At 45.2% G+C, this 70,405-nt stretch overlaps 3 protein-coding genes across 3 annotated transcripts; 1 reads left to right on the forward strand and 2 right to left on the reverse strand.

Annotated features, from left to right (window-relative positions):
- Window positions 1-12,588: 12,588 nt before the first annotated feature.
- On the reverse strand, window positions 12,589-13,629 carry LOC144487694 (putative G-protein coupled receptor 148). Its single transcript, XM_078205776.1, has one exon. It carries the CDS (start codon window positions 13,627-13,629, stop codon window positions 12,589-12,591), a length of 1,041 nt encoding a protein of 346 aa, XP_078061902.1.
- Window positions 13,630-19,569: 5,940 nt separating this feature from the next.
- LOC144487696 (putative G-protein coupled receptor 148) lies at window positions 19,570-37,126 on the forward strand. The gene is made up of 4 exons (XM_078205777.1): window positions 19,570-19,622; window positions 31,972-32,032; window positions 34,800-34,808; window positions 36,062-37,126. Exons 1-4 carry the CDS (start codon window positions 19,570-19,572, stop codon window positions 37,124-37,126), a joined length of 1,188 nt encoding a protein of 395 aa, XP_078061903.1.
- A 23,678-nt stretch (window positions 37,127-60,804) lies between these two features.
- LOC144487697 (uncharacterized) lies at window positions 60,805-61,866 on the reverse strand. Its single transcript, XM_078205778.1, has 2 exons — window positions 61,245-61,866; window positions 60,805-61,001 (listed from the first exon to the last, which is right to left on the reverse strand). The coding sequence occupies exons 1-2, from the start codon at window positions 61,864-61,866 to the stop codon at window positions 60,805-60,807; spliced, it is 819 nt and encodes a 272-aa protein (XP_078061904.1).
- Between the last annotated feature and the right edge of the window lie 8,539 nt (window positions 61,867-70,405).

Consider the following 70,405-nt stretch of genomic DNA (forward strand, 5'->3'; position numbering starts at 1 on the left):
CGCCCGTACTAAACCTGTATGATTGACTATTCTTTGACTCAATACTTAACATGTAATTGATCTGTGTCTATCTTACCCATTCTAGTCCAATTTGGTATGCAGTATTATGTGATGAACTATATTATCTAAGATATTCTGATTCAGTCGCCATTGCAAATTGTATCGTTCATTCTGACTCAATATCCAATATATTTTACACCTACATAATGAAACCTGTTGAGTCAATAGCAAGCTTATCACCTCCAAGAAAACAACATTGTTGATTGTCAGATGGTAAATTTGTGATAATTGTACCACTGATGTACTCGACAGGAAGACCTCTGCTACCTTCCAGAAATATCACACCTGGAATAAACAACACAGAACCAAAGCTCGCCTTTGATGTTCACAATGCCTGTTACATTAAAAAGCAATCATCCTGAGGAAAGTTTGAGACTTTATGCACATGGTGTCCCTGGCGTTTCTCTCTCAGACATTGTAACGTGATGTAAGCCACTCATTTCTGTTACCATCTTGTGGTCACTCCTATCTGTTAGTTTTTCCGTACGGAATTACAAATGGAGTATTTTAGAAAGGCAAAATTCTAAACTGTTCAAATCAAATTCCCAGAAGGAAAGACAGCCAAAGAAAGACCCCTCCCCTCTTCCTCCACAGTGAGACAGGAGTCAAAATACCGCAGTGATACAGTGAGGATGCGATCATTAAATCTTGCAATGTAGGAGGAAGCCATTTGGCCCATCATGCCTGTGCTAGTTCTTAGAGAGCTATCCAGTTAGCCTCATTCGCTTGCTCTTTCCACATAGATCTGAAATGTTTCCTTCTAGAATGTTTATTCAATTTCCTTTTGAAAGTTATTAATGAATCTGCTTCCCTTTCATGCTCTGCATTCCAGATAGTAACCATTCACTTTGTAAGATATTTCTCCTGATCTTATCCCTGGTTACTTTGTCAATTATCTTAAAAGCTCTGGTGTCCTCTGGTTAATGATGCTGTTAATTTTCAGCTTGCCCTTCTCTGCTCCAGAGTCAACACTTCCAGCATCTCCATTCTTTCCACATCACTCAAGTCTCAAATCCCTTGTACCATTCCAGTAAATCTCCTCTGCAGTCTCTCAGATTTCCTTTCAATTCCCAATAGAAATATAAGCTACGCTTCTGAAACTTTTCCTCATAATATAGTCTGTGGATGGCACGGTTGCACAGTGGTTAGCACTGCTGTCTCACAGCGCCAGGGACCCGGGTTCAATTCCGGCCTTGGATGACTGTCTGTGTGGAGTTTGCACATTCTCACTGTGTCTGCGCGGGTTTCAGGGTGCTCCGGTTTCCTCCCACAGTCCAAAGGTTAGGTTGATTGGCCATGCTAAATTGACCCTAGTGTCAGGGGATTAGCAGGGTAAATATGTGGGGTTGCGGGAATAGGGCCTGGGTGGGATTGTGGTCGGTGCGGACACAATGGGCTGAATGGCCTCCTTCTGCAGTATAGGGATTCTATGCTTCTAAGTGTTGAGTAAATGCATAGTATATAACTGTCAGGTTTTGGGACCTTTTGACCATAGAAAGGATTTGGCAAAAGGGGATTTGAAATGTGTTTAAATTATGTGTAGTAATGCATGTTAAAACTAAACCTGAAATAAAAATTAGTAGGATTCAACTGAGTTAGCTTTAACCCTCTCATCTCCATTGCAATGGGAAGCTTTTCTCCCTTTCTGGCTGATTATAGCATGAGTTAAAGTAAAGGCACTGACCCAATTAGACAGATTTTTGAAAGATGAAACTGAGAAGTATTCAGCCCCACAAAAAGGCTGCATCAAGGATACATCACAAGGATAATTAGAAATTAGTTTTTAAGTTGAGCAATATGATCCACTGACATGAAGCACAGAGTATTCATTGTTTTTCTATTGTTACACAAAGACAAATTGTACCTGCCGAACCAAGTGAATTGGATCACAGTTGTGCTGTGCATTAATTCTCTGTTTAATGAATTCATGCCAAGCCTCACCTCATCAAGTTTGATCAGTCTGCCTTCAGGGAGACTGTAGAACACGTGATGGACATGAATTTCTAGCATGGATCGAATGGGATATTTGTTATATCTCCAGGATATGATGCTGTACAAGTAGAAATAAGGCTTTAACTCTCAGAAAAGCAAGATTCTGACACCACTGAAATCCAGAAATAATTTATGTAAGACCCAAATTTGTAATAATATCCAGGCTCTTTATGTATTAGGTTTGAAGTTGAACATATTAAATAATACAGACTCTGTATAATTCAGGCACTGAGCCTGGATACCTATGTGGCGATCCATCAGTTATTATACCAAAATCCTTGCATTTCCGATCCTTAAACTTCACTTCTGGTTGTTGCGATTGTTGGTCACACTTTTACCTACAAGTGGAGATATAACAAGAGTATCCCATTCAATCCATGCTAGAAATTCATGTCCATCACGTGTTCTACAATCTCCCTGAAGGCAGACTGATCAAACACTTGATGAGGTGAGGCTTGGCATGAATTCAATAAACAGAGAATTAATGCACAGCACAACTGTGATCCAATTCACTTGGTTCGGCTGGTACAATTTGAACCTTTAACCTACAAAGTCACTGTGTAATCAATCAGAGTGGGAGCTTCCTATACAAACCACTCTCAATGGCACATTAGATACTGAATGTGGTCAGTAGATGTTAGTGCAGCTCCACTGCATCCTCAGATGTGCTGTAAGAAATGCCACTGCTCATTAATTGCAGTATATTGATAATCTCACACGTACAATTAGAGTACCCTACTTGTGGCGACACTGTGACTTCTCTGTTTTGCTTCTCCACAATATTCAGCCTGCACGGAAAAGTAAGTATTCAAAAGCTAGCTCTACTTCTCTATGTAGCAAACTATTATATAATTCTGTATGTAATTACAAGCAATATAAGAATAACTTACAATATATAAGGTAAGACATATTTGTAATTTTAAGAGAGAAACTGAAGTATGTCCATGTACCCTGATGTAATTATCGTCAACCCTTTAACTCTCTTCAGATAAATACTAGGGTCTAGATTTTCAGCATCTCACTCAGTGCCATTGGTGGGAAAATAAAATGGCAGCTGGGGCGCAGATCCGGAGCGACTGTCTCCATTTCTGGTGACAGCATTTTACCATTGCAGAAAGGGGCACAGATCGGGAACTCCACGCCCTGTGATGTGGAAATTTCTGGCACCATTGTGCAAATGGACATTTCAGAATTGCCTCAAATCTCAGCGAGGTGGCCACCTTTTGAAAAGCTTCCTAAATCACACCTGCAGAGTGGAGGCATGAACCATGGATGGGGATAGGACGCGTATAAAAGGTGAGCAAAAATGGTGTGGCCTCCTTTACATTTCATCAAGAAATGCTGCAACCCGTGCTTACTGAAGTGACTGATGACAGCCCTGCGACTGGAAAAGGTGGTTGCCAGGATGTTATTTCTGACAAGTGGCAAGATACCAAGTTACAAAACAACATTCCAAAAGTTGAAAAGTCTTCAGACACTTTAGAAAGATTATCTATTGCAGGATTTTCCAAACTGGGTTCAGTGAAACCCTGCGGTGCTGTTGGGTGTATCTGGGGGGTCTGCGGTAGGCCAGGCTAATGTATAAAATTTTTAAAATGCTATGAAACTGCTTGACCAATCAGAGACTGGTTTCTCCCTTTACTAGCTGCTGATAGGCTCACTAAAAAGTCAATGTAAGAAGTCTCACAACATCACCTGATGAAGGAGCAGTGCTCCGAAAGCTCGTGATTCCAAATAAACCTGTTGGTCTTTAACCAGGTTTTGTGAGGTTTCTTACTGTTCCCACCTGAGTCCAACACCGGCATCTCCACATCATAAAAAGTCAATGTAAGAAGTCTCACAACATCACCTGATGAAGGAGCAGTGCTCCGAAAGCTCGTGATTCCAAATAAACCTGTTGGTCTTTAACCAGGTTTTGTGAGGTTTCTTACTGTTCCCACCTGAGTCCAACACCGGCATCTCCACATCATAAAAAGTCAATGAGCAGCTAATGTAGTGAGAAGCCAGCCTCTGATTGGACAAGATGGAAACAATGGGAAAGTAGGTCCTTAAAGGGCCAGGTTGGGGTGAGAGTGAGGAATAGAGCGGACAGTAGAGTAAGGTAAGCAGTGACCAAAGAGCTGTTGGGGAGCAGCCATGGGGCAGGAGGGGATGTGGCAAATGGGTCAGGAGGGGAAACAGTGTCTGTGTGTGTGTGTGAGAGAGAGAGTGCAGGTCGGGAGAGGAAATAATGTGTGTGTCAGAGAGAGGGACTTGATGAACTTATGAAGAGTGTAATTTTTTCAAGTGCCTTTTCAAGTGATGTTTGCTTATTTTAACAGATTTATGACCTTCTGAAGAGGATACTGGTTTTCAAATGCCTATTCAAATGATGTTTATTTTGACAGATTTAGAGCTTTTCAATGACTTCCAAATTTTATTATGAGACTTGTGAGCTATGTTTTTAAAGTGGATACAGTTTGGGGTATAAAGGCAGGGTAGTGGGTAAGGGGATGAGTAGATATGGGGCAATGAAGATGTAATAGGTAAAGTGGGTTAACAGGGTAAGATGGCATAAGGGATGAAGGGATGATAGGGATTGCAGTTAAGGGGGTAAGGAAATTAAGAGGGTGAGACTTTGCACTGATCTGAACAATTGAGTTGATGTTTCTGGGACAAAATGCAGTTCATTAATCAGTCTGCTTCAGCATTGGCCCACTCCATCTCAGACTCCAGGCAGTCCCAACCTCCAAGAGGTGAAAATCCCATCTGTCGATACTGCCAGGACAGAGGCGGAATCCAAAAAGCATTTGATTATGTGCCACATCAAAGGTTACTAATCAGATGAAGAACTCATGGTGTAGATGGCATCATTTTACCATGAGCAGAGGATTGGTTTGCTTATGGGAAGTAGAGAATAGGCGTAACTGGATTGTGTTTGGGTTGGCAAGCTTTAAGTGCCAGGGAATCAGTGCTGTGGCCTCAATTATTTACAGTTTACATGAAGGACTGAGACGAAGGGACTGAATATGGTCGCTACATTCGCTGATGGCACAAAGATAGTTGGGAAGTAAGTTGTGAGGAGGACATAAAAGGTGGGATTTTCCAGCCGTGCTTGCCCCAGGCTGGAAATTCACGGTTAAGGTCATAGGACCTTTGCATGGTCCGCCCCTGCCCACTACGATTCCCGTGGCGGGTGGGACAGGAAAATTCTGCCAAAAGAGTCTACAAAGGGATTTAGATGAATGGGCAGATGGAGCATAACGTGGAAAATGTTAACTTGTCTACTTTGGCAGGAAGAATAGAAAAGCAGTATATTATTTAAATAGATAAAGGTTACAAAACTCTGTGGTACAGAGGGATTTGGGAGTTTTGGTAAATGAATCACAGAAAGTTAGCATTTGCAAATACAGCAAGTGATTAGGAAGGCAAATTGAATGTCACTATTTATCGCAAGGGAATGGAATATAAAAGGAGGGAAATTTTGGTACAATTGCATAGGGTGTTGGTGAGACTACATGTGAAGTGTTGCCTACCATTTTGATCTCCTTGCTTGAGAAAAGGTAGCATTAGAAGCAGTTCAGAAAAGATTCACTCAAATTGATTCCTGACATGAAAGGATTATCTTACAAGGAAAAATTGGATGGAGTGGGCCTGTATCCACTGGAGTTTAGAAGAATTGAAGATGATCTTACTGAAACATATGTGATACTGAGAGAGATTGACAGGGTGGATGCTGAGAGGCTATTTTCTTTGCAGGAGAAACTAGAACTTGGGGACACAGTTTTGAAATAAGGGAAGTCCCATTTAAGACGGAGATGAGGAGAATATTTTTCTCTTCGAGGGTTGTTAGTCTGAAATTCTCTTCCTCAGAGAGTGGTGGAGGCCGGGTCATTGGATATTTTTAAGGCTGAGTTAGATAGATTCTCGATTGATAAGGAAGTTAAAGTTGGCGGGTAGACAGGAAGTCTTCATATGCATTGAATCTGACTCGATTGTTTCCCGTCTTTGTTGTACATAAATGTAGTGAAGACTAAGTATGCTATGATGTCTTGCCGGGTCGACTAGTAATTCAACAAAAACCTTAACATTGTAAACATTTTCTGTCAGTGTTTTCGATCATGAATTTGTTTGTGTTGCTTTATAATGGAAAGCTGATCAAATAAACACTATAATTATACTTCCCTAACTGAGGTGGCACTCTATCTCATTACCTTGTCATCTCTCAACTTCTTGGTCTATCCAACAGTATGTAGTATGTTCCAACAACTCTAATTTTCTGTTTCTCAGATCACTGGCAGTTTTGCTATTTAACTCTAAGGAACATCATAAAATTGAAATATATTGTAAAAAGAATAAGGACAGAATATGTGAGTTTGAAATGGAGACTGAATTATATCGTCATGCCTTGATCCAATTACCCAAAGTCCTCTAACCCCAATTCACTTGAATATTAAACGTAATTAGACTCCTTGGGTGAGATTTTATGGCCTTGCTCGACCTGAGACTGGATAATGCACTGCCCGCCCCCCCCTCCCCCCCCGCCGAGGTCAATGAAGTTTCCCATTGTCCGCCCCTCACCTGCTCCAATTTTCATAGCGGGCTGGGCGGTAGAATTCCTTTTGATTTGATTTGATTTATTATTGTCACATGGGAGGGTGGCACAGTAGCACAGTGGTTAGCACTGCTGCTTCACAGCTCCAGGGACCTGGGTTCGATTCCCGGCTTGGGTCATTGTCTGTGTGGAGTTTGCACATTCTCCTCGTGTCTGCGTGGGTTTCCTCCGGGTGCCCTGGTTTCCTCCCACAGTCCAAAGATGTGCGGGTTAGGTTGATTGGCCATGCTAAGGTTGCCCCTTAGTGTCCTGAGATGCGTAGGTTGGAGGGATTAGTGGGTAAAATATGTAGGGATGTGGGGGTAGGGCCTGGTGGGATTGTGGTCGGTGCAGACTTGATGGGCCGAATGACCTCTTTCTGTATTGTAGGGTTTCTATGATTCTATGCATTAGCATACAGTGAAAAGTATTGTTTCTTGCGCACTATACAGACAAAGCTAACCGTTCAAAGAAAAGGAAGAGAATGTGGAATGTAGTGTTATAGTCATAGCTAGGATGTAGAGAAAGCATTGTTAGAGAGTTTAAAAGAGTTAGAATGAAGTTTTAGAAGCATAGAATGAGAGTAAAAGATAGAATTAGAAGGTATGCTTGCAGGAAGTCATCTCGCCCTGGCGCTATCTTGGATCCAGGCGTCTGTGTGTAACATCATGGGAGACAGGCTTGCTGTGGAATCACAGAAAGGTTACAGCACAGAAGGAGGCCTTTCAGCCAGTGCCGTCTCTGCTGGCTCCCTGCAGGAGCATTTCAGCTAGTCCCACTACTTTGCTGTTTCCCCGTAGATCTACAAGTTTGTTGGCTGCACTCATTGTAAACACCAATGTAAACTTTTCAAATGGGAATCACAAAGTTCAAATATGAACATTTGCATGTTACACTTAAATGTAATGATATCTTTTCATGCACGAGGTGCCATTGTGTTGGAATTCAATATTACAAAAAACAAAGAAACGTACGGCACAGGAATAGGCCCTTCAACCCTCCAAGCCGATCATGGTGCCCTAACTAAACTTAAAACAAAACCTTCTGCCCTTACCCGGTCTGTGTTCCTCTTTTCCCTCCTTATTCATGTACCCATTCAGATGCCTCTTAAATGTTGCTAATGTACCTGCTTTCAATGCCTCCTCTGGTAGCGCATTCCAGGCGCCCGCCACTCTCCACGTGAAAAACTTTCCCAGCATGTCTCCCTTAAACTTTCCCCCTCTCACCTTGAACTGTGCCTCCTTGTAATTGACACTTCCAGCCTGGGAAAAAGCCTCTGACTATCCACCCTGTCTATGCCTCTCATAATTTTGTGGACCTCTATCAGGTCTCCCCTCAGTCTCTGTTTTTCCAGTGAAAACAATCCTAGTTTATTCAACCTCTCCTCATAGTCAACACCCTCGAGGCCAGGCAACGTCTTGGTGAACCTTCTTTGCACTCTCTCCAAAGCTTCCACATCCTTCTGGTAGTTAATTTCCTCACTGTGCTGTAACAAATTCCTGTCAGGCTATCAATGCTCAACCTCTTCCAGTTTCCTCTGCCTGGCTTAATTTGTTTCATCCTCCATAGGAGTCAGTAAATAAGTACGAATATTAAAATTCTGTCCCACAGAGCAAAAATATCAATAAGTTAAACAAAAATCTAAAGTAGGAGAGAGTTCTCAGCCCCTGGTGGGGAACTGTAATGAAAAAAAAATGTGAAAGGAAACTTAATGAATTAAACCAAAATATCACTCCCTGCAGTCCCCATCGGTCATGGAAGGAACCCTGCATTATATGTGGACTGGATTGAAAATGCCTCTCTGGACTCTCAATTCTCAACCATGGGCTCCGCTGCAAGACCTGCTCTCTGCCACCCCAACTCATTCTCATTAATTGTTTTTTCTCTTCAGTGGATTCAACTTTGCTTTTCAAATCTCTTCCCCACCAGCTCTTCAGAATCATTGTTCTCCTGGTTGTCGTATTTTCTACCAGGTCATTCATTAAACTTTATCCCACGCCTTCTGCCCTTCAGAAACACTTGTTCAAAATGGAGCAAGTCAGCTACCCTCAGGTCAGCACTTCTTTTCCAGTGGTTTCAGATCATTTTCCATATTGCGCTGGCGCTTTGAAAAATTAATTCTTGGAGTATGAGCATTGCAGGCAAAGCAAGTGTTTTGTTAGCCATCCTTTGTTGTCATTGAGTGGTGATGATGAATCTTCCCATTGAATTGCTGCAGTCCATGCGGCGAAGGATCTCCCACAATGCTATTAAGTTGAAATTTGGATTCAATGGCGTTCAAGGAACAGCGATATCCTTCCAAATCACGAGAGGGTATGATTTAGAGGGGAATTTCATGGTGCTGATATTCCCTTGCCCTCCTGGATTAGGGCTTGGTAACCTGTGTTCTCAGAGCTACACACGGCTTTTTAACATCAGTTACGACCCCCAACCTCTTTCAGTTGGATCACATTAACGTAAAGAAAATGAAGTCAAGAAAATTACAGATCAAAGAATCAGACACTAACATTCCTCATTGACTTATTCATATGTTTAATTAAACAATTGGTTTCTACACTGTCAGTTTTCAAGAGTGGTACAATACTTGTAGAGACATAATAATCCATATCACAGTCCTTGGATCTTGAAACTGGATGTTTGTCAGATCTGTACAAAATTTAGAAATTACATGAAATTCAGTCATTACTGTGGTCATTCTTAAGAAGTCTCAGAGAGCAGTTAAAGCAAATGCCTTCTTACAGCATCAAATAAGTGCACAATATTCTTTAGATTCCTCGATAAGCATTGTTTATTCTCTTAAGGTATATATATGCCTTCACTCTATTCTTCAACTTCTTTTCGCTTCGCAGCTCCCAATTGTTCACATTTGAGGCAAGTTTTTAAAGAAAGGCAAAAAAAGGTTGCCAATCCCTGTCCTCGTTGGTGGAGTTTGTGTGTTTGGGAGTTACTGTGGTACATCCTGCAGATAGAACACACTCTGTCAGTGGTGGAGAAAATGGTTTAAGCTGATGGATTGGGCGTTGGTCAAATCCACTGCTTTCTCCTGGATGGGGCTGAGCTTTTTGAGTGTTGTTAGAGCTGCCCTGACCCAGGCAGGAAGGGAGTATTCCATTACACTCCTGACTTGTGTCTTGTGGGCAGATGAGAGGCTTTAGAGGATGTGGAGGGTAGACAGTCACCACAGAATGCCCATAACCTTTCTAATGGCCAGAGCATATTTGTAATTATTCTGATCGGTGTCAATGGTTATGCCATTTCTGAGCTTATTTGATCCATTTTCATGCTGTACTCAATTAACTTACTGACCCATGAATGCCAAATATCTACCACCCCAGATCACCTTCCCTTCCTATGACCAGCTGCTGGGAAGCCAAGCATTAGCAGAATGCCTGCTTGATGCCTGCAGTTCACTGACAGCCTGATGATGAGGTTTGGGCCTTGTGCAGCTCTGAACAGAGTTAAAAAGTGCTCCCGAGATGTCAGAGAGGGTACCACCGGATGGAGCTGTACAGGATGTCCGATCTCCAAACCTAGAAGCAATCTGTGACCACCTCAGCATCTCTGCCAAAGTTCAAACAAGTTCTAAATTTGTTGTTTTCCTCGCAATCTCCCACTCCAAAGCTGAGCCCATACACTCTGCCTTGTTTTGCACTGCCTCTGCCAGATTTCCTGAACTTTCCTGTCATTTACAACAACAACTTAATGAGATAGATTAAGATTGTAACTGCCCAATTCTGACTCAAATGCTTTAAATTCGTACGTGTATTTTAAAAAACATGCTCATCCTGCATCCTGGCCCAGGCAGGAATTAACTCTTTGTGTACTAAGGGAAATTGGGGCAGGGTCAGAGAAACATTTCCTGTTGAAACTGCAAAGACTCAAGGGAAGTTGAGTTCTCTAATGCCTGCTCTGTTGTACTATGTCAGTTGTATTAATTGGATTGAAAGGTGGAGGCAGGTCAAACATGAAAAAATAAGGGACACTTTGTCAGACTGGGGGAGGGAGGGGGAGGGGGATGGGGAAGGGAATGGGTGCTGCTGGCATGAGTGACCAGGGGAGCCTGGCCTTTGGGGTACTCCTGTGCTTCCATGGTCACCAAACCCATGGGTCCATCGAATCCCCCACACCAACAGGCCCACCAATCCCACTGCACCCATGGCCCTGCCAGATCCCACAAACCCATGGGCCCATCAGATTCCACGCACCCACTCTACATCTCCATGCCTAATATATGACCTCCCCCCGTGCCCCCCCCCCCCCCCCCCTACACCCCATCCTGCATTGATTCAGCCCTCTTGCTCTCATCCATTCAGACTTGTGGGACTCCCGAACTTCTTGCCTGCCATGTTATCCTGTGTAAGACATTCTGGGATAATACAGGACAGTTGTTCATCCTGGGTGGAGGCTTGGGAAATGATCTTTGCTAGCTGATAATACAGAATTACACATCGACCATACATAAGAATGAGGTTCACTAGAACGATAGCAGACATAATATAGTGTATCCATATAGCACCTAGACTTCAGCCAGTCCAGTGAATGAAGGTAAAGCTGACACCAGGCAGGTAAAGGGAGTCGGAGGATGTAGAAGAGGAGGATTGCAGGGACTGAAAACATAGGGTTAGGGAACTTGGAACTCATGGAAGGAATTGAGTATGAGGGATTTATTGGCTGCTCCCCATTGGGGACATTTGGAAAATATATCTTAAGTCCTGCTGCCCTGAATAAAATGTTAAATTAGGCCTCAGGCCCCTCTCTCAGTCCACTGCTGTTGTCTGCTCTTGATCTGCCTCACAACCCCAGCCATTTATCTAAATTAATAATTTTACATTACTCCCCATCTTAAAGAAAAGTAAGTAAAGTGTCACCTTACCATCAATAAATACCTCCTCATCAACTTTGTAAAAACTGCCTTCTACAAACTTAGCCCTTTCCCCATCTTAATTGCAATTCATCCCATTCTGACACTGAAGGCTGGCGCTTCAGTGCAGTACTGAAGGGATGCTGCACTGCCAGAGGTGGGACGAGACGTCAAACCTTTGTGCCTTCAGGTCTTTATAGACTAGGGTGACGTACACATGCCGAAAGCGATCAAAGGCGACAGTCTGTTGCTGTCTTCTTCATCTTCAAGAGAGGGTGGCAACTTGACACAATTGGTATGAAAGATGTTGATTATACCTTTCTCACTGATGAACCGTTGTGCAGAAATTTATCTACACTTATACAGGAATTTATGCAGGAATTTACTACATTTATACAGCCCCACTTCAAGTGGAACTGTATTTGGAATCGGAAGCCATCTTCAGTTAGGTCCTCACCAGGTTCAAAGGTCATTTCTCTAACCAGTGGAAGACACGTATCTTGATTCTAAGCAAATATCAGGTCAAATTTGGTTAAAACCCCCAATACATATCTGTGGACCGTGTCAGGGCTATTCTCTCTGAGTGGTTTGTAAATCATGTTGTTATCACTCTGTCCTTCCATGGCAAAATTCAAAGAACTTCTCTTGGTGTCCTGGTCAACATTTAGACCTCAACCAATACTTAAAGCAGATGATCAGGTCATTTATTTCATTGCTGTTTGTGAGCGTTTGCTGTGTGAAAATTGGCTATCATGTTTCCCAACTTTACAACAATAGTTTCACATTCCAAAGTATTTAGTTGGCTGTAAAGCACTTTACAACACCCTGACGTCACTGGGCACTATATAAACTTGAGTGCGTTCCTCTTTTACACAAACTTACCATGAGCAAAGCCAAGAGACATTCACTGGTATATTAAAAGTCAGTTTATATCTAAAATAATGCATGACTGGTATATTTTATAATCAATTATCAATTATAATCAGTGCATTTCAAACAGAGAGAGCAGGACACATATACAACTGTACGACACTTGTACTTATTGAGTACGAGTATATTCTGACAGGTTGAGGGAGTATAAAAGTTTTGTGCGCACACAGGTTTACTGTATGGGTTCCACCTGATTGACATATTTTAAAAGAAAGAAAGATTTGATAACCTTTGCTAATTCCCTGTTTCTCATTCCGTAAAGATAGGGGGCTAGTGCCTTCGGTGCCATCATTATTATATTAGACATGGTCCGAGTTATGAAAATGGTCATTTTGAACTTCACCATGCCACAATTATATAAAATCCTTTCCACTACCATCAGGAACATTGAACAGCAGTAAAAGGCAAAGACAACAGAGTGCATTAGAAAGGTGAGTCTTGCCCTAGAGGAAAAGCCGCTCCAGATGCCAGAGTTCCTCGTCTTCCAGTACAACATGAAATAACAGCTCAGCAGCAAACACACGCATGACAGCAGCAGGGCAATGAGGAAGCCGTAAAAGAGTTGGGTGAGGACTGCACCGTATGGGACTATCAAGAAAATGTAGTCCATCTCACAGAATGTTAGCTTGCAAAATGGAGACTGCTGGGTGATCAGCATTATTACGGTAATGATGAACTGCGGAAAAGCGACCACAATCCATATCAAGATGACCAGCCTGACAGCCCTGGAGGGAGGGAATAGTGTGATATAATGCAGAGGCCAGTTAATAGCTAAGTAGGTATCTATTACCATGGTTGTGATTGTAATTAACCCACAACAGCTTGTAGTCGTTAGGGTAAAAAGCAGCAATTCGCATACCAACTTGGGGGATCTCAGCTGGCAAATGTTACAAAGCTGGAGGCAGAAATTTATCACCAAGTAAATTAAGTCGCTGATCAATGTGTTGCTGAGCAGCAGGTATCTGGATTCTTGGCAGAGGCTGCTGCTGGTAAAAATGGCTAGTAGAATCAGTGGACTGGCTATCAAAGATGCAAGGAAGCAGATGGCTTCAGGGATGATGGTAATAAGCCTGGTTCGACTCTGTAGCAAAGAATGAATCAATTGCAAGTATATTTCAGCAATCGTGCTGGAGGCATTTGTGGAGTTTGGGAACTCTGTTGATGAACCATTGGTGTGGAAATAAAAAGTACACTCAGCATCGAGTAGAGTCATCCTTCTTCAAGATTCAACTATCTTCTTTATCCTCGAGAGAAAGGGAAAGTGACCCTAAATAATTACAATCTCTTCGTTTCCAAATTTCATCAAGTTCCAATATTTGTCGTGGATGGACCTCTACACCGTATTGCACGTATTTCCACGGGAAACATACATTTATAGTCCAAAATGCCTTACTGTGAGATGAAAGAAACGGCACAGTGTACCTTTCCGTATAACTGCACTCAAAATCCAGATTGCCAATGTCCTGTTCAAACTTCCACTCTGAATGTAGCAGCATGGGAGCCCCATAACTTGTCCAAGCTCAATCAGCTCCAGAACATTCCTGTCTACCTCTCCCTGAAATCTCAGAGCAAATGTACCTCTGCAAATCATTGCAGTTGATATATTTTAACATGCTGTGTGCATGAGAGGGAACAGATGGACTAGTCATACAAAGGCAAACATCGAGACTGTTGTTAAAGCACACATTCCACTTTCCCTAATGTTTTCCTAACAACAACCAGCTAACCGTTTGTTTGACAAAAACATTTATATATTACCTGCTAATTTAGCTGATTATTTATTTTTCTGAGAATTTCTAAAAATATCTCTAAGTTCTCTAGTAATTATGTCTTGTTTTTCCCACACTTAAAGCAATCAACCAAAGGAAGACTTGTGTTCCTGGAGTCAATTTGCATACTCAAACCTCACTACACAGAAAGGCAAATCAAAGCCTAGCAGTTACAATGAGCAATGTCAATGGGTAAGTCCTTCATGCCTTCCAATGACATTCTCCTTTTTACAACTCTTGCTGAAGTGCTTACCAATCTTTACTATGAGAGTTAACCTTTGGCAAAATAATGGACTGTGGAATGTCAGCCAGACATGCCGAGTTTTCCCTTTATCCTTAAGTTTTCCAGTGTGCTGCTTCAGAATTGCTGGTGAAATACTGAATTTCCTCACGCTGCTGCCATTCCATCACTGTAATTTTCCCAGAACGCCATTGATTTCTGGCAAAATTACAGCAATGGACCTGGAACAGCCCTGAGGAATTGTTCGGGATGATGACCTAACAGTCCCTGCCATGCATTGTACAGATGTGGTGAACTGTGCCTGATATAACGCTATCCTTATACTTACAAGACCAGCAGTGCATTCCTATCTTTATCACGATTCTCTCATTGAGCAGAAGGAAAGCTCTGATTTTATTGTTTCAAAAGATTGCTATGACCAGAACTAACCTGAGGGCTGGATTTTCAATTCTGGGTCAAGAATCTGACAATTCCTGGGCCCCAATTCCACCCCACATCAGCGTCAGTGCTGCAACAGTATTTAGAAATGTAAAACACATCATTGGCCCATGGGTAGCCTAGCAGCACCAAGAGTGGACTTAAGGGGGTCATGTGAGGCTTTGTAAACATCAGCAGCAGCCATGACTGGACTTGTCATTCACAGAGAACGTATTGCAATGGGTATCGATTTGGCTGGTGTGTCAGGGAAAGGCACCCATGGACAATGCCAAGATTCCCCAATGCCTCTCATGAGGCATTAACAGATGTCATTGTGGGCCAGAACACAAATGTCTGAGATTAACCACTTGAATAGGTGCAGCCTCCAATGGTGCTGGTATTCTGACATTTGCAGGTAGCTGACCCTTGGGCGGTATAATCTTCTGGGTTAATTTGGTGTCTGTCTCAGAGATGAGATCTTAAGGCTCGTATGTTTAAACATGAATCATTTATTCATCATCTTTAACTATGTACAGATGCCAGTTACTGCCATGCTTGGTTCTGCTCCTCCCATGCAGAGTTCTTCTAGATTGTTCTCTCAGTGTATTACCATGTGACACTATACATCATTGTTTAAGTCTATTTATTAGTATATTTATCATAACATGGGTGGTGCTATTCTCCAGTCCCATGTTAATTCTTGCTCTGCCAAGCACCTTTACAGTGGCATGCAGGTACACACAACATCCCCTTTCTCAGAAGGAAACCTTCTCCCTTCCAAGGAGTATGACAATATAGTCTTTACATGCTATCTATTCTCCCCCACCTCAAGCCTCTGACTTCCTAAATTCAGACAGTCTTAAGGTTTGACAGTTCTTCCAGATCTTGTTCTGTCATGTTGGAGGAATAGTGATAGTGCTCTGTGTTTCTGGTACTTGGCTCTCTCCATTTCATTCACATTTTCAACTGCTTTGAGTTGTTTTTCTCTTTATCAACAACTTGTCTTTTTTTTTGGACACTGGGTTTGGCCTGTTCCTTCTGAAGGGAATGTGCACCTCGTTCATTCCTGGAGTAGACTCGAATTATCTTTTTCTGTGGTGTCCACCATGTTCTTGCTGGACGTGTACATTTCACAAATGGGACCTTCATTTCCACTTGTTTCCAAATTTTAGCCAAGCATTTTATTCTCAAATCATTTTGCAAGTTTAGGAATCTTTTCATTCGGTTCAATGGTTCTCAGTATGTTAAAGACATCCAGTGATCTTTCTTCCTCTGGTTCCATGTGCTTCAATGTCAGATTTACAGTTTCCCATCTTATTTATATCTTTTCTTTTTCTGTCTGCAACAGAAATTTGATCTTATCTTTCATTTTGGTTTCACTGTTGGCTAGGTTTGCCATCAGCAAACTCTGAACCTGTTTCAGTTCTGTAATTGTCTTACTCATGTCTTCATTATCCATTTGCAGCTTGGAAAGATCTATGGCTTTTCCTTTCAATTATTCCTCTTTTCCATTCAGCTGCTTCTTCAGCTCTTCAGTCACTGGCTTCTTCCTGGAATATTGAACATTGCTGAGTTTTCTCTACCAGCTGGTTCTTCAGTTTGTTCAGAGTGAAGATAAATTCATTTTGCTTCTCTTTGTAATTTTCCAGAGGTTTAAACTTTGACCTGGGAGATTCTTGTAACATGTGAAGGTCCTTCAGCAAGTTTCCCGTTTCTTGGTGAAAGCTTGCTTTCTTCATCCTCGGCAAAGTTTCCTTGAGTTTCTTCTGCTGTGCTTCCATTTTGCTGATTAAGGTAGTCTTCATGTTGGTGAAGGGTTACGCATTCTTTTTCCATTTAATCTTTGTACTAAAATCGAAGGCAACTCATTGTGGATTCAAACAATAATTGATTTATTAACAATAATATATTTATATATATATACGAGGTGAGAGTCTGACAGGACTGCAATCCATGGCTACTCTCTTCTCCTTCCTGGCTCCAACTGAGGTCCCTGCCCAATCCCAGGTTGCGCACCCTTGCTCTCGATTGGCTCGACTTCCTGCACGGCCTCTCCATAGGATTCGGCCCGATCATGTGGCCTCAAAGAATTGCCCCCTTAAAGGGGTCACATTATCACCTTCTTGAAGGACAATCAGCTGTTCTTTCCACTGTTTATTTTCTTGTTAACCTCTTGTCAACTCAGTCTGGATTTCAGTGCATTGTTTTGTTATAACTGATAGTTCCAACACAGCCTTTTCTAAAGTAGTTTTCAACATCCTTTTCAGCTCCTCATGTGTTTCCATGGCTACATATTGATTCTTCAAGGAGCCTTTCAGGGTCACACATTGTTTGTGTGTCTTTTCTGCTGCTGTTCTGCCTGGATGTACACCCAGCTATGAAACTGGGGATTGTTCTTTCCTCCTGGTACCTTTATGTCATCTCTGAAGCAGCTTAGTTCATTGAAGACTTCAGACTATTTTGTTTTTAAAGGTATGTACTCAGCTTGAATCTTGCACTTTAATTCTTCCAGTTCAACTCTAGTGTAAACATTTTCCTGTGGAACACCTTCAATATCTTTTTGCATGTTTTTGCATCTTTTGATTACCTCAGGTAGCTTTCATTCATTCACAGCCATCTGCTCACTCCGCACTGCCATCTGGTGTTGCAGTTTGGGACTGTGTCAACATTTTCAAAGAGCGCGGTTTTGTAGCGTTTCAGTTGATTCTCAGCCATTTCTTTCGACTGCACTAAAGATTTTGGCTCATGCATTTCATTGCACTGACATGGTCAGTAACCGTCTTGAGGTTTACTTGAATATTGTCTCCCTTGCTCTGGTGTATTTTGTTGCCCTAGGTGTTTATTGGGGGTGTGTTAGACCTTATCTAGGATCTGCACTCTTCACAGCTTGGAGTCTAAAATATCTGTTAAAGCTTTTTAACATCTCACCATATGTTGTCAAGTATTGATTTATATGTTGGCTGTGAAGTAGTTCACCCACGAATGAACCAAACGTGGATAAAAACTTGTCAACTTATACTTCTGATTCCTTATTTAATCCTGTAATTCTCCCGTAAACTAAAAAATCTCTTTTCCAAGACTCTCGCTCTTACATCTGACTTAACCATTTTCTGTCCATGGCTGCTTTCTTTCGCAGTAGCTGCGGCTTTAAGGTCATTGCCCCTTTAAGGCTGTCTGTGCAGTGACCATTTTTCTTCACTCAGGCCTGGCAGTTTCTTTGATCATAATTTTGCGCTCCCTGCCTGTTGGATTCTGAGCTGGGGAGGTGGGGGGAGGAAGGGGAGTGTAAAATAGATTGGATGGGATTCCCTCTGGGACCCTGCCCACTCTGACTCTGGTCCGATTTTATGATGGGGCAGGCAGGGCTTTGGATGGGAAGTCCACCTTGGCCAATATTAAGGCATATTAAGTGGTCGTTTAATGGTCTGTCCCCGCCTAGCCTCAATTTTTAGGCTGGTGGCTGCCTGATGACTGAATGTGGGAAACTGAAGAAGTTCTCGATATTGGGGGGGGAAGCTGGGGGGCACCTCAATTGGCAGGCCCTTTTAGATTGGGAGCACCTTCCCCTCACAGACTGGAGTATTCTAGCCCACCCTCCCCCAGGGCATCCCCTAACCTTCTCTCAGGTACTTACCTGAGGTACAATCCCAGGATTTTGTCTCAGGCACAACACTGCAGTACCTCTTCAGGCCACTGGAGCGCTGTGCCTGGATGTGCTGGAGAAATGTCAGCCAATCCAAGTGTCCGACAGCTCTCAAAGGCGGGACTTCCATCCAAGTGCTGACAGAAGTTGTGGGTGCTGCAAATCAGAGCTCAATTGAGTGTGAAATGGCAGTGGGCCTATACTGTCAACTGTCAGAAAGATGGGTGCTGAGCGCTCACCATCCTGAAAATTCAGGCCTTTGTTTCTGATTTTCCCACACCTTCTTTGGGTTTTGACAGGATCTCCATGATCATGGCTGTTTTGCTTTAACTTTTAGAAGGCTGTGGTGGTTTCTTCCTTTAAACTCTGCAGATTTTCTTCTTTTCTCTGCTCTGTCTGTATTTTATTTCTGCAGCTTTTTTTTGAACTTGCAGCTGTCTTCCTCTTTTTGTGTTAATGCTGAAAGTTTTAAATTTTTGTTAACTTTAATTTGGCCAACTTGTGTCACATGGTGTCGGTTGGTGTTTCAGCTTTCCTCCAGCTGCCCTCTGGATATGCTGAGCCTCTGGGACTGCCACCTCTTCTATAATGCAAGTTTTGCTCACCTGTCTTGTGATCTAACCAGGTTCTTTGACTCTGCATCACTCAGGGTCTTGCAATGGACCTCAACTCACTGGTGGATTCCTCAACTTGTAAGTCTCTGGTAAGGCTTCTTCAACTGTTTCTTCAATTTTTCTTCTTCGATGCAAATCTGTCCAGTCAGCCTTCTTTCATATTTTGGGGCAATGTTCTGGGTTCATCTTCTAAATGCCACATTCCATCCTATTGCTGCCACCATGTTGTGTCATGGGTTTGTGTGGTATTTCATTAATGAGATCTTGTATGTTTAAATACAAATTATCTATTGGTACTATTTAACTCTGCTCAGATCTGAGTTACTGCCATGCATGGTGCTGCTTCTCCCATCCAAGTTCTCTCTAGGTTGTTCTCTCAGTCTATTACCATGTGACTCTGTACATCATAACGTTGGTGGTGCTACTTTCAAGTCCCTCATTAACTCTTGCTCTGCCAAGCACCTTTACAATGGCTGCAGGCACATACAATATCATACAACAGGCAGTACTTCAGATCTCTTGGTAATGCCTTCTTCTCCTTGCAGCCTCTCTCCCTGTGGTTCTTTGGCCCTCTCCTAAGCTGGAGGTTGTGTCTGCTGAAAATCCTCTTCACTGCTCTAATCGGTCTCAGAGTAGCCTGTTCTCATCTCCACTCCCTCAGCTGGCATTCATTTCTTGATGTGGAGATGCCGGCGTTGGACTGGGGTAAACACAGTAAGAAGTTTAACAACACCAGGTTAAAGTCCAACAGGTTTATTTGGTAGCAAAAGCCACACAAGCTTTCGGAGCTGCAAGCCCCTTCTTCAGGTGAGTGGGAATTCTGTTCACAAACAGGGCATATAAAGACACAGACTCAATTTACATGAATAATGGTTGGAATGCGAATACTTACAACTAATCAAGTCTTTAAGAAACAAAACAATGTGAGTGGAGAGAGCATCAAGACAGGCTAAAAAGATGTGTATTGTCTCCAGACAAGACAGCCAGTGAAACTCTGTGGGGGTTACAGATAGTGTGACATGAACCCAATATCCCGGTTGAGGCCGTCCTCGTGTGTGCGGAACTTGGCTATCAGTTTCTGCTCAGCGACTCTGCGCTGTCGTGTGTCACGAAGGCCGCCTTGGAGAACGCCTACCCGAATATCAGAGGCCGAATGCCCGTCACGGGTGATTGTTTGATTGGCAGAGACTGAGTGTGGGGTTGGGGGACTCCTATTACATTCACAGACTTTTAACCCGCTCCCCACTGGAGAGGTAACATGTTTGAGAGAGCTTGCAGCAGATTCCTGGAGGGTGGGGTAAACCACATGTTCGCCGGGATTTTACCACCCTGCCTGCCACGGAACCGGAGCTTGCGAGGGGCGGACAACAGAAATGTCCATTGACCTTGGGTAGGATCTTCTTTCTGATCTCGCTCAAGCTCGGCCGTAAATCTTTTTCAGAGATACACTTGTATTCCCTGCTGCTTTCAAATGAGCCACCTGGTAAAATGGTAGGATCAGTATAATTGCTGATGGTTGTAAATCCTTACTTCAGCTGACTTACACAACTTTGGTGAAGATGGTGTTTAATAAGACAATCTAGATGCCATTAACAACTTCACAAGTAAGAGCTTAGAAACTTCTGCTGCTGATATTGACAAGGCAAACACCTTCTTCTCAGTACACTCTCCTAACATTTCTTAGTCCACTTTGTAAGCCAGTAAACTGTAACAAATAGGGAGAAGAGACTTAATTCTCAGCCCATTACAGCATTGTCGACCAGAATATATATTGCTGACATGGGGAGGATTGTGGGATTCTGTCCACCCTGCAGGAAGGAGTGGCACTCACCACTGGAAGGAAGAGATTGTGGGGTCAGCCCATCTTTGAAGTACAATCTTCAAAGAGACTGGGTTTATATCAAAAGCAATTTGATCTGGAATCCTGAACTTGGAGTCCATCCAGATTGGCGCAGTGAATAAATAAATTAACTGGTGTGGTATTGTATAGACTAGGAAACTAAAGAAGTTCAATCCTTGGTGTGTGCTGATCTCAGCTGGAGTTAACAGTGGCATGCCATGGTTTGCCTCGGTGTCTCAGGATTAGAGAAGGGAAATAAAGTAGTAATTTACATTTTGTCAGCTCTCAACAGGAAATTACAAAATAACATGGCTAGAGAGCCAGGAATAGAGTTTAACAAAGATTGGTACAGTGGTTAGCACTGCTGACTCACAGCGCCAGGGACCCGGGTTCGATTCCTGGCTTGCGTCACTGACTGTGTGGAGTCTACACGTCCTCCTCATGTCTGCGTGGGTTTCCTCCGGGCGCTCTGGTTTCCTCCCACAGTCTGAAAGACGTGCTGGTTAGGTACATTGGCCATGCTAAATTCTCCCTCAGTGTACCCGAACAAGCACTGGAGTGTGGCGATTAGGGAATTTTCACAATAACTTCATTGCAGTATTAATGTAAGCCCACTTGTGACACTAATAAATAAACTTTTGAACAAGGATTTTGTCTCTGATAATAATAATAAACTCGCAGGAAAATCTTAGTGTGAGCAAATTTCATGTTGTGCAATAGCAGATTGGTAACTTGGTTCACACTCCACTAAATTTCCTTTTCCATTGACTTCAGTGTTCCTCAAGGTGGATTTCACTCCCATAAAATGTAGGTAGTGTTCTGGGTGAGAGCATTTGAGGTTCTTGATATGTATTATGATGGTAAAATTAGTCAAAGGAGCATGGGACTGTTCAGCTGATCGAGGCTGCTCCACCATTCAATTATAATCATGGCTGATCTGGGAGAACATGCAAACTGCACACAGACAGTTACCCAAGGCCAGGTTGCTGGAGCTGTGAGGCAGCAGTGCTAACCACTGCACCACCATGCCATCCGGCCTCAATCCTGAAAGCTCCAGTTCTTCCAGCACACTGCTGTTTTAGGTGAGAGAATGAGATTGTATTAAAGAGTTTGAGTTGCCAAGGCAATCCTTGCTCACCATGTGTTCAGAATGGGAAATTACTGATGGGTTATCCACTGTTTCCCAGTATTTGATACCAGCAGTAAAGGTTTGGGACATGACTCTGTAATTATTTCAGCTGAACTATCACAGGCAACGCTTCGTTAAGAAAGCATTTTTCTCTCCCTGTTCTCTCAATGTTTTTAACTCCTCACCTGCTAACTGATACCCAGGCCTCTGATGTCCCAGCTCAAGGTGCCATCCTTCCACTGTAAACCCAGACTGTGAGGGTCAGCAGCTCCTGTTCTCAACTTGCTGCTCACCCACACTTATTTGCCAACAGAATTACAAAATTGTGGTGCAGTGGGGACTGGTTTCTGGCTGATTTTCCCCGCTCTCATCTGGGGAGACTGAAGCTAATTCAGCCCCAGTTGAGGTGAGTGAATGCAGTGCAGCTGAGTCTGGAACCCTCTGGACCTGTATCACTGAGTTGTAATCCAAGCGCTATTGTCAGGGTTTTACAGTATCAATGTTTTCTGCTGTCATAAGCTGCACGAATAGGTATGATCGTGTTTAAGAGGCCAACATCACATAAAATTTAAATTCTTGTCGCATTATTCTTTGGATCTTGGATTGTGTTAGCACTGGGGGTGCTGCTGGGTGGGGTGCTGCTGGGTGGGGTGCTGCTGGGTGGGGTGCTGCTGGGTGAGGTGCTGCTGGGTGGGGTGCTGCTGGGTGGGGTGCTGCTGGGTGGGGTGCTGCTGGGTGGGGTGCTGCTGGGTGGGGTGCTGCTGGGTGAGGTGCTGCTGGGTGGGGTGCTGCTGGGTGGGGTGCTGCTGGGTGGGGTGCTGCTGGGTGGGGTGCTGCTGGGTGAGGTGCTGCTGGGTGAGGTGCTGCTGGGTGGGGTGCTGCTGGGTGGGGTGCTGCTGGGTGGGGTGCTGCTGGGTGGGGTGCTGCTGGGTGGGGTGCTGCTGGGTGGGGTGCTGCTGGGTGGGGTGCTGCTGGGTGGGGTGGGGTGCTTTATAAATGGCATATATATTTAACCAATAAATGAACTATTTAATGGCTGAGTCCATTTGCCGGCTCCCATCCCACTCATCGCTGTGAGTGGGATGGGAAAATTTCGACAGTGGTGGATGACGGCCCACCAAACTTTCCAGGCCCGCCCACGATGATGCCCACTGCATCATTCATGATCAGCTTGTAGATCTAGAAGTAGGAGTAATTTCAGTGAACTGGTCCTGCAGCACTAAAGCACATTAATTTGCCTGCAATTAAAATAACCCTCACTTAGTGATGTTTACTCAGCTACTCTGGTACATGAGCTATGTCTGCATTAGTTAATTTTGGTCCATTCAGCTTAGATAAGCCATCCACTACACCATCTGTGCACCTAATTCCTCGCTCAATGAGCACCAGCAGTCCTCAAATATTACCTCGAAAGATTTGGAATCGTTTTATGTAACTTGTCCTCAAAATTTAACCCTTTAACCTGCACTTTGATAGAGGTGGTCTTGTAACATAGTGGATAGCATCCCGGCCTCTGAGCCAGAAGCTCTGGGTTTGAGTCCCACGCCTGGACTTGATGCCAAGAAAGGTGCTTTCATAATGTGGCCAAATAGGTTGAGTGCCAACCGGCAAAATCCTTCCAAACATGCCAATTGCAGGCGGTAAGAACAGTAGAGACTCCTGGTCAACTCTGCTGGATGTGAAGTGGCAGCCTTGAAGCTATACATCTCTGATGACCGAATAGTGACCTGTTCCAGGAAGACTAGCTATGGAAACAGACAAAAGTCTGCCTTAGTGCACCACTAGGTGCAGGATGGGAATTGGAATGGAATAATTCTATATAATTGTGCAGTGGCCAACAGCAAACACACAGATGGGGTCTGACCAAAGCTGGAGCATAAACTCTTCTGATTTTGTACTTGTATAAAAGGCCAATATTCCATCAAGTCTTTGATTTATTTTTGTACCTGCCCACTATGTTTGAGTGATTTATGCGCATCATCACGAAAATCTCTTTATTTCTTCGCAGTTCCTAGTTTCTAACCATTTAAACAATATTCTGATTTATCTTTCTTGGGTCCAAATTGGATGACCTCACACTTCTCCACTGTAAACTCCATTTGCCACAGTTTGGCCCATTCACTTATTCTGTCCATGGCCCTTTGTAACTTCAGTTCCATTTGCAATACTTATTATACTTCCTGATTTAGTGTCATCTGCAAACTTGGATATACAACTCTCCATTCCTTCATTCAAGCCATTGATAAATATGGGTAAAAGCTAAAGTCCCCTTATAAATTCTTGGGGAATAGTATTTGTCATATCTTGTCAATGAGAGAATATACCCTTTGTCACTACTCTGTTTGCTACCTTCCAACCAATTTCCAACCCATGTCACAATTTTTGCTAACAATGTCTTGTGCAGAGTGCCCTTCTAAGTCCATTAAGACAATATCCATTAGAAAGACCTGCATTCACCATGTTAATGAACAATAATTCAATTAGGTTAGCCAAATAAGATTGACCTACTACAAATTCATGCTGACTCTTTCTGATCAGCTCAAGATTGTCCAGTTGGTCAATCATTCTGTCACTAATAACAGATTCTAATAGGGGAGGGATGGGTGGCGTAGTGGCACAGTGGTTAGCACTGCTGCCTCATAGCACCAGGGTCCCAGGTTCGTGTGGAGTTTGCACATTCTCCCTGTGTCTGCGTGGGTTTCCTCTGGGTGCTCTGGTTTCCTCCTACAGTCTGAAAGATGTGCTGGTTAGGTACATTGACCCGAATAGGCGCCGGAGTGTGGCGACTAGGGGAATTTCACAGTAACTTACTTGCAGTGTTAATGTAAGCCTTGTGACTAATAAATAAACTTAATAACTTAGTCCACAATTGACATTCAATGGACATGTCTGCAGTTACCCAACAGCACAATTCCTTAAACAGGAGAGTCTTGGAAGATTATGACTAACACATCTACAATTGCTTCTACTTATTATCCTCAATATCCTGAAGTTAAAGGTATTGGAGATTGTGCTGCCTTGGGTCTCATTAGTTTCCCAATTACTATTTTTTGTAACTTACTTTGAATCCTTTAAGTTCATCCTCTTTTATTTATTTTCAGTTTGGTTTGTATGGTGGCATTTTATCCCTTTTCTGTGCTGGGGAAATAATGCAAAGCCATCATTTAACAAGTGTGTAATTTCCTCATTGGTGATTACAATATCAACCGCATCTGTTTTGAATGCGCCTACATTTCCCTTAGCCACTTTACCTTTCTTACTGCAGTTATAAAAATGCTTATGTTACTCTTATTAGTCTTTTTGTATTCTATATTATAGCTGTTATAACTTTATTTGCATCCCTTTGCTACTTTATAACTGCTGGATTTTCACTTGTTTTTCCATTTGTATTAGCCTCTTTGTACGATATCCTACCCAGTTTGTTAACCACAGACACCAAGTAACATTAGGGAAGATTTTGCCATTTGAGGGTACTTGTATTGTACCAAATTCTCCTTTTGAACACATCTCACTGTATCTCTGTCAGATCAGTCATTAACAGTTCAGCTCAGTTGATTGTGGTCAGGTTATGTCTGAGCTGACATGTTATGCTACAATATTCCTGGCCTCCTTTGCATATCTGAGTAATGAGTTTGCACCTGACATGGCTGGTTGTCATATCCCACTCATTCTGGACAATCGCCTTCTCTCAGTTCATTCTGGTCCCTTGTTTTAGAAATTCATATGTTAGCTGGGGCAGTGATTGTTTCATCAGAGTAATGCATCAGTTAGTGAGCAGCCTCAATAAATGTCCAAACCAATTAAGAGATAAGTACAAATCCATTGACATTATTACAAATACAACTTCAAGATCCTCCATGCAGGGGAGGAAACCACTGACATTTGTTCATGGGATGTGTCCATCACAGGCTAGGTTATCTTTTATTACCCATCCTGAATTGCCCTTGAGAGTTTGGTGGAGAGCTGCTACCTTCAAATGCTGACATCCATAGGCCAGTCGAACTAAAAATACATGCAGAAAGCCCTGTGATAATTTATCATCAATCAGGTCCTTTAGGGAAGGAAATCTGCCATCCTTACCTGGTCTGACTCCAGACCCAGAGCAATGTGGTGGACTCTTAAATGCTCGCAGGGATAGGCAATAAATGCTGGTCAGCCAGTGACGCCCATATCCCAGGAAAGAATAAAGAAGAAAAAAGGTAAACAATAGACGGGATTCTCCGATCACGCGTATCCAAGATTGGAAATTCCTGCCTGTGCTCCACGGACTTTTAAATGGACTGCTGAATTTTCTGCTTTGCCTTTTATGATTCCTGCAGCGGGTGGGTTGGGAGATTTTTGGCCAATGTCTTTCAGTGCCACTGGTTGTGAAATGCCATGAAGGCCTTGGACACCCATTTTCAGCGCAACAGCATCTTTCAGCCTGGGTTTATCCAATACCTTGTGATGCACGACAATCGAGCACAAGACACAAGGTTTCGGTAATTGAAGGCTTTTATTGTCTAACAATGGAACTATTTGAACACGAGTACACCATTCCAGACTGGAGGGGTCCCGCCCGAGCAGAGGGTCTTATACCTCTCCCAGGAGGCGGGGCCCGACTGGGATGTGCCACAACAGCAACCACCACAGGTGTATTAATCCCACAGTGTAAACACCCTAGCCCAACAACAACATTAGAACAACCCCACAGTGGTAACCAACGATGGTTCACCACATTCACCCCTCCTTTGAGAACAAAGGCCGGCGGGGTGCGAAAACAGACTATATATATGAAAAAAATCAACAATCTACAAGTCCAGACGGTCTGGAGGACCGCACCGTCGTTGTGACCTCCTCAATACCGGCTGTGACACCGGAGCAGGTGCTTGCGGTGGTGTTCTCTCCAAAACAGCGTCCGGCTGTCCCCTCGAGGACTCACGGGCCGGTTGACCCTGATGAAGCGGTAGTGCAGGGGATCCCGGTACATTCTGCGATGGCGCCGATCTCCGAGTCTCAGGCAAGCTGTACAGTGGAGTATAACTGTTATGCACTGGTCCCGGTGCTGACCGCGCCACGTCCGGGGGAGAAATAAGAGATAGGGGATTCGTCACTGGGGGTATGGGAGCGACAGGAGTTGCTACGTCCCCTGCGGGCGCCAGGTCTCGGATCGAGACTGTGTCCTCTCGCCCGTCAGGATATGCCACATAGGCATACTGAGGGTTGGCGTGGAGGAGGTGGACCTGTTCGACCAAGGGGTCGGACTTGCGGGCCCTTACATGTCGCCGCAGAAGGACGGGTCCTGGGTACGTCAACCAGGCTGGTAAAGATATCCCCGAGGACGACTTCCGAGGGAATGAGAACATCCTCTCGTGGGGAGTAGCATTGGTTGCCGTACACAGGAGGGAGCGAATGGAGTGAAGCGCATTTGGGAGGACCTCCTGCCAATGGGAGGCTGGAAGGCCTTTGGACTTCAGCGCCAATAGGACAGCCTTCCAGACTGTAGCATTCTCTCTCTCCACCTGTCCATTGCCCCTAGGGTTGTAACTCGTGGTTCTACTAGAGGCAATCCCGTATGAGAGCAGGAATTGCCTCAAGTCGTTACTCATGAACGACGAGCCCCTGTCGCTATGTATATAGCTGGGGTACCCGAACAGGGTAAAAAGATCACGGAATGCCTTGATCACCGTGGCAGTCGACGTGTCCGCACAGGGGACAACAAATGGGAACCGGGAGTACTCGTCTATGATGTTAAGAAAGTACACGTTCCGGTCTGTTGAGGGAAGGGGGCCCTTAAAATCCACACTCAGCCTCTCGAAGGGGCGAGTGGCCTTGACCAAATGTGCCCGGTCAGGTCGGTAAAAGTGCGGTTTGCATTCCGTGCAAATCCGACAGCTCCTTGTCACTGACCTGACATCCTCCACCGAGTAGGGCAGATTGCGGGCTTTGATGAAGAGGTAGAGCCGAGTGACCCCAGGATGGCACAGGTCATTATGGAGGGCATTCAAGCGGTCCTCCTGCATAGTAGCGCATGTTCCGCGCGAGAGGGCATCCGAGGGCTCATTGAGTTTCCCTGGACGATACATAATATCGTAATTATAGGTGGAGAGCTCAATTCTCCACCGCAAGATCTTGTCATTCTTGATCTTGCCCCTCTGCGTATTATTGAACATAAACGCCACGGACCGCTGGTCCGTGATCAGGGTGAACCGCTTCCCCGCCAGGTAATGGCGCCAGTGTCTGACGGCCTCCACAATAGCCTGAGCCTCCTTTTCCACCGCTGAATGCCGAATTTCGGGACCTTGAAGGGTGCGGGAAAAAAACGCGACGGGCCTGCCTGCCTGGTTTAGTGTGGCGGCTAGGGCGAAATCAGATGCATCACTTTCCACCTGAAAAGGAATGGATTCATCCACCGCGTGCATCGTGGCTTTCGCAATGTCGCTTTTCAATGCCTTGAAGGCCAATTGGGCCTCTGGCGTGAGTGGAAAAGTCGTGGACTTAATAAGCGGACGGGCTTTGTCCGCGTAGTTGGGGACCCACTGCGCATAATAGGAGAAGAAGCCTAGGCATCTCCTCAGTGCTTTTGCGCTAGCGGGCAAAGGAAGTTCAGCAAGGGGGCGCATACGGTCGGGATCAGGGCCAATGACCCCGTTTTCCACTACGTATCCCAGGATGGCTAACCGGCGCGTACGGAATACACACTTCTCCCTGTTGTAGAACAAAGAACAAAGAACAAAGAACAATACAGCACAGGAACCGGCCCTTCGGCCCCCCAAGCCCGCGCCGCTCCCCGGTCCAGGATTGAATCCTGAATCCAGGATCCCCGCCCAATTTTCCAGCCTATCTACATACCAATATCCTATCCACCGAGCTGTCCCTCACAGCTACGATGCTTTGTTCATTACAACCTATTAACTTACCCCCACCCCCCCATTCCAGACCATGTGATCTCCAGGGAGAGGCGAAAACCCAGAGTGAAAAACCCCAGGGCCAATATGGGGAAAAAAAATCTGGGAAATTCCTCTCCGACCCCCTGCGGCGATCGAAACGAGTCCAGGAGATCACAATGGCCCCGATCGGAAAATGCTTCCCAACCCTAGTCATTTCCACTTCCACGAACACCATATGAATTCCCTGCCCCCGAGACAGGTTCCCAACTATCCGCAGTCTCACTCTGTACTGGCACCAGCAAGATGATCATAGAATGAAGCCTTGAAACGAGAAACAAGGAACAATTAGCCCGCGCCGCTCCCTGGTCCAAACTAGACCACTCTTTTGTATCCCTCCATTCCCACTCCGTTCATATAGCTGTCTAGATAAGTCTTAAACGTTCCCAGTGTGTCCGCCTCCACCACCTTGCCCGGCAACACATTCCAGGCCCCCACGACCCTCTGTGTGAAATATGTCCTTCTGATATCTGTGTTAAACCTCCCCCCCTTCACCTTGAACCTATGACCCCTCGTGAACGTCACCACCGACCCGGGGAAAAGCATCCCACCGTTCACCCTATCTATGCCTTTCATAATTTTATACACCTCTATTAAGTCTCCCCTCATCCTCCGTCTTTCCAAGGAGAACAACCCCAGTTTCCCCAATCTCTCCTCATAACCAAGCCCCTCCATACCAGGCAACATCCTGGTAAACCTCCTCTGTACTCTCTCCAAAGCCTCCACGTCCTTCTGGTAGTGTGGCGACCAGAACTGGACGCAGTATTCCAAATGCGGCCGAACCAACGTTCTATACATCTGCAACATCAGACCCCAACTTTTATACTCTATGCCCCGTCCTATCAAGGCAAGCATGCCATATGCCTTCTTCACCACCTTCTCCACCTGTGACGTCACCTTCAAAGATCTGTGGACTTGCACACCCAGGTCCCTCTGCGTCTCTACACCCTTTATGGTTCTTCCATTTATCGTGTAGCTCCTCCCTACATTATTCCCACCAAAATGCATCACTTCGCATTTATCAGGATTGAACTCCATCTGCCATTTCCTTGCCCAAATTTCCAGCCTATCTATATCCTTCTGTAGCCTCTGACAATGTTCCTCACTATCTGCAAGTCCTGCCAGTTTTGTGTCGTCCGCAAACTTACTGATCACCCCAGTTACTCCTTCTTCCAGATCATTTATATAAATCACAAACAGCAGAGGTCCCAATACAGAGCCCTGCGGTACACCACTAGTCACAGGCCTCCAGCCGGAAAAAGACCCTTCCACTACCACCCTCTGTCTTCTATGACCAAGCCAGTTCTCCACCCATCTAGCCACCTCCCCCTTTATCCCATGGGATCCAACCTTTTTCACTAGCCTACCATGAGGGACTTTGTCAAATGCTTTACTAAAGTCCATATAGACAACATCCACGGCCCTTCCTTCGTCAACCATTTTGGTCACTTCTTCAAAAAACACCACCAGGTTCGTGAGGCATGACCTCCCTCTCACAAAACCATGTTGACTATCGTTAATGAGTTTATTCCTTTCTAAATGCGCATACATCCTATCTTTAAGAATCTTCTCCAACAACTTCCCCACCACGGACGTCAAGCTCACCGGCCTATAATTACCCGGGTTATCCTTCCTACCCTTCTTAAATAACGGGACCACATTGGCTATCCTCCAATCCTCTGGGACCTCACCTGTGTCCAATGACGAGACAAAGATTTGCGTCAGAGGCCCAACGATTTCACCTCTCGTCTCCCTGAGCAGCCTTGGATAGATTCCATCAGGCCCTGGGGATTTGTCAGTCTTTATATTCTCTAACAAACCTAACACTTCCTCCTTTGTAATGGAGATTTTCTCCAACGGTTCAACACTCCCCTCCGAGACACTCCCAGTCAACACATCCCTCTCCTTTGTGAATACCGACGCAAAGTATTCATTTAGGATCTCCCCTACCTCTTTGGGCTCCAAGCATAAGTCCCCACTTTTGTCCCTGAGAGGTCCGATTTTTTCCCTAACAACCCTTTTGTTCCTAACGTATGAATAAAATGCCTTGGGATTCTCCTTAATCCTGTCTGCCAAGAACATTTCGTGACCCCTTTTTGCTCTTCTAATTCCCCGTTTGAGTATTTTCCTACTTTCATTATACTCCTCCAGAGCTCCCTCCGTTTTTAGCTGCTTGGACCTAACATACGCCTCTCTTTTCCTTTTGACCAGTCCCTCAATTTCCCTGGTTATCCACGGTTCTCTAATCCTACCCTTCCTATCCTTCTTTTTTACAGGCACATGCTTGTCCTGTAGCCCTAACAACCGTTCCTTAAAAGACTGCCACATACCAGATGTGGATTTACCCTCAAACAGCCTCTCCCAATCAAGAGCTGCCAATTTCTGCCTGATCCCAATAAAGTTAGCCTTCCCCCAATCCAACACCTTACCCTTGGGACACCACTTATCCTTTTCCATCACTATCCTAAAGCTAACAGAATTGTGGTCACTATTTGCCACATGTTCCCCAACCAAAACTTTGAAGACCTGACCGGGCTCATTCCCCAGTACCAGGTCCAGTATAGCCCCCTCTCTAGTTGGGCTGTCCACATATTGTTCCAACGAACCCTCCTGTACACATTTTACAAATGCCTCACCATCCAGAGTCCCTGCCCTCAGCGATTTCCAGTCTATACCAGGGAAATTGAAGTCTCCCACTACAACAACCCTATATTTCCTGCACCTATCCAGTATCTCCTGACATGTCCATTCTTCCACTTCTCTTGGGCTGTTGGGGGGCCTGTAGTACACCCCCAACATAGTGACTGCGCCTTTCCTGTTTCGAAGCTCCACCCAGAGTGACTCGCTACACGACTCCTCCGAATTGTCCTCCCTCTGCACCGCTGTAATATGCTCTCCAACCAATACCGCTACTCCCCCACCTCTTTTGGCCCCTCCTCTGTCTCGCCTAAAACACTTGTACCCTGGAATATTCAGCTGCCAGTCCTGTCCCTCTTTCAACCAAGTCTCTGTCACCGCAACCACATCCAAATTCCTCGTGCGCATTAAGGCCCCAAGTTCGTCTGTTTTACCTGCTACGCTCCTTGCATTGAAGTATAAGCACTCCAGACCCCCAGGCTCAGTGAGGTCGTCCTCCCCCAGAGTGCTCTTCTTCTTTGCCAGCCTTGTCCCAGCCCCAAGCTCGTCCCCAGCCACCACACTTATAGGCCTAATAGTTTGATCCCCACCCCCCTGCCATACTAGTTTAAACCCCCCCGAACTGCATTAGCAAAGCTCCCAGCCAGGATATTTGTGCCCTTCCAACTTAGTTGTGACCCCTCCCTCTTGTACAGGTGCCATCCTCTCCTGAAAACCTCCCATTGGTCTATGAAAATAAAGCCCTCCCTCCTGGACCAGTCCTTTAGCCAGGCATTCATTTGAACCAACTCCCTATTCTTATCCTCACTGGCACGAGGCATTGGGAGCAGCCCAGAGATGGCCACCCTAGTGACCCTACTTTTTAACCTATTTCCCAACTCCCTGAATTGCTCTCTTAGGACCCCCCTACTCTTCCTATCTACGTCATTTCCACCAATGTGTATAATGACATCCGTTTCTTTATCTTCCCCTTTTAAAATGCCTCCTATCCGCTCGGAGACATCCGTGACCCCAGCACCAGGTAGGCAGACTACCATCCTGGAGTCCCGTTCGCCCCCACAGAATCGCCTGTCTGTCCCTCTAACTGACGCATCCCCCACCACTATCGCTCTCCTAACCCCTCTCTTCCCTTTCCGGGCCACAGAGCCTGACTGTGTGCCAGTGACCTGATCACTGTGTCTTACCCCTGGAGAGGCACACTCCTCCACACTATCTAAAACAATGACCTGTTGTAGGTCAGATTCAGGCGAGATGCAGTGCGCAAAAAGTTCTGGAGATTTGTGTCATGGTCCTGCTGATCATGGCCGCAGATGGTGACATTATCCAGGTACGGGAAGGTAGCCCGCAGCCCGTTCTGGTCCACCATTCGGTCCATAGCACGCTGGAAGACCGAGACCCCATTGGTGACACCAAATGGAACCCTAAGAAACTGATACAGACGACCATCCGCCTCAAAAGCCGTGTAATGTCGGTCCTCTGGGCAGATGGGGAGTTGGTGGTAGGCGGACTTAAGGTCTATGGTGGAGAACACCCGGTACTGCGCAATCTGATTGACCATATCAGATATGCGTGGGAGAGGATACGCTTCCAGCTGCGTGTATCGATTAATGGTCTGACTGTAGTCAATGACCATCCGGGGTTTGTTCCCGCTCTTAACCACCACGACCTGTGCTCTCCACGGACTAACGCTGGGCTGTATGATCCCTTCTTTGAGGAGCCGCTGAACCTCAGATCTGATGAAGATCCGATCTTCAGCGCTGTAACGCCTACTTTTAGTAGCGATGGGCTTGCAGCCTGGTACCAGATTCTTAAATAAAGAGGGTGTGGTGATCTTTAGTGTGGAAAGATTGCATGCGGGGCGCTTTGGACAATTTGGAGGCTGCGGCTGGTCCCCTACTGTCAGCGAAGGGAGTGGCCCACCGTACTGTAGGATCACACTCTTCATGTGGACCATAAAGTTTAGTCCAAGGAGAATTGGCGCGCAAAGATGCGGCAACACAAGGAGCCTGTATCGCTCGTAAATTGTGCCCTGCACTTTCAGAGTTACCACACAACGTCCTTGGATCGGTACAGACCGGGACCGTGATGCCATAGAAATTGTCTGTTTGGCAGGTAGAACCCGGAGTCCACACCTCTTTACAGTGTCAGGGTGAATAAAGCTCTCAGTGCTCCCGCTGTCAAACAGACAATAAACAGTACGACCATTTACCTTAATGTTCATCATTGAACAGTCAAGCCTGTGGTGCTTAGCCTGGTCCAGGGTGATCGACGCCACCGTTGGCCCTTGGACGTCACTGCAGGCAGCTGAGGTCGATGCTGAGGACCCCTGCTGGTCGCTCCTGGTCGTCGTCGACCAAAATGGCCGCCCCCATGAATCGCACATGGTTGAGGGCGCCAAGCGTAGCGACTCCTGGTGGTCATCCTCCTCCGACTCCGCCAACCACAATGGCGTCATCCTGGGCTCGCACGTGACGGACCTCGTGGGTACTGCGACGTCGATGGAGATGATCTCCGTTCTGGAGGGTCACAGGCTGCACTGCCGTTCTTGGGCTTCGATCTGCAGACTTTCGCGTAGTGCCCCTTTTTACCGCATTGATTACAGACCACCGCTTTAGCAGGACACTTTTGCCGTGGATGCTTGGCTCCTCCGCAGAAATAGCACCGCGGGCCGCCTGGGGCTGCCGCCGTCGTCGGGTCGATATGGGAGCGCGAGCCCGTGGGGCGAGGAGGGATTTGTGACTGCTCCTGCCACGTTGTCTCCACGTGGTCCTCCAGATACAGGGCCAAGCTCTTCGACGCCGCCTCCAGCATTTCAGCCATCTCCATAGCTTGGGTCAGGTTGAGATTCCCCTTCTCCAACAGCTTGAGCTGGATGTACGAAGACCTTACCCCTGCCACAAACGCATCTCGGGCGAGGTCGTACATGTACTGCTCAGCCGACACAGCTTTGCAGTCACAGCCCCTGGCAAGCTGCAAGAGCTCATTGGCGTAATCCTCCATGGTTTCGCCTGACTGCTGACGTCGTGTAGCGAGGAGGTAACGAGCGTGGATCTCGTTGGGAGGTCTCATGTAGCGCTTTTTCAAAAGCTCGAGGCCCTCGGGTAAGTGGTGGCCGCATGAATCGCGAGGTAGACAGTGTCGCTTACCCTCGCATGGAGGACCTGGAGTCTGTCGTTATCCGTGGTGACTGCTGCAGAGGCTGCCAGGTAGTCCTCGAAACACTTCAGCCAGTAGTCGAAGGTGTTAGAGGCGCCGACCGCACGTGGATCCAGCGTCAGACGCTCTGGCTTTAGCATTTGTTCCATACTCTCCTTTCCGTCGAGAGTTTCGTGTTAGACAATAAAATTGATGCACGACAATCGAGCACAAGACACAAGGCTTCGGTAATTGAAGGCTTTTATTGTCTAACAATGGAACTATTTGAACACGAGTACACCATTCCAGACTGGAGGGGTCCCGCCCGAGCAGAGGGTCTTATACCTCTCCCAGGAGGCGGGGCCCGACCGGGATGTGCCATAACAGCATCCACCACAGGTGTATTAATCCCACAGTGTAAACACCCTAGCCCAACAACAACATTAGAACAACCCCACAGTGTGAACACCCTAGCCCAACAACAACATTAGAATAACCCCACAGTGGTAACCAACGATGGTTCACCACACCTTGGTGCATGCCATTATCTCTTGAGATGGTCTTACAAAAGTTGTTTCTGAAATTGCAAAATTGCAATCTCCTGCAATTCTGCCAGTTTATATTCATGGCAAATTCCCTTTATCCATGGATCCAAATAATGTCCATTAAGAGTCTGGCCTGGGTAAACAGAACTTGTAATTGTTCATTGGGATTGGCCATGCATGGTCTATGCTCACTGAAGTGTCAAATCAAACAGCTAGTCAGAGATAATACCACAAGAGAAAACAGCAAAGAGGTAGAGGGAATCTCTGCTTGAATCTCAATTTGAGGGAGAATGACAGATATGGTGTGGTCCGTTGCATGAGCATATGCCTCTTTTCTCTAAATGGATCAGGGTCTACATAATTCATTAATAAGAGGACAGTGATGCTTGGCGTGTAAGTAGAACTGCTGTGGATGGTACTGGAACAAGTCTGAATCTCTGCTGTCTTCACCTTCTGCAAAACTGACTCTTATACGTGTGATTTGAAATCAGAACTGAACAATACTTTAAAGCCAGGTTTGTGCGACATACAGGAGCTGAGTGGTTTCTGCCAATTTGTGCAGAAAAAATTGTTTACTTCGTGTTTGGAGAGTTTACAGCTATTACTTATATTTGGCGTGAGAACTAATCTGCTGTAACCCTTCAGTTTAGCCCAAATCACAGCATTAAATAGGTTGAAGAATTTGGAAACCATTGCTACACCAGATACAAGCAGACACCAAACTCTGGAATTTTGAATATTTCTTTAAGCAGCACAGAATGAATTTATCTAACTGTGAAAATTATTATTCATATAATGAGACGTCTCATCTTGGAGAAGAAATGATTTCTGTGAAATGCATCACAACTTCTCCCAACCTGACAGAGCTTCATGTCTTACATACCCTGCTGCAGGAATGGTTTCTCAATATGCCACACTGGGGAATGGATATTTTCATCATTCCTCCAGTGGTCTGTCTCTTTGCCTCGCTGTTGGCCACTCCTCTGGTGCTGATGGCCATCTTTTCAAACAACAAACTTCTTCAGGAGACCAGGTATCTGCTACTTGCCAACACTTTGGTTAATGATTTGTTTTATTCAATACTGAACACCTTCATTGACATTGTGAATGCAGCAGGTGTGGGAATGCCTAAAGTCGTTTGTGAAATTCTCTTGTTCTTGCTAACAGTGGCTTATTGTAATGGGATTCTGACAATCACTACGACAGTGGTGGACACTTACGTGGCCATTTGTTGTCCCCTTCGCTATCCCTCACTTTTACCCCGTTCCAGGACCATTAAGATTATCGCTTGCATATGGATTCTCTCCGTCAGTAGCTCTTCTGCCCTGTTCGTTATAACACTGTGGACACAAGAGGAGCCATTCTCCTTCTTATTGACATGTGTGGTGCCTTTGGTGCTTTTGTCCAATCCAATTGGAATATATTTGTTAAAAAGTTCTTATGGTATTGGATTACTGTATTTTCTAATATGTTTAATATTGATCTCAAGCTTCTATATCATGTTATACTGCAAGACTAAGGCATCAGGGATATGGGTTAGCAAGTCAAGGGCAAGACAGACCTATCTCATTCATTCAGTGTTGCTACTTGTCTACTTCTCCCCTCTGGTCATGTTGGTAATAGGAGGAGTGCTTCTGGGGAAGCACTTGATTGGATTCCAGTCCGCTCTCTGGATCATAGTGTCTACAGATAATATACTGATGCTGCCAAAGGCAGTGCTCCCTTACGTCTATGGGCTGAGATATCGAGAAATTGCAAATACAATCCGGTCATTCTTCAGTTTGAAGGCCATAGCTCAAATCAGGCCACTGTAAGTTAGTACATTGAGAGAAAGTATGTGACTGTGATGCTGTATATTTCTCATTATTATTTCCAGATTGTACTGAGGGCAGGATTTTATTCAGTTCATATATATTCTGCACAGCACAGCAGTCGGGTGCATCCTGGCTCAGTGCAAATTAATATTTTACAGGTCCTGCGTGGGAAATTTCTGAATTCTTCAGACTCACAACCTGCAGCACAGAAGCAGGTGATGTAACCCTATTGATTTCTATCAGTTTCAGTGCCCTTCATGTGAGTTCAACATGCTCAAAAAATGCTTAAAACGTTTTTAAACATTTTAAAATAAAATTACATTTTCAGACCACTAAAGAACCATAGAATCCCTGCAAGCCCATCGAGCCTGCATCAACAACAATCTTACCCATATCCCCGTAGCCCCACATGTTCACCCTACTAATACCCCTGACACTAAGGAGCAATTTAGCATGGCCAATCCACCTGGACTTTGGATTGTTAAAGCTCAAGTTTGGTCTGGCTTACGTGCTGATTTACCACATTTTCTCTCCTTCTCCTGGGTTTCTCAACATGAAACAAATTTTTATGGAGGATGCATGACCAGAGACAGAGCATGGTGATATATAATCAGAAAGTGTCACTGTCCTCATTGCGGACCACTTAGTGCAACAGAACCTCTTTACCTTTTGTCACCCACTCCTATTCAGTTTGTCTTATTCTATTAAGGCATAAGGTTCAACCTTCACTGCATCTGACAACCGGGTTTCCAATCAGCAATCCTGATGGACAAATCTCTACAAATGGATAATAAAGATTAGATTTGATTTTTGTTTGGAGTGGATTGGTAATTGTAGAGGAGGTCTCGATGTCTTGAGTGGCTGTGTTAATTTTTTGGGATAATTTTGATGTTTTGGAGGTCGAGTGATTTTGGTGGTGGGGAGGGCATGTATTATCACGGATTATTATTTAATCATAGAATCCTACAGTGCAGAAGGAGGCCATTCAGCCCATCAAGTCTGCACTGACCACAATCCCACCCAGGCCTCATCCCCATAACCCCAGGCATTTACCCTAGCTAGTCCCCCTGACACATCGGGGCAATTTTGCATGGCCAATCCACCTAACCGGCACATCTTTGGATTGTGAGAGGAAATCGGAGCACCCGGAGGAAACCCACGCAGACACGGGGAGAATATGCAAACTCCACACAGAAGGTGACCCAAGCCGGGAATCGAATCTGAATCCCTGGCACTGTGACGCAGTAGTGCTAACTGCTGTACCACCATGCTTCCCTTCCCTTCCCTTTCCTTTGTCCGAAATCAATGCTTATTAGTATTTTTCTTCAGGACTGAGGATTATATCTCCCTATGCCCGTTAGAACTAAGTTGGTAGCAGAGTTAAAAGTCAAGGTGGTTGACTTCATTCTCGCCCCACAGTCATTTTTGCAGGGCCTAACATTGGGTGGCTGAGAAGCCTGTGGAGACCATTATTTCTATCACTATTACAAGGACTAGGCTGCACAGGTTTTGGGCAAGAGATACAGGGAGGAATGTGAGGGAGAATTATTTTATGCAACAAGTGATAATGAGTTGCAACTAAATGCTTACACGGATGAGAGAAGTGGGGAGGATCAATGATTTCCAAAGAAAATTGGATGGGCATTTGAAGAAAATGAACTTGAAGAGGAATGTAAAGAGAGAATGGGATCGACTGGATTGCTCTACAGAAAACTGGCTTGCACTCGATGGGCTGAATGGCCTCCAGTTGTGCCATTGTGCCATTATGACTCTGAATATAAATAATGGTTCCCATGTTGGGTGGAACATGAGCTGTGAGAGCCAGTAAAACCTGGTTGTACAGGAGCAGATACCCACAGGCGCTTCCCAAAGAACCAAGGATCAGTTGCCACCCTAGGCTCCCCCACCTCCTTTTACAGTAAGGTAAAGCCTGCAATCTCCGAGGAACTCCTGTTCACAGATGAACATTAATAAAACCCAGATTCTGAAATGGACCAGCGTTCCAGGGATTGGGCAGCCATCTGGATCAATTAACTATCCCACTTTTCCCTTCGTTATAACTGAACTTGACTTACAGCATTATCATAGAATCCTGACAGTACAAAATGAGGCCATTCTGCCCATCAAGTCTGCACCGACCACAATCCCACCCAGGCCCTATTTCCGTAACCCCATATATTTGCCCTGCTAATCCCCTTGACACTAGGGTCAATTTAGCATGGTCAATCAACCTAACCCACACATCTTTGAACTTATCTTGAGTGCCTCCCCTGTTTGCCTTCACCTGTTGGCCTTGCTGCCTGCCTTTCAAATAACAGGTTCCAGCTTTTTGTTTGAAAATCATACAGCCACCACTTCTACAGGTTAGAGTGAGTGAATGGTCAGGTACAATGCCCACCCAATATAACATTTCAGTGTACAAAGTGAGAAGATGCCAGAACCTGACTGAGGGAGATACCAGTGGAATTACCAGGATGGCACGGTGGCACAGTGGTTAGCACTACTGCCTCACAGCGTCAGGGACCTGGGTTTGAATCCTGGCTTGGGTCACTGTCTGTGCAGAGTCTGCTCCTGTGCTCTCCTGGACTCTGCCTGAGTGGGTGACAGTCACTGTGTCCATTGAGTGTAGACTGCCCACTCTCAGACACCTTTTAAAACAATCTGAATGGCTAACAGTCACTGCACTGACAATTATGGAGGTCACTCTTGGACTCTACTGGATGTTCCTGAATGCTAACAGTCCCTGTGATGATCACCATTGAACGGATTCTCCAAGTCCCCTGTCACCAGGGCAATACTTACATTTTTCTGCTTTGTCTCTCCCTCTCGCTCTCTTTCTCTCTTAACTTCTAATTTTTTGCTCCCAGGCCCTCATTGGTAAAGCTGAGTGAAAGTAAAAAATATAAGCTCGTGTTATCAAACCAGAACATGCTGTGAACACTGAGCAGGTCAGGCAACGTCTGTGACAAGAAAACAGAGTTAATGTTGCAGCTATCCAACCTTTCATCGAAATCTGAGGAAAGATTGAGAAAGGAAAAATCAGGTTTTCTTATTTCCCTGTTTTACTGGTGTTCCATTTTAAAGTATACAAGACCAGTTCAGAACATTATCCTTATTTCCTCATCTTACTGTTTTCCCATCAGATTTTAAGCAAACGTAAAGGCAAGGAAATGGGAGAGGAAAGAAAAACAGGGAAAGTCTGCTGTCTTGTTTCTCTCTCCGCTGAGGCTTCTTGACCTGCTGAATATTTTCAGTGCTTTCTGTTTAGAGTTCAGAGTGCCAATACCTGCAGTATTTTGCTTTGGTAAAGTCAGCACTGAACAAGTTCCATCAGGCTGTGCCAAAATGTCATGTAGCAGTGAAGAGGAATACAATGTTTAGGATGTCCTGTGGTCAAATTTGAGTCCTGCCTGTGCTACTAAAATAAATGACTTTAAGACTTTCTGAATTGTGGAGTTTTATTGATTAAACCATGAAAATGGAACGATACTCAAACATATTTAAAGCTACATGGCTAGAAATACTTTTAATAATTATTAATTAATGGAGTAAGGTGAAGATATGAGTGATTTACACAAGAGTCAGGTGAGTGAATGGTCAGGTACAACGCCCGCCCAATATAACATTTCAGTGTACAAAGTGAGAAGATGCCAGAATCTGACTGAGGGAGATACCAGTGGAATTACCAGGATGGCACAGTGATTAGCACTACTGCCTCACAACGTCAGGGACCTGGGTTTGATTCCTGGCTTGGGTCACTGTCTGTGCGGAGTCTGCACATTCTCCCTGTGTCTGCGTGTGTTTCCTCTGGGTACTCCGGTTTCCTCCACAGTTTGAAAGACGTGCTGGTTAGGTGTATTGGCCATGCTAAATTCTTCCTCAGTGTCCCTGAACAGGCGCCGGCATGTGACGAGTAGGGGATTTTCACAATAACTTCATTGCAGTGTTGACGTGAGCCTATTTGTGAAACTATTAAATAAACTTTAAATCTTCCAGACTTAGGAAGACTGAAGCATCATAGAAACATAGAAACATAGAAAAACTACAGCACAAACAGGCCCTTCGGCCCCACAAGTTGTGCCGAACATATCCCAACTTCTAGGCCTACCTATAACCCTCCATCCTATTAAGTCCCATGTACTCAACCAGGAGTCTCTTAAAAGTCCCTATTGAGTTTGCCTCCACCACCACTGACGGCAGCTGATTCCACTCGCCCACCACCCTCTGTGTGAAGAACTTCCCCCTAACATTTCCCCTGTACCTACCCCCCAGCACCTTAAACCTGTGTCCTCTCGTAGCAGCCATTTCCACCCTGGGAAAAAGCCTCTGAGAGTCCACCCGATCTATGCCTCTCAACATCTTATATACCTCTATTAGGTCTCCTCTCATCCTACGTCTCTCCAAGGAGAAAAGACCGAGCTCCCTCAGCCTATCCTCATAAGGCATACCACTCAATCCAGGCAACATCCTTGTAAATCTCCTCTGCATCCTTTCAATCATTTCCACATCCTTCCTGTAATGAGGCGACCAGAACTGAGCACAGTACTCCAAGTGGGGTCTGACGAGTGTCTTATATAGCTGCATCATTATCCTGGACTCCTAAACTCAATTCCTCGATTGATAAAGGCCAGCACACCATACGCCTTCTTAACCACCTCCTCCACCTGCAGGGCCAATTTTAGAGTCCAATGGACCCGGACCCTAAGGTCCTTCTGATCCTCTACAGTACTAAGAGTCTTTCCCTTAATATTGTATTCCTTCATCCCATTTGACCTGCCAAAATGGACCACTACGCATTTATCTGGGTTGAAGTCCATCTGCCACTTCTCCGCCCAGTCTTGCATCCTATCTATGTCCCTCTGTAACTTCTGACATCCCTCCAGACTATCCACAACCCCACCAACCTTCGTGTCATCAGCAAACTTACCAACCAATCCCTCCACTTCCTCATCCAGGTCATTTATGAAAATGACAAACAGCAAAGGTCCCAGAACAGATCCCTGGGGCACACCACTGGTGACCGACCTCCATTTAGAAAAAGACCCATCTATACACACTCTCTGCCTCCTTTGGGCAAGCCGGTTCTGGATCCACAGGGCAGCAGCCCCTTGGATCCCATGCCCTCTCACTTTTTCTAGAAGCCTTGCATGGGGGACCTTATCGAACGCCTTGCTAAAATCCATATAAACCACATCTACCGCTTTCCCTTCGTCAATGTGTTTAGTCACATTTTCGAAGAATTCCACCAGGCTCATAAGGCACGATCTGCCTTTGACAAGCCGTGCTGAGTATTCTTGAGCATAATAAACCTCTCTAAATGCTCATAAATCCTGTCCCTCAGGATCTTCTCCATCAGTTTACCAACCACTGAGGTTAGACTCACCGGTCGGTAATTTCCTGGGCTATCCCTATTCCCCTTCTTGAAAATAGGAACCACATCCGCAATCCTCCAATCCTCCGGCACCTCTCCCGTCTCCATCAACGACGCAAAGATCATCGCCAGAGGCTCTGCAATCTGCAATCATATGACATACTTCATACACACACCCACACCTATATGTGTTTAATCTTCAGCATGGTGGCGGGGAAGGGTGGGGAGAGGGCAGAGGACAATTTTTTAAAACCACAGGGTCAATAAGATAAAATATAACTAGAAAATTCCCCTCTCAGGTAACCAGTCCAGGAGATCACACTGACCATATTTACATTAACCTTTAGTATGATGTGATCTCGACTCCAATGAAGAAACTGTCCAGCTACATCTCAAAGGTGAGTCAGCACACCCTGACAATACACTCCTGAGGCTCATTTCTGCTAAGAAACTGATGCATTGTTTAAATATATGTCTCCTGGAGTTGGCTGATGGTATAAATGGATAACAGCAAATTACTGCGGATGCTGGAATCTGAAACAAAACGAGAAAATGTTGGAAAATCTCAGCAGGTCTGACAACATCTGTGGAGAGAGAACAGAGCTAACCTTTCAAGTCTGAGTCATCCAGTCTTGAAACATTGGCCGCGATCCTCTCATTGAGACTCCCAACTTTTCTGTTGGGTCGCGGTGGGAGACGCGCATCTCCGGCCTTGAACAGGGATTTGCGCATATGCCGGGAATGCATGCACATTTCCCAGAGCTGGAGAACAGTCACCAGCCAGACCACGCTGGAAACCGACGGGAAGGCAAGTAAGTAATTTAAATCTTTTCTGCATGTATTTTAAATGTGTACATGAGTTAATTATCAGGACCTTTCAGGTCTCGATTGAATCTCCCACCCCGCCAGGAGTACTTCATTCCGACAGGGTTTAGAGTAGCTCCCCACATTCGGGGAACTAGCGGGAGACCCCGCCGGAATGAAGGGTGGGCAATCGGGGCCCCCCAGGGGGCCAGCCGGTGCCCCTGGCACTGCCAAGGGGCAAAGTGCCCATGCCCAGGAGGCACCTTGGTACTGCCCACTGGGCATCGGGCAGTGCAAAGTGGGCAGGGCCTACTGTGGGCAGGATCTAGGGGTGATCGGTGGGAGGGGTCCTGCTGCCACTCTGCACACAGGATTGGTCTGGGGTGGAGGGAGGACAGTGATTGGGGCGGGCTAGTGGCGGGGTGGTCTGCTGGGGGGGCAGGGAGGGCCTGTCTCCGGGGGGGGGGGGTCTGACCCCGGGGGGGATCAGTGGGGAGGGTCTGGCGGGGTGGGGGGATCGCCACTGCTGGGGGGTGGGGCCTGGATGCTGTCTGACCTGCTGATATAAATGGAAAGAGTCAATCATTACACTCCAGTCCTTTCATTAATTTACATTGCTCTATCAGATCACCTTTAAACCTACATTTCTCTAAAATAGCAAAAAAAGCTCTTTAAGCCTGAGTAATTGAAGTTACAACAACAAGCTGCATTTACCTAGTGCTTGCAACACAGGAAAATGGACCAAAGTGTTTCACAGGGTGTTTCACAGAATGAGCCAAATAAGGAGTTCTTTGTTGGGGATGCCAAAGGTTTGGTAAAAGAGGTGGATTTTAAGCACAATCTTAAAAGAGGGATGAGAGGGGAGCAAAAGGAGCTTCAAAAAAGTCAGAGAGATGAAGAGTTGGTTTGTGGGGTGGGTTTGTGATAGAAAATGACTGAAAGAGGATAAAGAGTTGGGGCAGGGTTATGCAATGAGGGGATTAGAAAATGAGAATGAGTGACGGTCGAGCTGGATGTGTAGAATCGGGTACAGGTAGTATCATAGAATCCCTACAGTGCAGAAGGAGGTCATTCGGCTCAGCAAGCCTGCACCAACAACAATCCCACTTCATTTTGTACAACTATTCCCAGGATTGCCCCCTTCCTCTCCTTTTTTCTGGCCCAAAGATAGATGAGATCTTTTTTTTCATTGTTTGATCGGGAGAATTGAATTATATGGGACTCTGGAGGACAGGCTCAGATGTGGGAAGGTTGAAAAAGTGGCTGGCATTCCATTTTGCCAGCGGCGGGTGCGGTAGCAAATGGATCAACACTGGAGCTCAATTGAGCCATTCAAGGTGGCAAATTGAGAACTTATTCCCATTCCCATTGGCATGTTACCGATGATGGAGTGGGGATGGGAAGTGGGAAGGATGGAAGGTCCCTTGGGCAGACCATCAGATACACCCTGGTGGCCTTCCAGCGGGCTCCAGGTGGGGGGGGGAGGGGAGGGGAGCTGGTTGTGGGGGGGGGGGGGGTGGGTGGTGCTCTCCTCTTTGGGCACTTGTTGGACCACAATGATCCCCCGCAACATCAGTTCCAGCTGTCCCCGTCAGTGACCCTCTTTTCCCCAATTCCCCACCCCCTCAGCCTGCCAGACAGGCCCTGGCAACCTCAGATCCAACTTAGCTGATTGTGAGAGCACTTGTCCAACAGATACAGGCCCAGTAATGACATTGCTGAGGTTGATAAGCTGCCAGCCCCTTTATTGGGCCAGCACTTCTTGTGGGCAAGTGCTTTTCCTCAAACCCTTTCCCCCCCCAACCCGGCCCTCTCCCCCCAATCCCCCCCTCCCCTCAATCCCCCCCTCCCCCCAATCCCCCCCCCAATCCCCCCCTCCCCTCCCCCCAATCCCCCCCCTCCCCCCCCCAATCCCCCCCCTCAATCCCCCCCTCCCCAATCCCCCCCTCCCCCCCCTCCACTCCCCGAATCAGCTCTGGTGGTCTGTCACATCTATATTGAAATTCAAGGTTCATCAACTTTATAGAATATAAAATCACCATAGTATAGAAAGAGGTCATTCGGACCATCGAGTCTGCACCAACTTTCCAAAAGAGCATTCCACCCAGACCCTATCCTCCACTCTATCCCTGTAACTCTGTGCATTTATCCATCAGTAATCCACACAACCTGCACATCTTTGGACCCGGAGGAAACTCACACAGACACGGGGCGAACGTGTAAACTCCACACAATCACCCAAGGCCTGAATCAAAACCAGGTCCATAGAGCCATAGCAAAGTTACAGAGAATATAAAGACTGACAAATCCCCAGGGCCTGATGGAATCTATCCAAGGCTGCTCAGGGAGACGAGAGGTGAAATCGTTGGGCCTCTGACGCAAATCTTTGTCTCATCACTGGACACAGGTGAGGTCCCAGAGGATTGGAGGATAGCCAATGTGGTCCCGTTATTTAAGAAGGGTAGGAAGGATAACCCGGGTAATTATAGGCCAGTGAGCTTGACGTCCGTGGTGGGGAAGTTGTTGGAGAAGATTCTTAAAGATAGGATGTATGCGCATTTAGAAAGGAATAAACTCATTAACGATAGTCAACATGGTTTTGTGAGAGGGAGGTCATGCCTCACTAACCTGGTGGTGTTTTTTGAAGAAGTGACCAAAATGGTTGACGAAGGAAGGGCCGTGGATGTTGTCTATATGGACTTTAGTAAAGCGTTTGACAAAGTCCCTCATGGTAGGCTAGTGAAAAAGGTTGGATCCCATGGGATAAAGGGGGAGGTGGCTAGATGGGTGGAGAACTGGCTTGGTCATAGAAGTCATGATGTGGAGATGCCGGCGTTGGACTGGGGTAAACACAGTAAGAAGTTTAACAACACCAGGTTAAAGTCCAACAGGTTTATTTGGTAGCAAAAGCCACACAAGCTTTCGAGGCTCTGAGCCCCTTCTTCAGGTGAGTGGGAATTCTGTTCACAAACAGAACTTATAAGACACAGACTCAATTTACATGAATAATGGTTGGAATGCGAATACTTACAACTAATCCAGTCTTTAAGAAACAAAACAATGGGAGTGGGGAGAGCATCAAGACAGGCTAAAAAGATGTGTATTGTCTCCAGACAAGACAGCCGGTGAAACTCTGCAGGTCCACGCAACTGTGGGAGTTACAAATAGTGTGACATAAATTCTGATTCTCGGATCGCATGATAAAGACTCAGGAGGAAAAAAGCAGAAATATTTATGTGAAATAGTGTGACATAAACCCAATATCCCGGTTGAGGCCGTCCTTGTGTGTGCGGAACCTGGCTATCAGTTTCTGCTCCGCGACTCTGCGCTGTCGTGTGTCGCGAAGGCCGCCTTGGAGAACGCTTACCCGAATATCAGAGGCCGAATGCCCGTGACCGCTGAAGTGCTCCCCAACAGGAAGAGAACAGTCTTGCCTGGTTTTTTCTGCTTTTTTCCTCCTGAGTCTTTATCATGCGATCCGAGAATCAGAATTTATGTCACACTATTTGTAACTCCCACAGTTGCGTGGACCTGCAGAGTTTCACCGGCTGTCTTGTCTGGAGACAATACACATCTTTTTAGCCTGTCTTGATGCTCTCCCCACTCCCATTGTTTTGTTTCTTAAAGACTGGATTAGTTGTAAGTATTCGCATTCCAACCATTATTCATGTAAATTGAGTCTGTGTCTTATAAGTTCTGTTTGTGAACAGAATTCCCACTCACCTGAAGAAGGGGCTCAGAGCCTCGAAAGCTTGTGTGGCTTTTGCTACCAAATAAACCTGTTGGACTTTAACCTGGTGTTGTTAAACTTCTTACTTGGTCATAGAAGACAGAGGGTGGTAGTGGAAGGGTCTTTTTCCGGCTGGAGGCCTGTGACTAGTGGTGTACCGCAGGGCTCTGTATTGGGACCTCTGCTGTTTGTGATTTATATAAATGATCTGGAAGAAGGAGTAACTGGGGTGATCAGTAAGTTTGCGGACGACACAAAACTGGCAGGACTTGCAGACAGTGAGGAACATAGTCAGAGGCTACAGAAGGATATAGATAGGCTGGAAATTTGGGCAAGGAAATGGCAGATGGAGTTCAATCCTGATAAATGCGAAGTGATGCATTTTGGTGGGAATAATGTAGGGAGGAGCTACACGATAAATGGAAGAACCATAAAGGGTGTAGAGACGCAGAGGGACCTGGGTGTGCAAGTCCACAGATCTTTGAAGGTGACGTCACAGGTGGAGAAGGTGGTGAAGAAGGCATATGGCATGCTTGCCTTTATAGGACGGGGCATAGAGTATAAAAGTTGGGGTCTGATGTTACAGATGTATAGAACGTTGGTTCGGCCGCATTTGGAATACTGCGTCCAGTTCTGGTCGCCACACTACCAGAAGGACGTGGAGGCTTTGGAGAGAGTACAGAGGAGGTTTACCAGGATGTTGCCTGGTATGGAGGGGCTTGGTTATGAGGAGAGATTGGGGAAACTGGGGTTGTTCTCCTTGGAAAGACGGAGGATGAGGGGAGACTTAATAGAGGTGTATAAAATTATGAAAGGCATAGATAGGGTGAACGGTGGGAAGCTTTTCCCCGGGTCGGTGGTGACGTTCACGAGGGGTCATAGGTTCAAGGTGAAGGGGGGGAGGTTTAACACAGATATCAGAAGGACATATTTCACACAGAGGGTCGTGGGGGCCTGGAATGTGTTGCCGGGCAAGGTGGTGGAGGCGGACACACTGGGAACGTTTAAGACTTATCTAGACAGCTATATGAACGGAGTGGGAATGGAGGGATACAAAAGAGTGGTCTAGTTTGGACCAGGGAGCGGCGCGGGCTAATTGTTCCTTGTTTCTCGTTTCAAGGCTTCATTCTATGATCATCTTGCTGGTGCCAGTACAGAGCGAGACTGCGGATAGTTGGGAACCTGTCTTGGGGGCAGGGAATTCATATGGTGTTCGTGGAAGTGGAAATGACTAGGGTTGGGAAGCATTTTCCGATCAGGGCCATTGTGATCTCCTGGACTCATTTCGATCGCCTCAGGGGGTCGGAGAGGAATTTCCCAGATTTTTTTTTCCCCATATTGGCCCTGGGGTTTTTCACTCTGGGTTTTCGCCTCTCCCTGGAGATCACATGGTCTGGAATGGGGGGGTGGGGGTGAGTTAATAGGTTGTAATGAACAAAGCATCGTAGCTGTGAGGGACAGCTCGGTGGATAGGATATAGGTATGTAGATAGGCTGGAAAATTGGGCGGGGATCCTGGATTCAGGATTCATTCCTGGACCGGGGAGCGGCGCGGGCTTGGAGGGCCGAAGGGCCTGTTCCTGTGCTGTATTGTTCTTTGTTCTTTGTTCTTTGTTCACTGAAAGAGTCCATGCCAGCCCAAGGACATCTCGGTGCCCTTTTTAATCCCACCTTCCTGCATACGGCCTATTGCCCTGTAGCTTACACAGGACTTAATGTGCAGATCCAGGTACTTTTTAAAAGGTTTTAGGGTCTCTGTCTCCACCACCAACTCGGGCAGCAAATTTGAGACACCCACTACCCTCTGCATAAAAAAGTCTTCTTTATGTCCCTTCTGTATCTTCTGCCACTTACTTTTAATCTATGTTCCCGATTCTACAATTCTCCGCCAATGGAAACAATTTTATCCTGTCCACTCTATCATAATTTTGTACATCTCAATCAAGTCACCTCTCAGCCTTCTTTGTTCCAAGGAAAATATCCCCAACCTCTCCAATCTCTCCTCATAGCTACACTTTTCCAGCCCTGGCAACATTCTTGTAAACCTCCTCTGCCCTCTCTTCAGAGCAACTACATCCTTCCGGTAATGTAATGTCCAGAACTGCACACAATACTCCAGTTGTGGCCTCACTAATGTTTTATATAATTCCAGCATTATATCCTTTTATATTCTATACCTCTGCCAATGAAGGAGAGCATTCCTTATGCCTTCTTTGCAACCTTGTCTACTTGGAACTGCTGCCTTTAAGGTCCTGTCTATTTATATGCCATGATCTCTCACTTCACCTACCCCTCTTAGTATATTCTCATTTATTGTGTATTCCCTACAACTGTTTGGCCTCCCTAAATGCATTACTTCATACTTCTCTATGTTAAAATCCGTCTGCCACTTTATCGCCCACTTCACCAACCGATCTATATCATTTTGTAGATTATAGCTATCCTCTCCACGATCCGTGGTCAATCTTTGTGTCCTCTGCAAATTTCCCAATTATGCCCCCGATGTTCATGTCCAAATTGTTAATATATAAAACAAACAGCGAGGGTCCCAACCCCATGCTCGTGGAACACCACTTGAAACAACTTTCTATTCATAAGGGCATTCATCATCCATCATCCATTACCCTTCCAATATCTCACAGTGTTCCTCCTGGACTATTAAATCTCCTTTGTAAACATGGAGACAAAATATTAATTTAAAACCATTCCCACGGCCTCTGCATCTACAAACGAGTTCTCTTCTTCATCTCTGATAGGTCCCGCTTTTTCCTTAACTAATCTTTTGCCACTAATATATTGATAAAATGTATAAAATGGGTTTTCTTTAACTTTACTTGCTAAGGAGGGGGGGTGGGGGGCGGCTGTCTAGATTTGGCAGTACCACTCTTATTTTTGGATGTACTTTGTACATTTAGGATCTCGCTTTTTAGTGCTTCCCATTGGTTTTCCACTGATTTATCCCCTAGCAGTGCTGTCTAGTCCACCTGAGCCAAGTCCCTTCTTGTTCTTGGAAAATTTGCCTTCCCCCAGTTCAAAACTTTTACTCCTGCTTTATCTCTGTCCTTTTCCATGGTCATGCTAAATGTAACTGAATTGTGGTCACTATCCTTGAAGTGGTCACCAACTGTCACTTCACCCATTTGTCCTTCTTCATTCCCAAAACTAGGTCTAGAATTGCATCTCCTCTCATTAGGTCTGTCACTAATTGGTTGAAATTTTTTCTGAACACATGGCATGGATCTTTCTCCCTCAGTGTCCCTTACATTGTTTGAATTCCAATCGACACTGGGATAGTTAAAGTCTCCTGCTATTTTTGCCCTCTTGTTCTTACAGGCAGAAATTTGTCTACATATTTGTTCTTTACCTCCCTTTCATTATTTGGGGCTCTATAGTACACTCCCAGTCGTGTGACTGCCTCTTTTCCATTTCTAAGCTCAACCCATAAAGCCTTGTTTGTTGACCCATTGAGTATATTATCCCTTCTCCGAACTGGAATTTGATTTTTTAAGCATTAGTGCTGCCCCCCTCCTTTTTTATCTCTCACTCTGTCATGTCTGAAGACTCTATAACCAGGGATATTGAGCTGCCAATTTTGCACCTCATTTAGCCAGATTTCCATTATAGCAATGATATCCTGGTGCCATGTGCCTACCTGTGCCCTTAACTCATCTACCTTGTTTTTAATACTCATTGCATTGAAGTATAAACAGTTTAACCCTGTCAATTTCCCCTGCTGGACACTTTTTAAACTTTGCTTCTCCTATAATTGCAAAGTCTATCACTACCATATTAAGTCAATTCACAAACAATACAATTGAAAAGAAAGGAAATTAAATTAAACTTGTCTAGAACCTTGATTTGACCATATAGAGTTTTTTCCATTAATTTGTGGGCATGGCTGGCCAGCATTTATTGCTCATCTCTAGTTGCCTGAGAACAGTTGAGAATCAACTACATTGCTGTGTCACTAGAGTCACATGTAGGCCAGACCAGGTAAGGACAGCAGACATTAGTGAACCAGATGGGTTTTTCCGACAATGGTTTCATGGTCATCAGTAGATTCTTAATTCCAGATATTTTTTATTGAAGTCAAATTTCACTGTCTGCTGTGGCAGGATTTGAACTGGGGTGGCACGGCAGCACAGTGGTTAGCACTGCTGCCTCACAGCACCAGGGACCTGGGTTCGATTCCCGGCTTGGGTTACAGTCTGTGTGTAGTTTACACATTCTCACCGTGTCTGCATGGGTTTCCTCCAGTGCTCCGGTTTCCTCCCACAGTCCGAAGATGTGCAAGTTAGGTGGATTGGCTGGGCTAAATTGCCTCTTAATGTCAGGGGAATTAGCTAGGGTAAATGCATGGGGTTATGGGGATAGGGCCTGGATGGGATTGTGGTCGGTGCAGACTCGATGGGTCAAATGGCCTGCTTCTGCATTCTATGATTCTATGAACCTGGGTCCCAAGAACTGAGTTTCTGGATTAATAGTCTAGCAATGATACCACTAGGCCATCTGCAAAATCCTGTTTTTTATACTATAAAAGTGACATAGAGCCATTGGAATAGATGCACAAAAGACTTACAAGGATGCTGCACCAGAACTGGTAGATGTAAAAGGTACACACTCCCGTTTACCCTTACTGTCAGTTCATGACATTAGGATTTTATAAAGGACAAACTTACACAGATACAGGGTTTTAGGCTCAACTGCAAATATGTTTATTAACAGAAAAAACACTTCTAATGCCTGAATACAGAAGTTCAAAACTAGTGTAATGACGCTGCACAATGGTGTATATTTATGTCCCCTAATTTTAGAGTCCTCACAAGTGGAAACATCTTCTCCACATTGATCCTTTGAAAGTTTTAAAGACTTCTATGAGGTCACTGCTCAAGCTTTTCGTTTCTGGAGGCAGAGAGTTGCCTGAAATCATGCCAGGGGTGATCTTCAAGTCTGCCAGGGCTAGAAAGGCCAGTCTAGCCATGGGACCCCCCCTATCCCAGGGTACAGTGCCGAGATCAAATCCTTGCCCGCAGCTGAAGCCCATCCAACACCCAGGACCCTTGGGGTACCCTTTTTCTGCAGCCTGGCAGCAGCAGAGGGCACCTGGGCACTGGACATACCTCCTTGACCCCACATGGGGTCCAAGGCGCTAGGCTAGGGTGTTAGCCCAGCGCACCATTGTCATTGCCAAGACCTGAGGCCTGAAGGGGATCTGGGGTGGCCGGGGGTTCTGTGGGAGAGGGTCTGAGGTGTGGGCGCAGGTTGGGTCACCATGATGCCTGTGTGGTGTGGGAGGGGGTGACCTGTTACTTGCTGAGGGGTTGGTGGTGCTCCCCTGGTCGGTGGGGGTGGGGGGTAACCATTTCAGTAATTGGAGAGAGGAGGATCTGTCTCCGGTTGCTGAAAAGCTGGGCTGGCTGGCGTATCACGGAATGCATAAATTTGCATTCATCAGGTGGGAAAATCCCACCTGACAGATGCTGCCAGTTCCAGCAGGAAACACTCCGGTTTTCCCGCTGGCATGGGCACTTAGTCCCAATTCCGGGCACTTAATCCCAATTCCGGAGAGTCGCGAACTTAATCTATTTAACAATATTACCGCAAGGTGCCCAATGTTGCTGTAGGGAAGAGATGTCGCAGGGCTGCTTTTCTCTCTCTCTGTCTCATTCCACTGTGGAAAATTCCATAAACTTTAAAACTGCTTTCTGTAAAAAAACGTACTTCTCTGAGCTGGCTGAAAACTGCTTTGCTTCTTTTCACAGCTTTCTCCCAGCGCAGAGCACACTCCAGGAGGTCTGACATGACAACCCCCAACCTATCTTTAAATATGTTTTTTCGCCTTCATCTTTTCCCATTGACCTTTTCCATCTTTGAAATGAACCTTTCCCAGAAAATAAAAATATTTTATCTTCTCCATATGGCCACTGCTTTTGAGTAAAATAAAATTGAATTACTTTGTCTTATTTATGTACGACCTTTTCCCAGTTGTAAACTTCCCTTTGAAATTCTCCGAATGCAACTTTCTACCCATATCTTAGAACATCCAACTTGGCCCCATTCATTTCAAATGCTTGCCTTTCACACACACCCTTTAATGTTCTAAACCTTGCAGCCCAACTGTTTTCAGTTTACTTAACTTAGTCACAAACAGAAACACACAGTTCCCCCAAGCCTGTTTCCCAGAATACACAATAAAGCCCCAAAATATTAAAATAACATCGTCTTCACAATATTATAAAAAAAAGACACTGGAAAGGGATTTGCAAGGATGGTGTCAGGAACGCCTGACTATAGACAGCAGGGGGATTGACATGTTGGGTCTCTTCCCTCCTGAAAAAAGAAGTCTGCGGGGTGACCGAATGGAGCTCTTATAAAATTGCGACAAATTGTGACACCGTGGGTGCAGACAGAGGCCAGGATTCTCCAATCTTGTTCACCCTGCTACCGCTGCCAGCAAGTAGGGAGAATTTAGCGTCCAGCCAAAATTCCTTTACTGCAGTAGGAGAAGAGAATCCCAGCCACGGGCAAGGTCAGAGAATCCCGGCCAGAACGATTCCCCCTCATTTAGCAAAAGTGGAGGTCAGTAATCAGCACTAATACATCTAATAGGGAATTCGGAAGGAGACAATTAAATATTTAGATAAGGAAATGAGATGAGGCTTTCGTGAGATGCAGGCATTGACTAATGGCTTGTTTCTGTGCCCGTATATATCTTACGGCTATGTAATTTTATGTAATATAATTTGATAACTGATCCCCCCAAGCCAATCTACAGTATAATGTTAATTATTCTTTCTTTCATCTCTACTAGCAATTCTATGGCAATTTGGCCTCTGAATTTTCCTGATGTTCCTTCCTCCTCCCTATCTGTACTAAATCCAGATTCATGTGAACAGCCTACAATCCAGGGTCAGACTTTCAGCTATTTAAAACGGGGTTTCTCACAGGTGGTGGATGAAGCACTCTTACTAAAAATGTTCGTTTTTGTGATTAATCTGTTTTCAGCTCTAACAATAAAGGTGCAGCAGGTTACCACACTTAAATATATCAAGGAATATTTCTGAATGCAAGGAAACAAAAAAATATGTTCTGAAACATTGTCCAATAGAACTGGTTCATGGATGATATTAGGTTTGGGAATGTACAAATGGGTTTGAACATAGAACATAGAACAGTACAGCACAGAACAGGCCCTTCGGCCCATGATGTTGTGCCGAGCTTTATCTGAAACCAAGATCAAGCTATCCCACTCCCTATCATCCTGGTGTGCTCCATGTGCCTATCCAATAACCGCTTAAATGTTTCTAAAGTGTCTGACTCCACTATCACTGCAGGCAGTCCATTCCACACCCCAACCACTCTCTGCGTAAAGAACCTACCTCTGATATCCGTCCTGTATCTCCCACCACGAACCCTATAGTTATGCCCCCTTGTAATAGCTCCATCCACCCGAGGAAATAGTCTTTGAACGTTCACTCGATCTATCCCCTTCATCATTTTATAAACCTCTATTAAGTCTCCCCTCAGCCTCCTCCGCTCCAGAGAGAACAGCCCTAGCTCCCTCAACCTTTCCTCATATGACCTACCCTCCAAACCAGGCAGCATCCTGGTAAATCTCCTCTGCACTCCTTCCAGCGCTTCCACATCCTTCCTATAGTGAGGTGACCAGAACTGCACACAATATTCCAAATGTGGTCTCACCAAGGTCCTGTACAGTTGCAGCATAACCCCACGGCTCTTAAACTCCAACCCCCTGTTAATAAAAGCTAACACACTATAGGCCTTCTTCACAGCTCTATCCACTTGACTGGCAACCTGTAGAGATCTGTGGATATGGACCCCAAGATCTCTCTGTTCCTCCACAGTCTTCAGAACCCTACCTTTGACCCTGTAATCCACATTTAAATTTGTCCTACCAAAATGAATCACCTCACATTTATCAGGGTTAAACTCCATTTGCCATTTTTCAGCCCAGCTTTGCATCCCATCTATGTCTCTTTGCAGCCTACAACAGCCCTCCACCTCATCCACTACTCCACCAATCTTGGTGTCATCAGCAAATTTACTGATCCACCCTTCAGCCCCCTCCTCTAAGTCATTAATAAAAATCACAAAGAGCAGAGGACCAAGCACTGATCCCTGCGGCACACCGCTAGCAACCTGCCTCCAATCCGAAAATTTTCCATCGACCACCACCCTCTGTCTTCGGTCAGACAGCCAGTTGCCTATCCAATCGGCCAACTTTCCCTCTATCCCACACCTCCTCACTTTCATCATAAGCCGACCATGGGGGACCTTATCAAACGCCTTACTAAAATCCATGTATATGACATCAACTGCCCTACCTTCATCAACACACTTAGTTACCTCCTCAAAAAATTCTATCAAATTTGTGAGGCACGACTTGCCCTTCACGAATCCGTGCTGACTATCTCGGATTAATCCGCATCTTTCTAAATGGTCGTAAATCCCATCCCTAAGGACCCTTTCCATCAATTTACCAACCACCGAAGTAAGACTAACCGGTCTATAACTACCAGGGTCATTTCTATTCCCTTTCTTAAACAGAGGAACAACATTCGCCATTCTCCAGTCCTCTGGCACCATCCCCGTGGACAACGAGGACCCAAAGATCAACGCCAAAGGCTCTGCAATCTCATCCCTTGCCTCCCAAAGAATCCTAGGATACATTTCATCAGGCCCAGGGGACTTATCGACCTTCAGTTTATTCAAAACTGCCAGGACATCCTCCCTCCGAACATCTATTTCCTCCAGCCTATTAGCCTGTAACACCTTCTCTTCCTGAAAAACATGGCCCCTCTCCTTGGTGAACACTGAAGAAAAGTATTCATTCATCACCTCGCCTATCTCTACTGACTCCATACACAAGTTCCCACTACTGTCCTTGACCGGCCCTAACCTCACCCTGGTCATTCTTTTATTCCTCACATAAGAGTAAAAAGCCTTGGGGTTTTCCTTGATCCGACCCGCCAAGGACTTCTCATGTCCCCTCCTAGCTCTCCTAAGCCCCTTTTTCAGCTCATTCCTTGCTAACTTGTAACCCTCAATCGAGCCATCTGAACCTTGTTTCCTCATCCCTACATAAGCTTCCCTCTTCCTTTTCACAAGACATTCCACCTCTTTTGTGAACCATGGTTCCCTCACTCGGCTATTTCCTCCCTGCCTGACAGGAACATACCTATCAAGGACATCCAGTATTTGTTCCTTGAAAAAATTCCACTTTTCATTAGTTCCTTTCTCTGACAGTTTCTGTTCCCAACTTATGCCCCCTAATTCTTGCCTAATCGCATCATAATTACCCCTCCCCCAATTGTAAACCTTGCCCTGCCGTACGGCCCTATCCCTCTCCATTGCAATAACAAAAGACACCGAATTGTGGTGTTTGACAAAATATTGAGACATAACCTCACTCTGGAAAATCAGTGAAAGTCAGAGCGCAATTTGCACCCAGATTGTGATCAAAGTGGAAACTCTTCCCCACAAGTTAGAACATTATTATATTGCCAATCATTGTGCACACAGTGGCATAGGGTAAGAAAGCTGACCTTCATTAACAGATGTAGGCTGAGGAATCAGAAAATCCTCAGCACTCTCTTTCACACCTCACTAAGGAACTGTCTGGAGTTTTGTCTCTCAGCATGGGTCTATAAATGAACGATGCCTGACTTGGTAAATTGTTTTAGGCTTAACCCAGCCCAGATCAAAATTAATTTAATGTACTGATGCTTGATCAAGTTTCTCAAACTATTTTAAGTGAGTGAATTAACTATTCCTTGCCAATTCAGCAAGAAGCCAGGCCACAAGTTATGGACTAAACATTATTTGTTGGTCACATTTGCCAACAAAAAATTGGGCAAATGAATGCTTAATTAACATGCATAAATATAATTATAGGTGCCTTTAAAAAAAACAAGTAGCAAATATCACACAGGCAATTCACTACATCACTAAATATCAGCTCGGTTAGCTGCTGAGTATTAACTATAACCAGAGTCTCAGTCAATAAATTGGTCGCTTTAGCAGTAATTTCTAGATAGCTGACAAATCAATAGCTTTTAAAGGTAATTTCATGATTGGAAGACATGAAGTAATATATATATTTATATATATGTCTACATCACCCTGGCTGCTTTATAATTTTTTTTGAATGGGCGAATGGATGGACTGATAAAATGGATGCTAGACCATCACTTGCCCCCTGAGTGCTAACCAAAGGACAAAGGCTAACACATCAAACCCTTAGAATGTAATATTACTGACATTGTACAAATATTCCAGCCAAAACAATGTAAAGGACACCAGCCAGCTATGGATAAAGGCTGAGCTATTTGTGACTCCTCATCATCAATGTTGTGCTAGGGTAGGATTCGCCGGCCTCCCAGCCGCGTGTTTCTCGGCGGCGGGAGGCGGCGTGCCATTCGCTGGCAGAAGGATTCTCTGGTTCCACTGGTGTCAATGGATTTCCCATTGAAGCCACCCCATGCACTGGGAAACACACAGGCGGGTGTGCGCTGCTGGCAGGACCAGAGAATCCCACTGGCGTAAATGGCTGGAAAATCCCGTCACTAATGTTTCTATGGTCACCTACTCCAAACACGATTTTCCAGCTGTTCTCACCCTAAGGTCGTAAAATCCCGCCCAAGGTCAACGGACCTTTGCATGGTCCGTGTCCCGCCTGCTTCGATTCCTGTGGTGGCGGGATAGGAAAATTCAGTCCAATGGGTTTTAATAGCCGGCGGGGCGGGGGGGGGGGGGGGTCTCATTAGCTGAATAGCTAAACCTGAAACCACCCTTTTATGTGACCAAGCCTTGAGCTGTTTGAATTATTTTAATTGTCCAGGTTTTGAGTTTTATCAACAATCACTGTTTAAGTGCAGAAGAGAAGCAGGACACCAGGCTAGCAGCTGACCCCTGTCTACCATTTACTACCTCATAGGTAGCAACAGAAAGAGTTGCCCAGATCTAAATTGCCTGACCCTGTCCATATGTACACCGGAACTTCTGTGTCGCTGCCTACGAAACCAATTCATTTCTACAAGTCATCCTCCATCATGGACATCGTCACTTCTGGAACAGAAGATCTCCCTGAAACAGTTTCAGCCTGCTACCCTCTGAAGGAATACACAATTGGACTTTTTGATTCTGGACTCACATGAAACCATCATTCTTATTTTTGTCTGTGGCCTTGGCCCTCTTTCTCTTCTCCCGATTTTATCATACGAATGCAAAAAAAGGTCATCTTGTATTTTTGAGTATGTGTAAAATAAACCAACCTTCTGATTTTGCCCTATCTCGCATTGGCTGTGGGGTTATTAATAGAGGATTGAATCACTCCAAAACTGACAGTTTGGGAAAAACACACCACTGCTAATAAGGGGGAAATCAAAAATCATAAACATCTTTTTGTTTACGGATAGGTGGTGAGTTAATGAAGCCCTTTGCAACAAGGTTGTATTTAAGATGGATATTTGGTTCTGACTGAACCCAATTTATCTCAGCTGGCTTCCCTCTCAGATTAATAATTAGCCATGGGCCACAAAGGACCACAGCCATCTCTCTCCAGCAGAGAGAGCGAGATCATTGTTTATATATAGCTTGAGGGGTACCACTCCACTCCACAATCATGGGACTAGACCAGGAGGTTTATTTGGTAGCAAAAGCCACACAAGCTTTCGAAGCTCTAAGCCCCTTCTTCAGGTGAGTGGGAATTCTGTTCACAAACAGAATTCCCACTCACCTGAAGAAGGGGCTTAGAGCTTCGAAAGCTTGTGTGGCTTTTGCTACCAAATAAACCTGTTGGACTTTAACCTGGTGTTATTAAACTTCTTACTGTGTTTACCCCAGTCCAACGCCGGCATCTCCACATCATGACTAGACCAGGAGACAGAGCCAATGCAGGGATTGAACCCAAATTGTTGATGGCATTCTGCATCACACATGAACCACCCAACCAACTGAACTAATTGACCCCTTTCAGATTACTCACAATTAAGTGACACTCATAGCACTGCCTGAGCGGCTGTTGTAGCAACAATTTAATCTCTGACTCGTTGTCCTTGAAGATAACTGTAACTGACAAGGATATCTTTTTCACTTTCTAGATGCAAGTTCTTAAAGAGGAATTGAAGATTAAAAATCTCCTTTGGGTTCAAAGAGGGATTGCTACTTCTAGCTAAGAAAAAAAAATCTCTACCTCTTGAGTGTTTCAATGTCAGAAATATTTTTGACTTTTTCTGTTAATCATTCCCAACTAAACAGTACTGAAGCATGGATTTCCAGACAGGTTGGTTCGATTTCTTTAAGCAATATACCTTCATTTTACAGCCTTAGTATTTACAAATAAACTCACAAATATGAAAGGTCATGCTCTGTTAATGACTCACTAAAAGCTTCCTCTCTGGAGCTGTGTGGAGGATAATGACTTTACAGCTTTGTTTGGTAGTACAGAATATTGAATATTGCTAAAAAGAGAGACCTGTAGCTGGAGCTTTTTGTCTTGTACTTATCTGAACAAATGCAAGAATGCCAAGTTCCAAACAATCACAATTTATACTACAGGAAAAAAGGGGTTGAGAAGGAACATTTTCAAGCCTTGTGTGGAAAGCAGATTCAAAATGCGTCCAGGGATCTGGGTGTCTATGTTCATGAATCGCAGAAAGTCGGTATGCAGGTGCAGCATGTAATAAAAAAGGCAAATGAGATGTTGGCATTTATTGCAAAGGGACTGGAGTATAAAGTAGGTAAGTTTTCTTGCAATTATATAGGATGTTGGTAAGACCATATCTGGAGTATTGTGTCCAGTTTTGGTCTCCTTATTTGAGGAAGGATGTGGTGGCATTGGAGGCAGTTCTGAGGAGGTTCACCAGATCTGATTCTGGGGATTAAAGAGTCGACATACAAGGAGAGATTAAACTGTTTGACCTTATACTTGCAGGTGTTTAGAAGGATGAAAGGGGATCTGATCGAGACATATACCACTTTAAAAGGGATTGATAAAGTAAACATAGACCAAATATTTCCTCTTATGGGGCAATCTCAAACAAGAGGTCACATGTATAGTTTGAGAGGTGTAGATTTAAAACTGAGATGATGAGGAACTACTACTCGCAGAGGGTGGTGAATTTGTGAACTTGTTACCCCATAGCGCGGTGGAGTCTGAATCATTAAATGGTTTCAAGAAGGAGATAGATATATTTCGAACAAAAAAAGGATAAGGAAATATGGGAACAGGTGGGGAGATGGATTTGAAACCAGGGAGAGATTAGCCATGATCTGATTGAATGGCAGAGCAGGCTCGAAGGCCTGAATTTGCCTGCTTCGAATTCCTATGTTCCTCCACATCTTTGTTGAATTACGCGGAAGCTCAGGGAGTTCACAGTTTGCTGTTAGCTTCTCCATGGTAACATCTCAGCCAATCAGCACCCTTACTCCTTTAACAAATTGTGATCATTTGAAATTTGGCATTCTTGGCTTATTCTGATGAGTGTCAGATGAAAAACTCCAACAACATGTTTCCCATTTCAGAAATACTTTACAACTTATTTGTTTAAAAGCTTGTATTCAACTGTTTAATTCCCTGTCTTTAATTCATAAGCTGAATTCCATACTGTACATTCGGTCATTTTATAGGGTATTTAAACATATTGATCTCACTTGCAACTCTTTGGCAATTTTACTGAGCATTGTTCCAATAACAGCAAACAATAAAGCTTTTTGTTATCAATACAGTCACAGATTTGTTCAGTCTAATTTGTTAACCAGTTGGATGTACTCGCCTAATGTGCCTTAGCATTGATAAAGAGCGGATTGTTTTTGTGACTTCTCGATAACGGAGTGCATAAACATATGGAGAAACTGCCTTGGGTAACATCATCAGCATGTTGGCCATTGACAGAGTGATCCAGAGTCCAGTCAGATAGGAAATCAGGTGCAGCTCCTGGAGTGCAGTCCCTGCCACCAACACAAGCAGGGGAAAGAAATAAAAAACAAGCAGCACTGAATGGATTACATAGGTCTGCCTCGCCCTGGAGTTGCCTCCCCATATTCCCGAAGTCTTCGTTTTGCAATATAGCATAACATAGCAACTGGAGATTAGTATTAAACATATGATGAAATAAATTACTGTGAAACTGTAATAAATCTTTAACAAAGATCTATGAAAGATGGACAGAACAAATATTAAAGGCAAGATACAAATTGATAATGTGGAGAAAGGATTCTGTTGAGTTCCAAGGGTTATTATATAGATAACAGATGGTATAACGGCAGAAATAATCCATATACAAATGATGATTTTAAGGGTCCGGGTGTGCGGTAAAAGTGAGGTATAACGAAGGGGCCAACCAATAGCCACATAAGTGTCCACCACCATAGCAGTGACTGTCAGGATCCCGTTACAATAAGCCACCGTTAGCGCGTACAAGAGAGTTTCACAAACAACTTTAGGCATTCCCACACCTGCGGCGTTAAGGATGTCAATGAAGGTGTTCAGAATTGAGTAAATCAAATCATTAACCAAAGTGTTGGCAAGTAGCAGATATCTGGTCTCCTGACGAAGGTTGTTGTTTGAAAAGATGGCCAGCAGGACCAGAGGAGTTCCCAGCAGCGAGGCAAAGAAACAGACCACCAGAGGAAACATCAAAATGTCTGTTTTGGAGTTCCCCATAGCACTCACCCAGGCCTGAATTATATTGTGTTGAAGGTGAAAGTCTTCAGGATGGGAAGCATTTGCAGAGAATTGCACAGTAACGATTTCTTCACCCAGAACCGGCATCTCATTGTAGGAATCACAGCGTTCACATTTCGATAAATTCATAATGTGTTGCTCAGAGGAAGCTCATGATTCTACAGATCTGTGACTATCTGCATTCGGTGTAGCAATGCTTTAAGTTTTTCAACCAACTCAGCTCACCGACGAAGACTAAAGCCTTCTGAGTTAATGCAGATTATGTCCACAGTCAGTTGCAAGCAATGCAAAAACTTATATACTCTGCAAATATGAAGGGAACCATTTTTCACTCCGCTTCTAAATGCAGCATAAGATTAGTTCCAAATACGGCATTGCCCTGTTCAGTCTTCAGAGCAGATATGTAGAAGTCAATGCCGCAGCAACTGACTACAGCAGAAATTCAGACTTTTATAACATCTCTTAAACCATCTACATCTCACACAAACAAGTATATTGTACCAACAGCACAAATCCAAGACACAGTCACTCCCACTCGAGCAGAGATTCACTGCAGAGATTCACTACAACTCGATGACTAGTTGTTTGATTTGACACCTCATTGGGCACATACTTTACCTGGCCAATGGTGCTGAACAGAAGGATCAGTTTACTTAATCCAACCTCTGAATTAAATAACCGCTTCTAAACAACCTCTTGCAAAACAGCACAAAATCACGTCAGACCTTTCCAATGTTTATGAAACTCAAAAACCGCATTAGGGAACTGGAGCGGGAGCTGGATGAACTTCGGATCATTCGGGAGGCAGAGATGGCCATAGATAGAAGCTTCGGGGATGTAGTTATTCCGAAGAATGAAGATAGATGGGTAATGGTGAGAGGGGCTGGGAAGAAGCAGTCAGTACAAGGATCCCCTGTGGTCATTCCCCTTGGCAACAAGTATACCGCTTTGGATACTGCTCAGGGGGACGACCTACCAGTGGTGGGCCGCAGTGACCGGATCTCCAGCACTGAGTCCGTCCCTGTGACTCAGAAGCGGGGGGGGGGGGGGGGATGGGGACAGGAGAGCAATAGTTATTGGGGACTCGATAGTTAGAGGGCTAGATAGGAGGTTCTGTGGCAGCGAAAGAGACTCACGGATAGTATGTTGCCTCCCGGGTGCCAAGGTCCATGACGTCTCGGACCGTGTTTTCAGGATCCTTAAGGGGGAGGGGGAACAGTCACAAGTCGTCTTACACATCGGTACCAACAACATAGGTAAGAGAAGGGACGGGGATTTAAAACAGGAATTTAGGGAGCTAGGGTGGAAGCTGAGAGCCAGGATAAACCATGTTGTCATCTCTGGTTTGTTGCCAGAGCCACGTGCTAGCGAGTTGAGGAACAGGGAGAGAGTGCAGATAAACACGTGGCTGCAGGGATGGTGTAGGAGGGAGGGTTTCAGTTTCATGGATAATTGGAGCACATTCTGGGGAAGGTGGGACCTGTACAAACAGGACGGGTTGCACCTCAACCAGAGGGGCACCAACATCCTGGGAGGGAAATTTGCTACGGTTCTTTGGGGGGGTTTAAACTAATTTGTCAGGGGATGGGAAAACGAGCTGCAGTCCAGAAGCCAGTGTTGAGTGTAGTGAGGTATTGAGGAGGGAATCAAGGTCGCAGGAGAGTACCGGCAGACAGGAAGGTGGGTTGAAGTGTGTCTACTTCAATGCAAGGAACATCTGGAATAAGGTCGGTGAACTTGGAGCGTGGATTGGTACTTGGGACTACGATGTTGTGGCCATTACGGAGACATGGTTAGAACAGGGACAAGAATGGTTGTTGGAAGTTCTGGGTTATAGATGTTTCAGTAAGAGTAGGGAAGGTGGTAAAAGAGGTGGAGGAGTAGCATTGTTAATCAAGGATAGTTTTACGGCTGCAGAAAGCCAGTTCGAAAGGGATCTGCCTACTGAGGTAATATGGGCTGAAGTTAGAAATAGGAAAGGAGCGGTCACGTTGTTAGGGGTTTTCTATAGACCCCCAAATAGTAATAGAGATGTGGAGGAAGAAATTGCAAAGCAGATTATGGATAGGTGTGGAGGTCACAGGGTAGTTGTCATGGGTGACTTTAACTTTCCAAACACTGTTCGGATGGGGCAGTCTTTGTACAGTGTGTGCAGGAGGGTTTCCTGACACAATATGTGGATAGGCCAACAAGAGGTGGGGCTACTTTGGATTTGGTACTGGGTAATGAACCGGGCCAAGTGTTAGATTTGTTTGTGGGAGAGCACTTTGGAGATAGTGACCACAATTCGGTGTCTTTCACTATTGCAATGGAGAGGGATAGGGCCATACAGCAGAGCAAGTTTTATAATTGGGGGAGGGGTAATTATGGTGCGATTAGGCGGGAATTAGGGAGCATAAGATGGGAACAGAAACTGTCAGGGAAAGGCACAAAGGAAAAGTGGAGCTTGTTCAAGGAACAAATACTGCATGTCCTTGACAGGCATGTCCCTGTCAGGCAGGGAGGGAATGGACGAGTGAGGGAACCATGGTTCACAAAAGGAGGTTGAATGTCTTGTCAAGAGGAAAAGGGAAGCGTATGCAAGGATGAGAAAACAAGGTTCAATTGGGTCGCTTGAGGGTTACAAGGTAGCAAGGAATGAGCTAAAAAAAAGGGCTTAGGGGAGCGAGGAGGGGGCATGAGAAGTCCTTGGCGGGTCGGATCAAGGAAAACCCCAAGGCTTTTTACTCTTATGTGAGAAGTAAAAGAATGACCAGGGTGAGGTTAGGGCCGGTCAAGGACAGTAGTGGGAACTTGTGCATGGAGTCAGAAGAGATAGGAGAGGTGATGAATGAATACTTTTCTTCAGTGTTCACCAAGGAGAGGGGCCATGTTTTTGAGAATGAGAGTGTGATACAGGCTGATAGGCTGGAGGAGGAAATGTTCTGAGGGAAGATGTATTAGCAATTTTGAAAAATCTGAGGGTTGATAAGTCCCCTGGGCCAGATGGGATATATCCTAGGATTCTTTGGGAGGCAAGGGATGAGATTGCAGAGCCTTTGGCTTTGATCTTTAGGTCCTCACTGTCCACGGGGATAGTGCCAGAGGACTGGAGAGTGGCAAATGTTGTTCCTCTGTTCAAGAAAGGAAATAGGAATGACTCTGGTAATTATTGGCCAGTTAGTCTTACTTCGGTGGTCGGTAAGTTAATGGAAAAGGTCCTGAGGGATAGGATTTATGACCATTTGGAAAGATGCAGCTTAATTCGGGATAGTCAACATGGATTCATGAAGGGCAAGTCTTGCCTCACAAATTTGACTGAATTCTTTGAGGTAACTAGGTGTGTAGATGAAGATAGAGCAGTTGATGTCGTATACATGGATTTTAGTAAGGCGTTTGATAAGGTTCCCCATGGTAGGCTCATGAAGAAAGTAAGGAGGTGTGGGATAGAGGGAGATTTGGCTGATTGGATAAGTAACTGGCTATCTCATAGAAGACAGAGGGTGGTGGTGGATGGAAAATTTTCAGACTGGAGACCAGTTACCAGCGGTGTACCACAGGGATCAGTGTTGGGTCCTCTGCTATTTGTGATTTTTATCAATGACTTGGAGGAGGGGGCTGAAGTGTGGGTCAGTAAATTTGCTGATGACAGCAAGATTGGTGGAGTAGTGGATGAGGTGGAGGGCTGTTGTAGGCTGCAAAGAGACATTGATAGGATGCAGAGCTGGGCCGAAAGATGGCAGATGGAGTTTAACCCTGATAAGTGCGAGGTGATTCATTTTGGTAGGACAAATTTGAATGCGGATTACAGGGTCAACGGCAGGGTTCTGAGGAATGTGGAGGAACAGAGAGATCTTGGGGTTCATATCCACAGATCTCTGAAGGTTGCCACTAAAGTGGATAGAGCTGTGAAGAAGGCCTATAGTGTGTTAGCATTTATTAACAGGGGGTTTGAGTTTAAGAGCCGTGGGGTTATGCTGCAACTGTACAGGACCTTGGTGAGACCACATTTGGAATATTGTGTGCAGTTCTGGTCACCTCACTATAAGGATTTGGAAGCATTGGAAAGAGTGCAAAGGAGATTTACCAGGATGCTGCCTGGTTTGGAGGGTAGGTCTTATGAGGAAAAGGTTGAGGGAGCTAGGGCTGTTCTCTTTAGAGGGGAGGAGGATGAGAGGCGACTTAATAGAGGTTTATAAGATGATGAGGGGGATCGATAGAGTGGACGTTCAGAGACTATTTCCTCAGGTGGATGTAGCTATTACTAGGGGGCATAACTATAAGGTTCATGGTGGGAGATACAGGAAGGATGTCCGAGGTAGGTTCTTTACTCAGATTGGTTGGGGTGTGGAATAGACTGCCTGCTTTGATATTGGAGTCGGACACTTTAGGAACTTTCAAGCGGTTATTGGATAGGCACATGGAGCACACCAGAATGATAGGGAGTGGGATAGCTTGATCTTGGTTTTGGACAAAGCTCGGCACAACATCGAGGGCCTGTACTGTGCTGTACTGTTCTATGTTATGTTAAATGTGTCACATGTGTTTTACAAAAAGAAAATATAGCCACGAGCAGGAAAATGCTACAATAATATTTAGCAAGCTGGCATTGAGACATAATGCAAAAGCATTAATCCAAATGACACATTCTTGCAGCTATTAGATTTGTCATTAACTATTGAAGTAGTTTGAATAGGATTGAAACAACACGTTAACTTTTCGATAGCGCACATCAGCTTTTCTTATGCCACCATTTGCTTTTGGTTCCGAGCACCACCTTTAGTGTCGGGGACACCGAGCTGAGCCCATTAGAAGTTCAAAATAAATTTGATGTATTTTTTGAGGAAGTCACTGGGGTAGATTATGATGGAAATTGGCAGGTATTCTCTACCTGGACTTTCAGAAAGTTTCTGATAAGTCGTGAGATATTGGTAGGAGTTTGAAATGCCGGAATAGGAATTTGCTCCCAGTCAAAAGGTTGTGGTTAACAATGTGGTTTAGCCTGGAGACATGCACTTATGGTGTCCCAAGGACTGGTCCTAAATGTGTTACTCTTCGAGGTTTTTATTCATGACCTGGGCAGTAGTATTGGGAGTATGATAAATAAATTTGTAGATGGCATCGAAATCTGTGCAAAGGCACAATAAAGACAGCAGAGAAAGACAATCAAATCCAAAAAGACTTACATATGCTTAAGGGAGCTGGTCACAATGAAAAATGGCATATAATTTAAATAATTGCAAGTATGTACAACTATTACAGGACATATACAAGGAATACCAGACAAGAGTAAGCAGCAATGTGGGTGAGAGTGAAAATTTGGAAGCTCATAGTGCATTGCACCAAGGATTGCTACTGAGCCCCTGTCTTTTCCTGATGGGTCATGGATGTTCTAGCTGGACAAGTGAATTGGGAAGTGTCATAGTCACTGATATTTTGCAGAGAACATTGAACTATGTGGTGGGGATGATGAGAAGAAGAGTAAATATCTGGAGAACTGAAGAAAAGCTCTGGAAGATAGGGGTATGAAGATTAGTGGAACAAAGGCCCAATTTATGGAATTAAGCCTCGGGCAGAAGATCAGAGTGAAGGTGCAAAGATTACAGGTGAAGACTTGGAGAAAATGAGTAGTTTAAAGTAGCTGGAAGTGTGCAAATGCAAATTAAGCTTTTGTTGAAGTAATTGGAAGAAATGCAGTGGAGTGTTATGTCACGGAATAGTATCACTGAAACTGAAAAGAAGAAACTAGAAGACAGTTGTGAAGCAGGCCTTATATAGGGCAGAAGCTTGAGATGGATGGTTGGAAGGACAAAAGGAGGGAGAAGATCAGAAAGCATGCACCAGGGAGTAAGTGAAGATTGTGGAAGAAATTAAAGAAAGTAGCGAGAAACAATTAGTTGCAGAGAGGAAATGTGAGGTGAGTGGCAGAGATGGGACTGCTAGTTGGGAGAGGAAAGCCTAAGACCAGGTGGAAATATGTGGTAGCGAGAGTTTTAAATGTAGCAGGAATTGAAGAGGAATGGGTGACTGAGAGGAGGAGATGGAGCAAGGTGATCAGCCAGCATTGTGGCGACTCCAAGTAAAATGGGAGGAACCAAAAGAAGTGTCATGCATGTTGGTCAGGTGAACACAGAAAATGCACATCATTTCCAGGATTCCACATGGCAGAACAGCATAGCAAGAGCTTTAGAGATCAATTGGGACGTGACAAATTTGACTAATTGAAGGAAGCAAAAGATAATGGGTGATATGTACTTGGAAAGCTGTTTTCAGTGGGGTTCCACAGGCCTCTGTATTTTTGGTGTGTTTGCAAATAATGCTAAAATAAGTTATACAATTGATACAAAGGAAGAAAACTGTAGACTTCAGGGAAACAAAAAAAAAAATCAATGGACATTGGCAGGACTAGAGAAGTTGAAGAGAAGTCTTTTCATCCAGAGCGTGGTGGAGGTCTAACACTCTCTGAAAGGGAGTAGACTCACAACCCACTTACTTGGATATTCACTTGAATTACTGTAATCTACAGGACCTAGAACTGAAAAATGGGATTACGCCTGGCAGCTCTCTCAGTAAGCACAAATATGATAGGCAGAGCTTTGTGCTATGAATTTTGATTGTTTCTAGCAATAGTAAAACAGGTTGAGATAAAAATTGTGGCGTCATAGTGCCCTGAACACTAATGCTTCAGGACCATAAAGGCTGTAGCTAAAGCTAACAAGGCATTGGGTTAGAGCCATTCAATATGAATCAAGGAACACAATTTTGACACCATAAAGGACATTGCTCAAGCAGCATCTAGAGTCTTTGCCTAGTTTTAGTCCACTATATTGTATATGATTTAGTGGACACAGAAAAGATCAGAGGAGAGCTGCGGGAACGATTTCTTGCTTTAAGCACCCCAGATACGCAGATAGTTTAAGAACCTTCTTGACAGACTAAGAAGTCTCACAACACCAGATTAAAGTCCAACAGATTTATTTGGTATCACCAGCTTTCGGAGCACTGCTCCTTCATCAGGCGAGTGGAGAGTTGGGTTCATAAACATGGAATATATAGACAATTGCAAGATGTCACACTACGTGTAACCACCACCATTTGGCCTGGGCTTGCAAATCCTACTAACTGTCCTGCCTTGAGACAATTCACATCTCTTTAACCTGTGATTGATTATCCCTCTCTCCAATCGCGTTGTCTGTACTTGTACAGACTTGATTACCCGTTAAGGCTCGCATTCCAACCATTATCTTGCAATTGTGCCTTTGTCTATATATGCTGTGTTTGTGAACCCAACTCTCCACTCGCCTGATGAAGGAGCAGCGCTCCGAAAGCTCGTGATACCAAATAAACCTGTTGGACTTTAACCTGGTGTTGTGAGACATCTTACTGTGCCCACCCCAATCCAACACCGGCATGTCCACATCTTGTTGATACAGGCCTACAAAATAATTAAAGAGCTGGATAGAATCCTTCCTGATAGGTTATGTGAGTTAGATTATGGAGGACTCGGGAATATAAGTTGAAACTTTACTGTGGCCAGTTTTCTTCTCCCAGAAAACTGTCAGCCTCTGGAATACATATCCAGTTGGACAGTGGGTGTTTACTTTCTGCCTGCTTTCAAGGGGAGCTGGACTGATTCCTGACTGGGACAGTATCTTTATAGGTTAGTGAATCTACTAGACTGATTTTGATAGCCTGTTTTCTCTTTCCTTCTGAAGTATAGCAATGATTTACAATTGGCTCACTCCTTTTGCTTATCTGCACACAATCCCACTGCAGACATGATAGCATCCACATGCACCCAGTTCTCCCTCCACACCATCCTTTTCAATTCTTCACGCCCTTATGTGGTCAGACTGCTAGTCTCACATCCAGCTTTATTGGGATGCAATTTTCCACCAGTTGAACATTAGTCAGACCAAAACCATCTTCTCTGTGCTGAACAAACTCTACTGCTTCCAATGATTTCACTCCCTTTCTCAGCTGCTGCCTCAGGCAGACGTTTGGTGATTTCTATGTCTACTATCCGAAACTGAGTTTCCTCCACTACCCCACCCTCCCCACCTTCCCCCATCATTACCCCACCCCACTACCCCACCCACACCCTCCCCACCTTCCCCCATCATTACCCCACCCCACTACCCCACCCACACCCTCCCCACCTTCCCCCATCATTACCCCACCCCACTACCCCACCCACACCCTCCCCACCTTCCCCCATCATTACCCCACCCCACTACCCCACCCACACCCTCCCCACCTTCCCCCACCCACACCCTCCCCACCTTCCCCCACCCACACCCTCCCCACCTTCCCCCATCATTACCCCACCCCACTACCCCACCCACACCCTCCCCACCTTCCCCCATCATTACCCCACTACCCCACCCACACCCTCCCCACCTTCCCCCATCATTACCCCACTACCCCACCCTTCCCACCCACACCCTCCCCACCCCTACCCCACTCCACTACCCCCACCCACACCACACCTTCCCCAGTCCACTACCCCCACCCACACCCCACCTTCCCCAGTCCACTACCCCCACCCACACCACACCTTCCCCCACCCCTTCACCAAGATGGCGGCTCGACTGCTGTTGCTAACCCGGAACTTTACCCGTAGCCCGGAAGTGAACCCCCAGGAAGATGGCGGCCCGGGCCTGCGCAGCGCGAGGATACCGAGTGTGGA

Source organism: Mustelus asterias, unplaced genomic scaffold (assembly GCF_964213995.1).
Source record: "Mustelus asterias unplaced genomic scaffold, sMusAst1.hap1.1 HAP1_SCAFFOLD_980, whole genome shotgun sequence".
NCBI lineage: Eukaryota > Metazoa > Chordata > Chondrichthyes > Carcharhiniformes > Triakidae > Mustelus > Mustelus asterias.

What these genes read in the sequence shown, in the direction of transcription:
- LOC144487694 (XM_078205776.1), bottom strand. Translation starts at nt 13,629, where the DNA reads ATGACTCTACTCGATGCTGAGTGTACTTTTTATTTCCACACCAATGGT.
- LOC144487696 (XM_078205777.1), top strand. Translation starts at nt 19,570, where the DNA reads ATGGCTGCAGGCACATACAATATCATACAACAGGCAGTACTTCAGATC. An exon ending in GCAGTACTTCAGATCTCTTG is followed by an intron (nt 19,623 to 31,971) that starts GTAATGCCTTCT and finishes TGGAATATTCAG; the next exon opens with CTGCCAGTCCTGTCCCTCTT.
- LOC144487697 (XM_078205778.1), bottom strand. Translation starts at nt 61,866, where the DNA reads ATGAATTTATCGAAATGTGAACGCTGTGATTCCTACAATGAGATGCCG. An exon ending in TTTCTCCACATTATCAATTT is followed by an intron (nt 61,002 to 61,244) that starts GTATCTTGCCTT and finishes TGTTGGTGGCAG; the next exon opens with GGACTGCACTCCAGGAGCTG.